The sequence below is a fragment of the Diabrotica undecimpunctata genome, chromosome 6, assembly GCF_040954645.1.
Source record: "Diabrotica undecimpunctata isolate CICGRU chromosome 6, icDiaUnde3, whole genome shotgun sequence".
NCBI classification, from domain to species: Eukaryota; Metazoa; Arthropoda; class Insecta; order Coleoptera; family Chrysomelidae; genus Diabrotica; species Diabrotica undecimpunctata.
The window spans coordinates 16,981,242-17,052,882 of record NC_092808.1 but is presented as its reverse complement, the minus strand read 5'-3'; the positions used below and the strand labels follow the sequence as shown (position 1 = coordinate 17,052,882).

Below are 71,641 nucleotides of genomic sequence, written 5' to 3'. Positions count from 1 at the left end.
ACTTACTATGTCCTATCCATTTACAAACTCTAGAAGTTGAAGATACCTACTATAAAAGTTACAATTGTTAATGGGCGACAATTTGTAGCAGAAATAAATTATTACAAATAAAAAAATATCTTTTTAAGTTAAACTAATCATAGAGGTTAACCTTTTTTTAAAAACAAAACAAAATCTCAAATATGATTTGATATTTACCAAATGTCATAAATAGCTAACTGTCATATGTCAATACTAAATCTCAAAACGGAGAGCAATTAAAATGACAGCTAAGCCACACCCTAAGATCTACAATTTTAAATATTACAATTTCTTAAATTGTTATGAAAGCAATTATTATTAAAAAAATGTCTATTTTTACTTTAAAAGTTCAGAGAAAAAAGTTGCCTGAGTTTCACTAACTGTTACTTCTACTTTAAATTTCTGAGGTTGGGAATTGGAATTAAACTCTTTGTCACACGAACAAAAAACTGCATCTCACACTGCGAATTATATTCTTAAACGGCTTCTTAGGACACAAAAATTTGAGGTTGAAGTTGGCACTGGACACAAACTTTAGACTCGGCTTCTTAAAAAAACTGGAACCATGTGGGTATTTTTAAAAGTTGTTGTAAATGCCGTTTTACAAATATCTCAGATGAGAGACAACATAAAACAATACAGTGATTACTCTTATCAGAACTGACACATTACTTTGAGTATAAATCACTTTTTTTTAACAAATTTGCCGGTTTTTCCGACTAAACTAAACACGTCTGCTTTCAATGGCCAAAGATTAAAACCTGACTTAAACTGTAACTATACATTGCACTTAACACTGCTACACATGTTCCATGAAAAGGAACAAAAAAACATAAAACATTTCAAATTTGACGTAAAATTTGGACCAACACTAAAGCCAATGCCCCCGACAATGGCTCCAGCGAGAGTGATGTAATTATCTTTAAAATTCATTCGCCCGACTTGGTATAAACAAAACACTTAAACGGGAACGGGAACGCAAAATATCCTAAAGCGGCTCTCGATCAAAGAATATCAAGGAAATACCCATCTGTGATATATAAACAAACTTTAAAATGGTTTATTATCGATCGCGGCGGCGCAAAAAGGAATGAAATATTTTTTCGGTGTTTTAACTTGTACGATAAGGAAATAGAAATACACTGAAATTATTCTTCGGTGTTTTAACATATACGAGGGGATTTCAATATATACCAAAGAATTTAAAAATGCTACACTGTAATTGTAAGGTAAGATCAATGACATATATTATATATTATGTCATTGCGTAATATAAAGATACACTTACAATAAAAATAAAATGACATTTAACAAACGTCAACGCATTACCAAAATAAAATAAAATTAAAACTAAATAAGATTAAATAAAATTATACAAAATTAAATAAAGTCAATCTATTATCTATCTTTCATCTCCATTATCCGTAGTATTCTTACCCACCCCCAATAACGCTCTCGAGAATGAGCAACGATGCCTTCGTAATGTTCCTGTGTACGAGCCTGATCTTCATCTCTTGGGCCACCTTGAGCTGTTTATCGTTATAAATTGATTTTGTTATAGTTTCGAGTAGACATTTGTTAACAGTAATTTGTATAATGTCATATAAAAAAGTTCCGATCTCGTTTAAACTCATTTTGATGTGAAAACACACACTTTACTGTAAAAATAAAATGGATTAATTTGATATAATTATATTGTTGTTGAAGGAATGTGTTTATGACGTTTTAATAGAGTGTTATATACACGAAAGGAATTGTGCAAACATAAAATAATTTTACCAAAAGACAAGTCAAATGTCAAGCCAAAAAATATCTTTAAAAAAACATTTTTTCTATGTTCTATGTTCAATAATCTATAGCCATCGAGTTAGAAACTCGATGTCTATGGCATACCTTTTGCCATATCATTACCAATATAGTAATAAAATATTTCATACGTTATAGAACACATGAAGTCAGTTTAAAATGATAAAAAAAGTCTTTGACCGCGATAATTTCAAACAGGCAACAACAAAATAATTTGACGGCTTTACTGATTTATTGTCAATAACACGATTAGAAAAACGTGTTAGTCAACAACACGTCTGATAATTGATAATCAATTGATAAGTGTTGTGACAACACAAGAAACGGAAGGATTAAACCTTTGTCGGATTTGACATAAGCATATACAAGCAATGTTAAATGAGATAAGAACTTATACACTTATCACGTTTATCAGTATAGTAGTAAAGTATTAGATAAATATAACGATCAAATATTGAATTGTTTACCGGTTCAATTCTTACGCGGTTAAAGACTTTGATAACAATCAAAATAGGTTAAACCTTCTTAGTATTCTTTGTTTATAAAACCAGAGATACACACACATATGAGATTTATTTGTTTTAAAATGACTTTTAAAAAAGTGATATTTAAAAAGTTTGTAGTTCAAGCAAATTTGAAAACCTTAAGGTAAAGGTATAGGTACGAATTTCAAAAGTCTCTTTTGTAATCAAAGAGGAACTAGAAATTATGCGAGGTGTCAAACAAGTGTGCATTTTATTAAGGACCCAACAGATTATTCTTGAAAGTGTGTCCGTTTGTTTGTCCATGTATCTGTCGGTACGGTAACTCTCGAAGAAAAAGCTCTGGTCTGGAAACTAGTTATATAAGTTCCTCTTGGTTCAAGATAGAACTCTATGGAATTTGGGTACAATGGATAAAACGTTATAACAGGAACAAATCAAATAAATATGAAACTTTTAAGATATGGAGGTCTCTCTCTACGCTTAAGAATCATAGATCTAATAAATCAATGTCAGTTAGATATCAAAATACCTTAAACGTAGCAAACGGCACAAGTTATATCACAATTTAAAAAGGCAAACGTAACAATGTCAAAACTATAGATTACCAGTCTATTATATATCAATAATGATTGATGTGGAGTTCTGCTTCTTCTCCAAACTTCTATAGTTGTTGATTATAATGTCGATTAATCAATCTTTGTCGAAGCAAGGTATAGTTCGATACTGAAGAAATTTTAGACTACGATTTAAGATTTTATTTTGTTTTAGAACTGTAGATGATTTTAAAAACACTCTTTTTGGCGAGGCGAGGGGAAATTTTACCAATGCCTTCGAGTCGACGACGAGAATGAAAATATTAAGTATGACGATGACGAAGAAGAAGACGAAGAAGAAAATAACAGAACAAATGGATGAGAAATAGTGATACAGAACAAGAAATTTCGGATACGGAAGATGTTGAATTGATGGTTTCTCCTGGGCCTTTTTTTCTTGGTAAAGACACAAATACTAAATGAATGAAATATATTCCTCCAAGAAATGTTAGAACACGTTCTTCTTCTTCTTCAGTGCCTTATCCGGTCCGGATGTTGGCGATCATCAAGGCTATCATGGTTTTGTTGACTGCTCTGCGAAACAGCTCCGCTGAGGTCATCCCAAACCATTGTCGGAGATTTTTCAACCACGAGATACGACGGCGTCCCGGTCCTCTTCTGCCAAATACTTTACCCTGCATAACAAGTTGAAGAATTCGATATTTTTCTTCATTCCGCATCACGTGGCCGAGGTACTCAAGCTTACGTTGTTTAATTAAATTAAGCACTTCTTTTTCTTTTGTCATGCGCTGTAGGACCTCAACGTTGGTGACATGGTCCACATAAGATATTTTTAGTATCCTTCTATATATCCACATCTCGAAGGCTTCGATTCGTTTTTCAGTGGCTTGCGTCAGTGTCCAGGCTTCAACTCCATATAGTAACACTGGAAGAACGTAGCACCTCACTATCCGCATCTTGGTTCCCAAACTGAGATCACTGCAGCACAGCAAGGATCTCAACTTAATAAAAGTAGACCGTGCCATTTCAATTCTGGATCTAATCTCTTGAGCGTAGTCCCATTGTACGTTGAGGGTAGTTCCAAGGTAAGTGAATCTGTCGACTCTCTGGATCTCTTCGCTACCTGCCATTAGTGCCCCGGGATCTAAATTTGTACGGCTGACAACCATGAATTTAGTTTTCTTAATATTAAGGTTCAGTCCGTATGTTACGCTCACAGTTCGCACTCGGTCTAGTAAGGCCTGCAGATCGTTTAGTCTGGTTGCTAGTAACACAGTGTCATCGGCGTAGCGGATATTATTGATGTATTCACCGTTCACTCGGATTCCCATGTCTAGGTTTGTGAGGGCTTCATTAAAAATCTCCTCAGAGTATATATTGAAAAGAGTCGGCGATAGCACACATCCTTGCCTTACTCCTCGCATGATCTTCACTTGGTCGGTCAGCTGGTCTTCGACCTTGACTTGAGCACGCTGGTTCCAGTATAAATTCATGATGATCCGAATGTCCTTCTCATCCAATCCTACTCTTTGTAGTGCGGTGACCATCTTCTGGTGCTGACAACGGTCAAATGCCTTGGCGTAGTCAATAAAACAAATATAGACATCACAACTGACATCGCGGCATCTCTGAAGTAGGACTTAAATATACATTTGCCAGGTGCTAAAGAAGTTACCAAGAATTTATAAGGTGAACTAGATATTTGAAAATATTTTAAACGATACCATGATACCATTATTGTTGAATGTACAAACAAACATATTAGAGACTCCCAAGAAAAGTATAATCGAGAGAGAAACGCAAAGAAAACAGATGCTTTAAAAATTCATGCTTTTATTGGTTTACTCTATTTAGCAGGTGTTTTGAAAAGTGGCAGGTTAGCACAGACGAACTTTGGAATAAAGACGGTAGAGAAATTGAGATGTTTCGACTAACAATGTCCAGGTACCGATTTAAATTTTTAATACAACACCTAAGGTATGATGATGTAGATTCACGTGAGGAAAGAAAACTATTAGATAAATTTTGTCCCATATGAGAGATTTTTGAAATGTTTCCTTTTAATTGTAAAAACGGTTATACGCCGTTTGAATACATCACAATAGATGAAAAATTGGAGGTATTTAGAGGTCCATGCAGTTTTAATTAGTATATACCTAATAAACCAAATAAATATGGATTAAAAATTTTTGCTCTAGCAGATTCCAAGACCTTTTATACCTGTAACTTGGAGCCATATTTGGGGCAACAACCACCAGGTCCTTTTGTTGTAAGTAATTCTCCATCGGAAGTGGTAAAGAGATTATGTGAGCCTCTAAGAGGAACAAAACGGAACATTACTGCGGACAATTGGACAATCCAAACCTTGCTTCGTGATTACAAACTTACATTTCTAGGAACGTGTCGCAATATGCATTTTTCTGCAAATTATTGCTGTTTTTTTTTTCGTATTTCGTTGATTAAAGTTATGTACTTTTGGTGACTCTTTATTATTATATATAGGATATTTCGTTGATTAAAGTTGTGTATTTTTTGTGTACTATTTATTATTTATTCATTAATTAAAGATGAATATTGGTGACGAATTATTTGTCGCACATAATAAAAAAACACTGAAATGTTAACATTATACCAATTTAGATTAAATAATGTTTAATGGTTTTTAGTGGTATTAATAAAAATTAAGTCCCATTAATTTTTTTATTTCGAGCTCTCGCAATTCACATAATTTCAGAGTTCAAATGCAAAATTTTACCAGAAAATACCATTTTTATAATAAATTTAGTTTTTCATTCTCTTTTCAAATGCAGAATCCATTTTTAAAAAATCTAATATACAGGGTGTTGTTATTGGGTAGGAATATTGGATTTCTTATAGTTATAAATAAATTAATCGATTGGACACCTTAAAGTATATTCGCGTGTCAAATATAAAGAAAATATACAGTGCGGTTAAAAAGTTGTGAATTAAATAAGAAGTTGGCAAAATAGATAAAACACCCAGTATCTTTGTTATTCATGAAGTAAGACCCATTACGTATGGAGTTTTTGAGATTGCCTAAGTGTCGCCTTTTTATAGTTAACGTATGTTACTTTTTCAACGAAACACCCTGTATAAGTTCCTAATTCCATAGACTCCGAAATACCGTACGTCGACATCCAAAAAAAGACTAGCAGTATACGGAAAAATAATGGCACGTACGAAGCAAACAGCCCGAAAATTTACTGATGGTAAAGTACTACATAAACAAAGTTTGATTGGCAACAAAAACTGCTCATAAGAATACACATGCTACTGGAGGAGTTACAAAAACCTCATCGATACAGGCTAGGTATCGTAGTCTTTCGTGAAATCAGACGTTATCAGAAGAGTACCGAGTTAATTATCAAAAACTACCACTCTACAAGGAACTTTTCTCATTTTATTAAACATTGCTCTAGTTTGTTCAATGTTTATTGTTAATTCTTCTGTAGATTAGTTATTTTCATCAAAAACCATACCAAGATACCTGGAAGAGTAATGTTTGTGTAGGCTCTGCAATTAGTATAGTATCATTGGCATATCTAATGTTAATGGTGGGAATGGCGTTATATTATTCTGGTCATTATTTCTTCTTCATTTTTAAATTATTTGTTCAGAATATAGGTGAAACCGTAATGGATACAATAATTACAGGATCGTAGTTCGTTCCTGTATCTCGTTTATTTTTGAAATAAAAGCACATACTACATTTTCTTTGTGTTCATTTTTTTTTTTGGTTAAAACTTATTGTAAATGTAAAGCGTAATATTCTTCATCATCATCATTTGGCTCTACAACTCTATGTGAGTCTTGGCCGCGTTTACTATTCCCCTCCATTGTTGTCGGTCTTGAGCAGCTATTTCCCATTGCTGTATTCCCATTTTGCGTAGATCACTGGCTAAAAGCGTAATATTGCAGGCACACAATTGAAAGACTGAAGTACACAAGTTTCTTGACTTAAGTCTTACTTTCACCGTCTCTGTCGATATCACAATCCTTACTCCTCCTACCTTGAAGAGTTTCATTTTTTTTTATGTTACAAGCAAGACGCATGTAAAAAGATACATGAGACTACAGTGCATGGATTTAATCCTTAAAAAATCAATGTCCTGTTAGCATTTTAATGCCAAGAAAATGAAAACATAATTAGATATTAACTTTTATATTCAATATTTTCATAAATAATTGACCAAATTTATTATTGTTTTACTAATTATTAAATGGTTTAATGTCTTATTAATTCTGCGATCTATTAAAAGTAACGAAGTCAATAAGACATACAAAACACTAAACCCTTTGCTGAATTTGTGGTGCCGCCCATGGTAATAGATAGTTTACAAATCGACCTCTTCATTTCTGCAATATAAGCATGCGCTTTTGAAGATTCGCTATTTGATTGTACTTTGAACTCTGCTGCAGGAAAACGTGTTCAGCTCTAGTGAATTACAGTTGATCAGTTCAATACTTGCTGATAATCTTGACTTTTTTGGATGTAAAACATCTGAGTTACTGCGATAAACTAAAAAAATCGACACTTTTTTAAATTCCGGTGTTTGTGTAAGTTTTTTTGTAATTTAAGTAATTAATCTTGACATTTGCTTAATAAATTAATTATTTATGATTACAATGGAAACTGAAAACACATTTATTCGAGAACTAGATTTAGATTTACAGAAAGAAACGGTTTTAAAACTTCATCAAAAAATAGAAGGCGACGTTAGTTGTGTTGTATGGGATGCAGCCATAATCCTGGCAAAATATCTGGAAAAATTATATCAAAGCAACCATGACTTTTTTAAAAAGTTGAAAATTATTGAATTGGGCGCAGGGGTTGGTTGTGTAGGCCTTACAGCTGCTTGTTTAGGGTAGGTAAACTTTATTTTCCTAAACATATGTTCTAACCTTAAAAATCTTGTTGAGATTTTTGGAGAAGTCTGGACTCAGTCCGCAAACTGAGTTTTTTGTAACACCTATCGAAGTATGGGAATAAAACTTAACTAAAATAGTCAATTAACATCAAATTTCATGAATTGCTTAGTGTTTTATCATTATTGTAGACAAAAATATGTAAGCAGATATCTTCTAGAGGCACCGTAACTTTGACCGACTTACCAGAGGCCGTACCGCTCTTAAAATTAAATGTGGAGACAAATAAATCATGTTGGGAACAAGTTCATGGTTATGCAGATGTATCTACCTTGGTTTGGGGAGAAGAGGTTGAATTAAAATGGTTTCCAGATCTCATTTTATTGGCTGATTGTATTTATTACAAAGAGGTAAGTTTTTATGAGCTGTAAAGACAATTATTAACATCAGCTATTTCTCCATGTAGACTCTAAATAATTGCATTTCTCTTGTTTTTAATTATTAACAAACAAATCCTGTACAATTTTTTATATCAAATCCATCAGAATATTTTTCCAAGTATATCATATCAGCAACTCATTGTATTAAATTAATAATTCTTGTTTCTACATTGAGCATGTTCTAATCATACTTTCTATGCCATTTCATATTTCTAATTTTAATACCTTTTACAGATAATATCTATGATATATTTTAATCAAAGTTAAATTTTCACTGAGTATCTGGAGGATTTTTTGGATTATTATGTCAGTTTCAACACTGAATGTAGAAGATTCTTTCACAGTGTCAGAGGAAATTATAATTAAATTATATATTAAATAAAAAAATATTTTTTACCTATTATGAATGATAAAACCAAGACAGGAATATTAATACCAATGCAAAAAAGCATAGGACTGTGTTGGTCCCCAAACTCTAATTAGTAATTAGATGAAGATCATAAAAACACAAGAGGGAGAATCAAAAGGAATTGATCAAAAAGGTAATGTAAAACGTTTATGCAAGATGTTACATACCAAAATAGAGAATTGGCAAATATACGAACAGGGCAAATAAAACTGGAAAAGTATGACATAGGTATAGGCCAACAAGGACCATTGAATAATGTCAACTTTTAAGTTCCTGAAAAGTATAATTTTTTATTTTCTTCTCTACTGTTATTAATCTGTAATTTTTTTTATGCAATTATGCCATGTTTTTATAATAAAACAGATTTTTAAATATTAAATATTTATTGTTTCAGTCTGTACATCCATTATTCAAAACTTTAAAAGAACTTGTGGGGTCACATACAGAAATTTTGCTGTGCCAAGAAATTAGAGATACAGAGAAGCAAAGAGAATGTTGGGATCTTTTTATTGAAACTGCCAATGAAGCATTTAGTATCCATATCATTCCAATTGAAGAACAACATTCAGAATTTTCCTGTCCAGATATAGTTATTTTAAAATTAAAAAAGCTGTAAATTTTATCAATTTATATATTTTGATACATATTTTACATCCATAATTTAAAAAAAAAACAGAATAAAATCATATCTAATATTTTGTTTTTGTAGTTTAATTTTCCATTTTAACTTACCCAAGTAATTAGTTACAAGATGGAAAAAACAGTAGAGAAAAGAATTTCAACAGACTATGTTAAATTCCAAAAATTTGAAATTTTATAAGTCGTTATTTGTCTTTCCAATTCTTAAAAATTTTTATTGGTTTCAAGATATTTAAAAATTTATTCTATTAATTTTTTCCCTTGCTTATTACTAGAGATAGTGCAAGCACTCCTGACCACGGCGCAGTAGACGAAATTTGGTTTAGTCCCCACTTCCATGCGAAACACATTGTACTATGCACTGTATAATTCCACTTACAATAGAAACTTTCTGCCTTTACGTGAATTTGACTCCGCCTTCGCGCAGCTCCATGGTCAGGAGTGTTTGATTTACCTCTACTATACTGGTAATTGTCCATAAATTGGTATTTTTTCACTAATGAAAAAATTAGTAGCATGAGCCATCAGTCTTTTTCATAAATGAAAAACCTTAAGGAATTGTTTTTTTTTTCAATCTGGGGTCATGATGATTAACCCTTTCGGTGGGGGTATATTTCACAATGTCATATACATGATACAAAAAAATGTACATTGGCCCCAAATTTAATAGATACTACGAATATTTTGACTGTCTGGTTTCCGCAGATATATGGCGGGTTTCATGTGTATAAGCTATAACTAAATAAACATGTATAGATCAACTGGAAACATAATATGAGGCTTCAGCTATGTCGTTGATTGTAGGTTTGTTGATTGCACTTGACACACAAACACCTACACCCTGCTCAGTAGACGTACCACCAGATTTATGTGCCACAAGTGGTTTACCATATAGTTACGATTTGTGCTGCGAGTAATGAGCTTCACAATCCTGTGGTGACACCATCATACCCATAGGATACAAGAAATATGGGGAAAAGTGTGCCATGATTTAGTCCCATTAGAGAAACAAGGCTAAATCACCCTTTATGTTAGACCCCATCGCACAAACTACAGACACAATTCCTTCACATCTAGAACACCAAGGTTTGCTAATCAATATTCCTAAAGATTGGATTGTTATAGTATTCCAAAAGAATTTAAAGCTCAGCTTAAGAACTACATGTGTGATTGCTTGATGTTCTTGTGTTTTGTACATTCTTTGTTAATGTTTATTATTTACTGTTCCTACTTTTATTTTTTGTATGATTAAAATTTTTAAATTTAATTTAAGTAGGTTACGTTAAGAATCTACTGTAATTTATGTGTAATGTTGTATTTTAATTGGGCGATCGACCATTGATAAATAAATAAATGATCTGTTTAAGTATGTTCTTTAAATGATTATTATTATTTAATATCAGTTGCATCAACTACTAAAGGTTATTAGCGATATGTTACATTGAGGTACAATACTTAATTAATTTATGATAGATGAAAAAGATGAGTTTCTATAAGGAAATTGACAATATTATTCAATAGTTTTCGTCAAATAATGCTTTTGGATCATTGGAAAGATTGTTGTTTAATTTTTCTTGAATATATTTTGTACAGTTTAACAGGTGTTTTACATTTAGAGTTATCTTACAACTACCACATACCAGTTAATTCTTTCCATCAAACAAAAATGTATGCATTATATGTCTATGACCTAAATGTAATCGATCAATTCTAACCAGGTTGGCCCTGCTTGTGTTTTGTTTCCTCCACGTTTTTATAGACGGTTTAATTTCGATCGGGAGTTATTCCATTCACTTTGCCACTTACACTGGATTTTGAATTTAATCAGTTTTAATATCAATAGCAACCACTTCACTCCCTATTGTTGAATTTTCGTTGTTAGCTGCATCTCTATTACAGGAATCTGCTTCTTCATTTCCTCCAAAAAACCTACATGCGATGGGACCCAAAGTATTACGATATCAGTGTTTTATTCGTGTAAAATATCTAATTCAGTTTTCACAAGGGAACCTATTGGATGTTTTGAATACAGCTGTTGTATTGTCAGAATGGAGTTTATAATCGTTTTTAAAAATGTAAATTTCTTGTAAGCATATAATGTCTGGATGGTTGAACGAATTAAAACAAAATTATAGTAAAAACAAAAAATATATTACAACATTTGGGTATAAATTGTTCATTAATGTCATGTTAAGTACTTAATTAAGATATGTTAATGGTAAATAATAAAATGCGTTAACAAAATACGCCATATTTATTTTAAATAAACGGTGACGTCACAGCTGTAAAATAGGTTATTTAAGGTGTTACTTGCAGAACAATGTATGAAACAAAAAAAAACATTTTAAAATCGGCATTATACTTTGATAAAAAAAAAATAGAATTAATTTTGAAGAAAATAGGCATGGGAGTAGGGATTTTTTGGAAAGAGTATGGATATTTTAGACAATTTGGAATGTCCGGTTTTTTGCATTGTTATGCCACTTTAAAAGGTAGAAAATACCACATCTAATGCATATTCGACGCATAAAAGCATCAGAGATCATTCGAATTTTCTTTTATGTGTTTTTTTTTGTGAAGATCAGATTAATTATTCTGTTTGTGACAAAGCGAATATGTGGAAGGAATTTGACAGATGCGAGGGAGTAGGAACCGAGTTCAAAGCACGTTGATATGTAGGAGGATTTAAATCTTCATCGGTAATCTTTTGGATAGCTGACTTGGAGCAACTGTTCGAAATACGGTATCTTTGAAGATGAGACAGTTTATCGTTGAGGTTGTCTAAATCAAATATATTAAAATTTGGAAATTATCAAGCAATGTACGTCACTGCATATTTAAAAAAATAAGGTATATATTGATCAGATAGGAACACACTAGCTGTATTTTTTAAAGATATATAATTGTCATCTTTCCCGAAGATCTGACCTGTAAAATATCAGATATGTTAATTTCCCGATGTAACTAATGTCTGAATTGACATAACAATGTAACTTTTTTTAATAAATAAATTATGAATTAAAAAATATGAGGATAGCGTATTTCACAATCTTTAAATTTTTGACGATTCAAAGAACCTATATTTTCTTTATTCTATTCAATTCAGAAAGCAATAATTTTTATGCGCTCCCGGTATAACTTATTACTTATTCCGTCTTAAAAGTATGTTTGGTCATTAACATTGTGTTGATTGTCGATCATTGAGAGATGACACAAGAGTCTTAGAGAACCTCTTTTTGCTGTGGCGTAAATCACATCAGTTCACACGTTATGCTTCCCGAAAATGTTCGCCAGGTAAGCGTAATAATTTTTCTATAAGTTATGCTTTACAGATTTTAGTGTAAATAGACTATTAAAAACTTCTCTCATTTTTTTACAGAATTAAAAAATAGTAATCTTTTTTTTTTGCAAATATTAGACTATTCTGTTCGTTTCAGTGCTATTAATCTTCGAATTTTATTTTTTGTAAATGATGAAAAGTTTGCTGGTGTGAGCACATAGTGTTGAATGTTAAGGAAATAAGGTAACAAACATCAGTTTGCCTACCAGACTGGCAAATCCACTATAAATGCTCTGAATTCGCTAGTCGAAAGAATTGAAAAGACAATAGTGGCAAAAGAAATAGCTCTTTGCGCTTTCATTGACATAGAGGGAGCATTCGATAATACCTCTTTTGAATCCATAAAAAGAGCACTAGTAAAGAGGAGCATTGAAGTCTCACTAATACAATGGATTCAGTCAATGCTAAAAACGAGAATCATCACTGCTAGTATTGGAGGAGAATCTGTGACTGTGACAGCGGTAAAGGGGTGTATCAAGGGGGAGTATTATCGCCTCTGCTGTGGTCTTTGGTTGTGGATGACCTTCTCACTAAGTTGCATGATTCTGGTTTTATAACCCAAGGTTACGCAGATGACCTAGTTGTTACAATTAGAGGCAAAGCATGACCAGACTATATCTAGTCTCATGCAAACTGCTCTTAACGAAATTAAAAGTTGGTGCTCGAAAGAGGGCTTAAATGTCAACCCCAGTAAAACGACTTTGATACCTTTCACAAGGAGACGTAAATACAATTTACAGGCTCCAACTTTGAATGGGATCACATTAGACTATTCCAAGGAAGTAAAATATCTGGGGGTAACCCTAGATCAAAAACTCACCTGGAATAGTCATATTGAAAAAATTTTATCCAGAGCTTTGGTGGCAAGTTGGACCTGCCGCAAGACGTTTGGAAAAACTTGGGGCCTACAACCGAAAATGACTCTCTGGTCATATAAAACAATAATTAGGCCCATGGTCACTTACGCATCATTCGTATGGTGGCCAAAAACACAACAAACAACAGCTAACGCCAAGCTTGTCTGGGAATCACAGGGACAATGTCAACATGTCCCACTGCAGCTCTAGAGGCGATGCTGAACCTTCCTCCCTTGCAGTTCTGCATAAGGAGGGAGGCAGTAACTACCGCCTTAAAACTGCGACAGACACAAATAATGAAACCTGGAGATCTAGTTGGCCACCTGAAAATCTTAGAAGAAATTCCATTGGATTCTAAGGACATGCCGACAGATGCTATGCCAGTCAAATTCGACTTTGAAACACCCTTTGAAGTGGTCATAAAAAACCACCAAATGGGTGAAGAAATTGAACCAAAAGTGGAAGAAGGTTCACTCGTATGGTATACGGATGGATCTAAGATAGATGAAAGGGCAGGAGTGTGAGTTACTGGGCCCAATTTCAGGCTATCTAAATCTCTTGGAAACGCCCCAACTATCTTCCAGGCAGAAATACATGCGATAGACATAAGTGCCCAAGAATGTCTCAACCGAGACACCCGTAGGGCAAAAGTCCTTATTTTATCAGACAGCCAAGCCGCCTTAAAGGCTCTAAAGTCATTTACATGAGTCGAAGTTGGTTTGGGACTGTAAACAATCTCTCAAGAAGCTGGCGGAACGCAACAATGTAACTGTGATGTGGGTGCCAGGTCACAAGGGAATTGCAGGAAATGAGGAAGCTGACAGCCTCGCAAAAGAAGGAGCTAATACCCCATTCCAGGGTCCGGAACCCTTCTGTTGACTATCGAAAAGCCACATCAGAGAGGAACTCCGTACCTGGGAACTCAATCAACTAAGATCATATTGGTCTAACACACCAGGACAAAGGCAAGCAAAAAGGCTCATAAAAGTGTCGCCTACTGCAACAAGCCGCCTTCTCGAAATGAGTAAAAAAGATATCAAAATGGTTACTGGCCTTCTCACTGGTCACTGCCCTCTGAGATATCATCTCAAGAAGATGGGCAAATCAGATAGTGAGAACTGTCGTTTCTGTCACAATGAAAAAGAAACGGCAGAACATATACTATGCAACTGCGTAGCACTGTTCTGTAAAAGACTAAAATTCCTAGGAGAGGTCAGTCTGGCGTGCTCTGACATAGGAAACAAGTCACCTAGGAAGCTAATCAACTTCATCAGAAGTATTGGCATTCTAGAGTTTAACTAGATTAAGGTATGCACAAAAGATCTCTATAGGTCGAAGTGCGATGAGGCCGCATGACCTTAACGACCTCACATAATCTAATCTAATCTAGGGAAATAAGTCTTCTACTTACAAACCGTTATGGGTTTTATTAAAGTTGGAAGAAGAGAATGGACCCATTCTCTAAATTTTAATCCCTTTAATAAAACCTATATCGAATTGTGAGTAGAAGACTTATTTCCCTAACATTTATTTTTTGTCTCTTTTGGAATGAAAATAAGCCCTTATTCCTAGTTTTTGTTCCTTCTGGCGGACTAGAAAAGATGTACGGATGACTTAATGGATATGTAAGGACGACTATACAGAGCTAAGGCAGACTTATGAATTTCTCCGAGTCTGAGCAACGCAACCTTGTTCACTTTGTGTACCTCAAACACTGTTCATCGTTTGCTGTGGTACAAATTATCCGTTTTAATATATTTAATTATTCTAATAAAACCAACCTTACTCATTTTTTACTTATAAACATTGTTCACAGATCTAGATCATAGAACTAGCTGTGAACAGTATTGACGGCTCAATGAAGTGAGATATTTCACCTATTCCGGACAAAATCTTTTAAAGAACCCTCTGGTGTGTACCTATCTTAAGTGAATTAAAAATGCTTTTGTTGGAATGTGGAACTTTGCAAATAGGTTACTGTTAAAACGAAACAAAGTTAATAATCTTAGCCTAATATGAAAATAGTAAATACTATGAAATGAGTACAGGTATTTATCAATTTTGCGAAAAGTGCTTAATGAATGAACATATCCTCGATATGTCAATGGTAACTATACTCGAAATTCAACAGGATTGTCAATTATTCATTTTATAAGTCTTGAACACTTGGTGGGGAGCGACTAAATAGTAATTTATTTATCACATCTAACAGCTCTTGTAGATAAGGTAGACTTGCCGTGTTCCGAAATTTACTATTTACTTCGGCGTGTAGGTTAAGTATCGAGGGTTAAGTTAAGGTTATTGTATCAGCACAGTGATCTTTTCCGAAATTATTAAAATAGTTATGGCAACTGTGCAACCTCGAATGTAAACAAACAATGAATCGGACTTTTCATGAGGGCACGTGTCGAAGGCAAAAGCAGTACATCCGTTAATAAAAAAGACAAAAGGTGGTTGTAATATGTGAGAAAAAAACAAATGGTTAGTCGGTATATGAGGCATTACGTAGAAGAAATCCGGATATATTAATAAATTATGTGACAGCATTTTATGAAGATTTTACGAAAATATAATAACTTTCTTTTCCCGCTCCCCATCCCGACTCCCGACATTTTCAGGTGTCAGAGTGTGATTCCGGTTCGTCATTTATTTACTTTTGTCATTCTCTTCTATTCTTTGCTAATTCCCTTATCTCCTCTACTGTTTTTTCCTCTTTCCCTTCCATATTCTTATATTTGGTCCAGCAAGTTCTTTCTTGGTCTACCTCTTCGTCTTTTAGTTGACTTTTATTTCCATTATTGTCGTTACAAGTCGAGTTTGATCCATTCTTACCATGTGACCGAACCAATTAATTTGTCTCTTTTTGATTTTTGCTAATATTGATTATTAACCAATGCTATTTCTTATTTCCTCACTTCTCACTTTGTCCTATTTAACTTGCTGCTATTTTCCTAATATGGTTTATTTCTATTGCATTTATCTTCGCTTCCTGTTTCTTGTTTAGTATCCAGTTTCCACTAGCTTGTGTTATAATTAGTATTGTTATAGTATTGTGAATTTTTTGTTTTACTTCCACTTCAACTTCTTTATGTCCTAGTATTTCTATGTTTGCTATTTCGACATCCATTTTTCCATCATTTGTAAACACTGTACCAAAGTATTCGAATACCTTTTATAAATCCTTTCCCTTTCACTTAATTTTGTTTATGCCTTGGGCACTTATTTTTTCTCGTTAACTATTAGTTTTTTTTCTGTATTAGTTTCCACTTTTTACCTTTTCTACGTCCTGCGTTCATATGTTAATCAATTTTTGTATGCTTGCTCTTTACTATTTTGTTCACTATAGTTCATTATAATTATGAATAAGAGTGGACTCAGGCTATCTCACTATTTTATACATTTCGTCATCTAAAATTCCACATCTAACTAATCACACTCCATTTAATGTATCAGTTTCAGGGTTTTATTAGTCAACAAATGTTTTCAAACTTACTCATTTTAATCATATTTCAAATAGTCAGTTGCTCTTAGAATCTATTGACACTTCTGGCTCATAATAGATACATTCTAGTTCAGCCAACCTATTTCATAGCCCCGATCAACCTCACTTTTTTAACCATTTGTAAATTACTTCGAACGGTGAAATTCTACATGATAAAAACTCAGTTCTTAATAGATGGGCACCATATTTCAGCGAACAACAAGAGAAGAAGTGTCAAATGTCATGCGAAAACTCGAAGACAATAAAGCCAGGAATTGATGAAATCTGTTCGGTAATGTATAAAAAAGGTGGTGATCAACTTTTTGCGACAATCCGTAAACTAATAGGCAGAATAAATTGGAACCAGAATTGGAGTGGCTAAAGGGAATAATATGTCCATTGCATAAAAAGGGTAATCAACTGGAGTGTAAGAACTATAGAGGCATTACTCTGTGACCATCTGCGTATAACATCTTCGGCAATGTATTGTTTGAAAGACTTAAACATTCTACAAAGGATATTGTTGGTCAAAATAAATGCGGATTTACAGATTCTAGAAAAGTCACTAGAATATAACATAGATACACACCATCTCTTCATCGACTTCAAAGCAGCCTATGACATTGTGAAAAGAACTGCATTATATAATGCAATGGTAGTCTTTGGGATCCCACCTAAGTTAGTTAAGTTGACCCAACTAACAATGCATGCGTAAGCTTATGCGTTAAAATTGAAGGAGAAAACTCTACGTTCTTTGACATTAATAATGGTCTAACCTCCTGGGGCCTAGTGTCATATATTTATAACATAAAAATCAAACTTTTCTAGTGACGCCATTTCACGTAATTTATTATAAACTTAGCAACTGATACCAAAGAAAACTACTTTACTTTCTTAGAGTTGGGACCTGTATAATGTAACTGTTAAATATGTGAAGTTATAACACTATATAACAAATGAAGCATGAAAGATGGCCTACCGTCCTCGTTCACGACGTAAGTAATCATAAAATATTAATGTCATCATATACTTTTTGTACATCTTTTTATATTTATTGTATATCTAGATGATCAGTTTTTGCTATTCGATCTTTATTTTGTAAATTCATGAGGACATATTTTGATTGTGGCACGTAATAGTTTTATGTAATATAGGTATTACATAGGGACTCAACCCCCTTTAGCTTATGTCATATAGGTATTACATAGGGTCTTAATGTATACTGACAATGTTGTATGACTTTCGACAATGTAACAAATGTTTCATTTGTTGCAGCACTAACTCAACAAGAACTTGAACAGCTTCTTTACGAATCGGATTTAAACCTTTCCGATGATGAAGAAGATGCCTTAGTTGTGTCGCCAAAATCAGATAATGACGATTCTGACTACATAAATTCTTCAGACAACTCGGACACCTCAGAAGAAACCTCAGAGGCTCCATCTGAGTCAGTATTATCACTCTCATCGTCACTAACACAAAAAACACGTACGTTTCGTAGATCTATCATAGCAGGTTGTAGTCGTGGTGCCAGAACAAGAGTAAGACGTAGTGGAGGTCGCCGTAATTGTACTCCAGTACCATTACCAGTTGTAACTGATGCATGGACCGGTAATTTCACTCCCCTAGAAAGACCCCTTTACCAGCCAAGGTATAAAGATATGGATTGTCAGTTATGGACTCCCGAAGATTTTTTTAAGCAATATATTGATGACCGCATATTGGAAACCATGACTGTAGCAACAAATAGAACATATGTAGAAAGAAAAGGAACAGAGCTGAAGTTGACAAGTAAAGAGTTAAAAACATTTATTGGCATCCTATTTGTTATGAGTGCTATAGAGCTCCCGACGATTAGAATGTATTGGTCGAGAAAGTATGGTGTTTCAATCGTCAAAAATGCTATGACGCGAACCCGATTTTTTACAATCAGAACATCTCTAAAGGTTGTTTATGATGATGAAATCAATGATCAACAAAGAATAAACAAAATTTGGACAGTCTTACCTCTGTTTAACAGTATATTAAATGGTTGTCATGCTCAAATAAGATCTGATAATATAAGTATAGATGAAATGATAATATCTTTCACCGGTCATTGCGGAATTCGTCAATACTGCCCAGGAAAACCAAACCCTGTTGGTATTAAGGTTTTTGTACTTGCCAATCCCAATGGGTTAGTATGCGATATGATAATATATCAGGGTGATTCAACATTCCCAGAGCTTACAGCACAGAAATATGGCTTGGGTGAATCAGCAATTCTGAGTTTGTGTGAAAGTCTTGTTCCTGGTCATCACCTTTACTTTGATCGTTATTTTACGACAATAAAACTTGCTGATATATTACTAGAAAGATGTTTCCACGCAACAGGCACGATTGTAAATAGGAGAGTCCCTCGGAATTGTATCTTTTCACCAGAAAATCAGTTCACGAAAAATCCAAGAGACACTTCAGAAACGAAGGTTCGAGGTGATGGAAGTATTGCCATAACTCGCTGGTTAGACAACACACCTGTTACGATTGTGTCTACATACCATGCTGCTAACAACCCAGATCAATGCAGTAGATGGTCAAAACGTAAAAAGGAATACGAAATGGTTAATAGACCTGACGTGATCAAAAACTATAACCGGTTCACAACTTTGAACTATATCAGTTATACACTGATCCAGATATTGTGAAATTTGTTAAAGTGCAGGGACTTAGATGGTCTGGATACATAGCTAGGATATCAGATCACGAATACACGAAAAGGTCAAAATTTTCAAAACCAGAGGGCACAAGAAGTAGAGGACGACCACGAAGGAGATGGATTGATGATGTGGAAGAAGACCTACAGATTCTAAGGGTCAGAAGATGGAGGGAAGTTGCCATGAATCGACAGGAGTGGCGACTTCTTTGTGAGCAAGCCAAGATCCACAGCAGATTGTCGAGCCTCATATGATGATGAAATTACTTCGATCCTATCTTTACTGGATAAGAGACAAATTCAGTACTGCCTGTTCCCTATGTGACATACAGAAACAATTGTAAAGGCTGTAATTCATGTACAATTTTTTTACCATTTGATAGGTGGATGTAATTGCTAGTACTGTATCTTGGTAGTTGTATCTTCCCTAAGTAACCCCACATTTCGAAATTAAATAGTCTAAAGCAGAGTTTCCCAAACTTATCTAAACCGCGACCCCTTTTGCTTTTTGCTAAATTTGTTCGCGACCCCCCAATTTCCCCCCACTCATTTATTCAATATTATTTGACAGAAATAGCGTGCCTAATTTACAATTATCTGATGGTTTCTCAAATTTAATTTTACTTTACTGTTTAAGTTTAAATCAAAAACAATTATTTTATTTTAATACAATTATTTTAATGATTGCGATCTGTCCCACTAGTAATTAGTAGTAGGTACTTCTGCCAGAATAGCATTTACAATAAAAATAAATAATAATAATACAATGTTTTGGCTTTATATAAGCGGCGATGCGCAACGAAACCTCAGTTCGAATCCAAACAGCCTATGGTGGCGAACGCGGTGTTGAGTAATGAGTAAATATTTTACGACTTACGTATTCCCGTTTACGTATTTACGTCTACGATAAATTATAAATTATGGATAAGTTTTTAAAAAGAAGTGCAGAACCATCTACGTCTGAAAATGGCAATAGCAGCAATAAAAAGAAAAACAGATTCTACATTGATGAATATCTTAAATATGGTTTTACCGTTATTTCCAATAAACCACAATGTGTTATTTGTGGACAAGTCTTGTCAAAAGAAAGCATGAAGCCATCAAAGTTACTTCGACATTTAAATAGCAAACATCCAGATAAAAAAGACAAGCCAGTAGAATTCTTTGAAAGAAAGCTGAACGTCCTTCACAAACAGCAAGACAGTTTTCCCTTGGCAACCAATACTAATGAAAAAGCATTATTAGCAAGTTATAAAGTTGCTTATCGTGTTGCCAAAACTAGTAATCCGCACACAATTGCTGAAAATCTGATTTTTCCAGCAGCTGTTGAAATGGTACATATAATGTGTGGGGAAAGACAGGCTGCAAAATAAAATACAATACCTCTGTCAAATAATACTATCCAAAGAAGAATTAGTGATATGGCAGAAGATATTCAAGCGCAAGTTCAAGTTGTGGAAAATCTTAATAAATGCACGTACTTCTCTCTTCAAATGGACGAATCCACAGATATATCTAACTGTGCCCAATTCATTACGTTTGTAAGATATGATACAAATAATGGCATTCAAGAAGATATTTTATTTTGTTCCCCATTGGAGACCAATACCACTGGAAAATGTTTAATCGACACTTTTGTGAAACGTACAAGTAAATATGATATTAACTGGGGTAAATGTATTGATATATGCACAGATGGCGCTAAACATTGACATTGTTTTTTATAACGAGAAGCTCTTGCGTCCAAAGCTTTACCTCCTGAAATGGACTGTGTTATGAAAACCATCATTAAAGTTGTAAATTCCATTAAAGGAAAAGCTTTGCAGACCCGTATTTTTAGGAAAATTTGCGAAGACATGGGTGCTTTTTTTGAAAATCTTCTCTATCACACCTAAGTAAGGTGGCTTTCAAGGGGCAACGTCTTAAAACGAGTATTTCACAGCAGAGCTTTTAATGTATTTGAAAGATGAGACGTCCCCATATGAAAATCAATTTTCCGATCCTATTTGGCTTCTGAAACTAGGTTTCCTTGCTGATATTTTCAAGCAATTAAATATTTTGAACAGTAATTTACAAGGTCGCGACATTAATATAATTACAGCCACATATAAAATTAAGGCGTTTCTAAGAAAAATCGATTATGGTCGACCTCACTTGGCAAAAAACAACTCGATTCATTCCAGTGCCTTCAGGAAATTATGGAAAATGTATCCAATTACAGTGCTACAAATTTTGAACAAGTTTTTGCTAACATGCATATTACTTTGCTCAATTTAAAACAAGAGCTCTGTGATTATTTCCCCGAGGAAATTCAAATCAGTTACGACAGTTGCAGATGGATACTAAATCCGTTTTTAGCCGATTCCTTTCAGCATGTTGAAATACCAATAAACATGAAAGAAAAACTTATTGAAATATCAAGTGACGGAATGTTGAAGCTCCAATTTTTTTCTCAGAACTCGGACCAATTTTGGACCGAAAAGATGCAGGAATACCCCCAGTTGGCGAGTGAAGCTGTAAAATGTTTGGTTCCATTTGTAACATCATATTTGTGTGAGTTAAGTTTCTCGACTGCCATTAAAACAAGAGTTAGAAATCGTCTCGTACTTGAAAATGATATAATTGTGTGTGTCTCAAATACACAGCCTAGATTTGAAAGATTAGTTTTACAGAAACATGCGCATAGCTCTCTTTTTTTCGTTTTACTCTTTTATTTTTACGGACTTTAATATTTAGTTTTATATTTCGTCTGATAATTAATTGTTAATTTCTATTTACGGCGTTGTTAAAATAAAAATACATGACCTAACAAAGTGGTGCTTTTGTCTTATTTTGGAAATGTTCGGCAACCCCCCTAGTACCTCATGGCGACCCCCCAGGGGGTCGCGACCCCCCACTTTGGGAAACACTGGTCTAAAGTAACTAAAGAAACATTATATAATTTTTGTCACAGATGAGTTCCAAAAAGTCTTCCCGTAAATAAAAAAAATTACAGGCCACCATTGAACTACACTTAGCTCTCGTCGCAGACCCTTCCCCAATTAATGCTTTTGAATGGATAACCTGAGAATCCTATTGAATTTCGAGTTTAAATTAAACACTTTTTGCAGCACTATTACTAAATTATTAAAAAAAAAACAATAACGTTTTACGTCCATAAAAGAAAGTAACATTTTTATCTAAATCGGCAGTTGACTAGAGTGCGTTAATTACTTAAGTATAAAGTAGAGCATTGATAACATCAATAATATATTTTTACACGATGACTGACATACTATTACGCACATATCTCTGTATAGTCCAGACGGCATCTGTTTTGAGTTGAAGCATAGTTTGGATGTGAAGCATCATAAAAAGGAATCATAAAAAATGGCAAAAATCGCGCCACGTTTATTTGCGGCAAAATACAAAAACTGCATACGAGAGCTGAACTTTTGACCTATAAAACACATCTTGATTTTTGTCGATAGATCACTTAAATCAAAAGATATTGAATTTTTACCATCGAGTTGATACAAACATTGATTTCGCGCGCGTAACTATATATATACAAGGATTTCCACAGTTTTCACTGTATTCCTTCACTCAACCGTTTTCTCCAATTTTTCCTGTTTAGCCAGTCCCCTTCCTGTAGGTTTCTTCTACTCATTGCTTCGTCCACTTCATCTCTGAAAGATCTTCGGGGTCTGCCTCTCTTTCTCCTTCCTATCGGGCTCCACTCTGTTATTCTATTTATCCACCGATTTTGGTCTGCTCTTCTGACATGTCCGTACCAGGTTAACCTCTTCTGTTCGATGTAGTCTATTATGTCGGAGTTCATTCCCATTCTCCTCTTAATCTCCATGTTATTTATTCTATCTCTTCTTGTTACTCTGCAGCTTCTCCTTAGGAATTCCATCTCTGTTGCTCTTATTTTGTTTTTGGTTTCCTTATTTATTGTCCAATTTTCACACCCATAAGTGAGGATACTTCTTATCATGGTATTATATATTTTTTTCTTTGTTTTCATGCTGATGTTCTTATCCCATAGTACCGGGTTCAATTTTCGTATGCAGTCTCTTGTTTGTCCTAGTCTATTTTTTATATCTTCCTCCGTTGTTCCTTTGTTTGATATTATGAAACCTAAATACTTATACTTGTCTGTTCCTTTGATTTGTTTACCTTCGTCTATTTCCAGCTGTTTTATTTCTGTATTCTCCGTTGTTAGGTATTCAGTTTTCTTTAGGTTTATTTCCATCCCATTCTTTGTATATTCCTGCTCCAGTTTTCTCATCATAAAACTGAGGTCATCCTCGTCTTGTGCGATCACTATTTGGTCGTCGGCAAAACTTAGCGTATATAGATATTCGTTCCTTACTGATATACCCATTCCTTCGCACTTTCTTTTTCATGGCTTCAGGGTTTTTTCCAGGAATATTTTTAACAGGGTGGGGGATGTGGAGCAACCCTGTAGTAGTCCCTTTGTCGTCTTAAATGGACTGCATATTCTATTGCCCGTTTTGATAGCTACTTCGTTATTCTTTTAGAGTGCTTTTACCGCGTTTATTAATCTTCGTGGAACTTCGATGTCTTCCATTGCTTCCCATATCTTGGTTCTAGGTATTGAGTCATATGCCTTCTTAAGATCAACAAAAGCCAGATGGACGGATCTATTTTTGGTCATTCTTTTTTCTATTAGTTGTTCGACCGTGTAAATGTGATCTAAGCATGCTTTCCCCGGTGTGAAACCTGCCTGGTCTTCTCCGATTTTATCTTGTATATATATTTCTAATTTTTCCTTTATGGTCTTTCCATACAGTCTGATATGCAAAATCGACGGTCGCTTCAAGCGTTGTTTCTAAGAAAACGGCTCATTCTACACAAAAAATGCTTAAAAAAATTTTTGTTTAAAATTATCTCAGGTACATTTTTTATTTGAAACAGTTTTTTACGGTGTACAGATTCTTGGTAAATCGATTTTTTTTTTGCGTTTTTACCCCCCTTCGAGGGCGGTTTTAGGGGGAAGCCCGAGGGTAAAAGTGGTAAACTTTTTTGCATCTTTTTGGGGTCCCAAAATTAATATTCTCTGCAAAATTCAACTTGTTCGTTTGATTTTTAGGTGTCAACTCTCTGACGACTGGACTAAACCTCCAACCCACGTGTTTCTTTTAACTTTATAATTCCTTACATATGCAATTAGTATCTATAATATAACAACTAATTTATTTTAATATTAATTATATTCATTTTATCCTCGTCAATTTTCTATTTTCTATTTAATGTAATTATTTTCAACCTTCATATGGCAAGGAAATAATTCAAAGCCTCTGCAGCCAATAACTAAAGTTTTATCATTTTAATTTTTTTTGCATGTTTTTCTTATTCCCCCTTGTTGGGTGGAGCACTAAAGTCTTGTGGTGCACCACACATGCGATAACGACTGCAGCTGCATAGCAGATTTGCAGAACTTAATAGCTGCTTAGGACCACAACGGGCTCGATCCCGGTATCTCCACCAACTTGAAAGCTACTCATGTTGGGAAGCCAACATCAGAAGCCATCAGCAAGTTATACTGTGAAGCCATAACTATAGTTTTTTTAATCTTTCTGTGAAGCCATTCTATAAAATTTCAATTTTATATTTTTTTTATGTAGAATAAATATGATTAGTTAATATCTTAGTTTATTTGTCCTAGCCAAACTCATTTTTAGATTTACTGCTAAGATAAGATTCTCACACATGAGAGATTGAGGAGGCCCAACAAATTGTTCCCAAAGAAAGTTGTGAGTTTTATTGTTCTACAATTGACTCAAAATTTTGGGAGGTAGATATATTGTTACAACTTTAAGCGTCCAAAATCGCGTGCGCCTAAAAATTTCAATTATCTCCGCTTCTATTCGACCAATTTTGATGTTTTTTAAATCGAGGTTTTATGTCTTTTATGTTAATTAAATTGTTTATAACCCTAAAATTTAAACATTTTTCACCTTGTTTCGAAACTTTTCTCGTATATATTACTGCACTAAACTATCAAGACCTCTTGGAAGGTTATTTCTAGAGAATACTAAGTTTCAAAAGATAAATACAAGACAAGTGTTTTATCAATACAAGTTAAGGAAGTGGAGCAACAAAAACACTCGTTAGAGAGATCAGGAGTCACATGGACTATGCATGGCAAAGCATACCGGGACTCAGGATAATTTAAGAAATTTATCATTCTCCAGGATATCAACTTAATATTAAAGTTTAGCAGAAGTAATCCAAAATGAATGTACGTGTATGTAGGCTCAATAAATTTTGTGAGGTAATACTGCTCTGTCCTCTTTGGAATATTGATCATCGTTTGGCATGAAACAAATGAAGAAAGAGGACAACAGAACGATACACTCTAGATCAGAAAACCAAAAAGTCTAGTCATGGCATAAAATACATCATTCAACAGTCTGAAACATAAAATCATTGAAATTTCTATCGAGTTTTGAACAGTAAATAAATTTTTCTGTAATAAATAAAATTTCCTAGACCAGCAACCTTATTCGGACACCATCGATCGATTGGTCTGTATTTGCTGAACGTTTCTAGATCTAGGCATATTCAAACGTATCACTTTCTTTGTACCGTCGGAGCTATGTACGAGATTCCTGTCGTGCCTCCATTCCCACCTGTTCAACTCTTCCCTTCGACGTTTCCTGTCGAAGTAACTGATGACGCAACTAGCAGGAATCCACAACAACGCAGTTACTAGTACGACTGTGCCGACAATATTGTCCCTTAAAAATAATAGGACTTTGTTGATGTTGATATCTTCTATGATGTCCCAGAAACGCTCGACTACGTCTTGAACTGTCTTTTCGCAGTGACCCTAAAAGAAAAATGGGTCAATAAAAAATTATCAATAATAATTAACTTAATATGCTAATAGAAAAAATGGTGGCAGTGGAATAAGACAGACATAGCAGTCGGATATATGATCGACTGTGGCATATTTAACAAATTTCTTCTACTTTACGCTGATTACACAATAAACAATCAGAATGCCAACTCTGCTTGAAAAAATTAGTACGCGTACGCGATTCTGTCTTAGCTTGTCACAAATTTCTCAATTCGAGTCTATGTTTGAAAGACGGCATCTGAGAGTAGACATTCTGATTGTTATTTATTCTGTTGCCGCGTAGTTGCCCTTTTTTATTGCAAATCCAGGTATTGGTTATCAAGTTATTTCTAGGCTTCATTTTAATAATTATATTTAACATGAATATTAAAAAATATATGTGTGGATACTCCACAAAATATAGTGAAACCAAGGGCTGACACAAAAGAAAATACAATAATTATCGAAGAGAACAGAAATTAAAACGTTGTAAATAAAATCCGAATTACAAGCTTTTTGCTTATAATTTAGGATTTTTAGTAAAAATATTTATTTTACAAATTTTTTTCTTATCTAACTTATTTTAATAAACTATTATATCTGTTGGTGAAATAAATTCTCAGCACGATATACTTTAACACGTTTCGTGAGACACTATGTGTCCTATGTTTGACCTTAAGTTCCAACACATGTACATTGTTAAAAAACAAAAGGTTGGTTATAAAATGTGCGACAGAAAGGATGGCTTCTTACATTAAACATGGCTCAATTGGGTCGGAAATAAAAAGGCTAGGAATTAATTTAAAAGATAAACGAGAAAACCTGAAGAAAAAAAGAAGTAATCCAATAAAAAGCACACTGAACTACAAATTTATCTCCAGCATCTTGTCATTTATGTGCTAGGGACAGATCGTCGGCGGCCATACAACCAAACCACAGAATAATAAACAATCAGAATGCCCACTCTGCTTGAAAAAATAACTACGCGCATCTCGTTCGCGCAGACGGAATCAGCCATGTTTGAAACGGAACCAGTGCTGTTCAGTGACATTTCATCTGGTGTGCATAGAAAAATTAACCCGGTTTAATTTATTTACGGCAACTATAGACATAATATGCCTATTTTATTCATACTTTTAGTTGAAGAATAGATTCAATTATTTCAAATTTACTAAATTATTAATCTCTAAAAAATTAAATTACAGTTCTGTCGTAGCTTGTCACAAATTTCTCAATTCGAGTCTATGTTTCAAAGGCGGCATCTGAGAGTGGGCATTCTGGTTGTTATTTATTCTGTGACCAAACCCAGTCGAGACCCAAGAAATTAAGTCGTTTTTTAGTGAAATCGATCAGATGGAGGTGACTGAAAACTGACAGTGACAGTGAAAGTTTGATTTTGATTGACCAATTTACTTTTGGTGTTAACACTCTATAGTGCAAATTTTATTTTTAAAGTTTATATTAATTGTATGCCATTTAAATTGTTTTAGATAACAAGTTTTATATAAAGAAATGGCTACTAAAAAAGATATTGACAAGGCAAAGGCAAAAAAGACCCAGGCCACTGAGTCTATTAAAAGAATTACAAGGTTTGTTTTAGCACATCTTGATGTTGATATTTCAGAAATTAAAATTAGTCAATTGCAAACTAGAAAAGAATTAATAATAGAAAATTTTAACAAAGTTAAAGACCTCCATTGCAATATTGTATGTTTTGACAAAGAATATGATGATTCCCCTGGAATATATTGAGGAAGAGTATTTTAACCCTCCATTCCACGGGTGACTTTCTTGTGACACAAATACACGGGTGGGGTCTATCAGGACTAAATTTAAAACAATATTCTCATTATTAAAAAAAAATCTTTTTTTCAATATTTTTAAGGAAACTTACTGATGTAACGTTGTACTACCTAAATGTACATATAATATGTCTATCAATACATATTTTTATAGTTTACTGTGAAATAACTAACACCATTATTTTTTTACAAGAGTTTATTAAAAAAATCATGAACGGCAAAATAAAAAAGAAAAATATAAAAGAAGACAATATTATTATTCTATATACTTACAGTGATACAAGTAAAAAGGATACATCCAAAATTAAAATTAGAAACAGAAAATAGAGGGGGTTAAATTATGTAAATTTTCTTTCTACATGATCAGCACAAAATGCTTTTATATGTTCCATACATAACCAGTTTTTGTACAATTGGCAGAAATACCTAGTTTTTCTTTTTATATAATACTTATACATCCCTGTTTTCGTGGGGCTGGGTCATCCCTCGTCATTTGCTCAATTTCAGAAAATTGTGCAGCAAGTAACTGTGATGTTCTCTATATACGCATATTTAGGGCTGGTATTTTCATATTTTTCTGGACTAACGCAATTCCTAAAGACTTCCTAAAGAAACAATCGACGAGAAAACCGAAATTCTGCATTCCTATTATTGGATCTCAGTATATAATAAATGCATTTATAGCTGCAATATTAACCAAGCCATAGTACAAAACAAGAAACGCCCACCCACGGGTGGGGTCTGTCAGGATACTTTTGCAGGTAGCGATTGAAGGGATTCATACAATTTCACCAAATTATGCTAAAATGTACTATTCAGTGCTATTAAAAGGTACACCAAGTCTAGGAAAAAAATACAAAAAAAAATTAAAAAAATTAAACAATTTCATTTATAGTTGTACTGATAGACCAAACCCGTGGGAAGGAGGGTTAATACATTAAATAAAATTAACAACCAACTTTCAAAACCAGAAACAGTAGTACAGAGTGTAAGTAATCCCCAAAATGTTGTACATAATTCCTTTTCAGCTTCAAAAATTCCACCAATTGACATTCCTACATTTGATGGCAAAATTTTAACAGGTTCTAGACCTTTTATAGATTTATTTGTAGCTGTTTTTGATATAAATAAGTCATTTCAAAATGTTCAAAAACTTTTTCATTTAAAGAATCATTTGAAAGAGGAGGCAAGAAGCCTAATTAATGATCTACCTCTGACAAACGACTCTTATGATGATGCATTGAAAATTTTAGATAACCATTATAACAATGAAACAATATTAATAAATTGTCACATTTATTCACTACTTGACATTCTCTCCTTTCAAAAAGGAACTTCTACTGCCTTACGTGAATTCATTAGTAAAGTGAGATAGCAGTTAGGTGCACTAAACAATTTAAAACAACCTGTAGAAAGTTGAGATATGATCCTTATATGGATTTTATCCAAAAAACTAGATCAACGTACTAACAGATCATTTCAAATTGATGGGGACAACTTAAAATTCCCAAACTTAAAAGATTTCTTATGTTACCTTGAAAATAGGGACACAGCCTTAGAAACTGTAACTGTTCAAGATCAAAAAGATGGCACTACCAAAGAAAGGTATCAAAAAACTCACTTGGTTACAAGTAAATTCAAATTAGAAGCCAGGTGTAGCTTTTGTTCATCTTCTGGTCATAAAATTTATAATTGTTCCAATTTCAAATCTGTTTTAGTAAAGGAAAGAGTGTCTTTTATAGACAGGCAAAAGGCTTGTAGAATTTTTTTGAATAATCATCCTGGTAGATGTAAAATGAGTTTCAGGTGTTGTCAATTTGTCAAAAGGAACATAATTCTCTGCTGCATTTGGACAGACATTCTCCATCAGATAGTGCTGTACAGGGTAGCAGTAGTAACACAGAGGATAAGGTGATTACATTTGTTGGTTCAATAAATGAATAAACTGATAATGTTCTGTTGCCAACAGTAAAAGTAAAAGAAAAAAGACAGTTAAGATTTGATTTCACGTATAGTGCATCTGTTTATCCGCTTATACGTATTTCGCCCTAAAAGGGCTCTTCAGAACGACTATTCACACTCGCTCTGAACGTGAAAATAAATCTCTTCTGTCTCAGGAAGCAACTCTAACATGGCTTCGTATGGACGCAAATAGCGACATCTGATATTAAAATCCGTAAACTAATTTGGTTTCGAAAATTAGTTTACAGATTTTAGTAAAAATAAAAATTAAAACAAAAAGGGGTGATTATGTCACTGCCAGATGCCTCCTGGATACAGGATCTCAAATGTCGTTAGTAACAAGTAGATTGGTAAGTGAATTAAACTTACACATTTAATAATTTCAATAAAATCCTTTTTGGCTAAGCGGTAGGATATACACAAACAATCTCTACAGTCTACCATACAATCTGAAGACTAATCCGCCACATTAAGAGAAACAGAAGCTCTATAAGGCATACATCAGAACTCTAGGCAGACACACTATTAAGTTTAACAGAAGAAATTATAAACAGTTCAAAGTAGTGATTACACTATCACATATGAAGATAATCAATAAGTCAAAAACCACATAATAAGGAGGAAGCTAGAGAAAATCCTAATGAGGGACATGGCTAGAATATCTGCGCAGTTTTTCCACCAACAAATGAAAAAATCTGTACAAACTAACAGTAGAGAATATTTCGATTTTGCCACTTTATCAAGAGCTCCGCATTAACTAACCATTTCATAAATAACTATAATGAAAGGACTCACCCCTAAATGTATCCTCGAGAATAACTATATCGAGAAAAAAAGGAGGATGCAACGACAAAAAAGGAAGGAAATCAGAATATTTCTCTTTGTAAATAAGCGGAATAGAAGAAAGATGAAATTTAAGAGGTGAAATATTGTTATCGTCTGTAGATATCGAATTCAAAATTCTAATAAATGTTTAATCTTATTCGAAACATCTTTCTTGAAGTTGTTTCGTTGAGTGTCTTCCTTACAATAGGTACCACCTTCTTCTTCTTGTACATGTTGCAGTTTATTTTAATTAAAACCAAAAAAACAGAAAAAAGAGATATTACCACGAGAAAATTTTTGATGTCTGAAACAGGAAAACCATTAAAAATTTATAGAATTGTACAGGAAAGGGTGTCAAATCTCAAAGGAATATAATATTTGTGATATGTAGGAAAAGTAACGCGATATCGAAAAAATACTAAATAGAACTATGACAGAAAATGAAGAACGACGAAGATCACAAAATAATTTACTAATATCCACAGAATCTGACCTACAACTACTAAAAGTCAATAACTCGAAGAGAAAAAAGCAAAAATGAGACAAAATAGTAAACGTTAGAGCAGCGCCTGGTTATTTAGTACCGGCATTTGTATATAAAATACTCGGAAGAGTATTGTAAGGTAAGGGAAACAAATCCTAAGTTATTTTAATTCTTAATAAACTTTTTAGATTTATAGATTTAGATAATTATTTACTTGGGTTTCGAATTGAAAATAGGTCAATGCCGAAGTGTGATATTGATAAATAATTATTAAGCAAAAAAGCGAGAATGTTCTGTCGTATTATTATTGTAATCGGGCCTTGGAGGCCGCGTATTTAAAAGCGTTCTATTCTCAATCGACAGAGTACATTCTGCTGACTGCTGACTTAAAGTTTGTAATAAAGTGAAAAGTAGGAAGCAACGCCATAGGATCTTAATTTTAGATTCTCTAACAGCGCCAAATGTAATGAATCCAATTCATATACTCACATTATTGCAGAATCCTTGAATGCATGGAGTTCCATCGGCCAAAATATCAGCTGAATCAACTGGAGAACACGTCTCATTAATGCTTGATCGGCAACATCTCTTACACGCGTTTTCAACTGTAAAAGATTAGTATATTTTTAATATATATATATATATATATATATATATATATATATATATATATATATATATATATATATATATATATATATATATATATATATATATCATATTTGATTGAAGTACTTACTGACATCACACATGCAGCTCTGCATGCCCTGAGTTTCGCAGAAGGGTATGCATTTACCATTTCTACATTTACCCCTCTCTTGACAATCTGTTCCGTCTGCCATGGGCGGGCTTTTGGGACATTCCGCTTGTTGTCCGGTGCATCTCGACTCCTGTTCACACGTAGCGTACTGCGCATCTCTGCATTTGACGCCGTTGCGCATGAATTGGCAATTCTGACAGCATGGTGAATTTTTATCGCTGAAAAATACAAAAAAAGAAAATAACGTAAGTATATGGAAATACAAAAGTAGATACGGGACTATAATAATAAATTTAAGTCCTGCAACTTTTCCATAACGACAATTCAGTTGTAAGTTTACTCGATAAGTACCAAAACAAACAGCTCAAAAATATTACTAAAGATTCTAAAATGATAAATATTTATACACACGGGCAAATGAAAAAAAAAACAGTTAAATTTAATAAAATGAAAGAAATATCTCTTATTTTCTGATTGTAGATCATAACTGCCATGTCGAAGTCAACATATAGCTAAACATAACAAGTTGTCACTTTTAAAACTTTTCTATTATGTAAAATTTTTCGGTAAACGTTTAAGTTTGTAAAACAATATTTTGATTTATCTAGTTGTAGAATCTGTAAAATCTAGAACATTTAAACGCTTTCGAAATCATTCATCATCATCATCATTGGTGCTACAGCCCTATAAAAGAGCCTCGACCTTCCCAAGTCTATTATGCCAGTCAGTTCTATCCATTTCCAACTGTTGCCAGTTTGATGCACCTATTTGTCTACCATCCTCATCTACACCATCCTTCCATCTGAGTTTTGGCCTACCCCTACTTCTTCTTCCCACAGGTTGCAACATAAGGATTCTTCTAGGAGGGTTGTTCTGCTGTGATCTTGCCAGATGTCCTGCCCATCTTAGTCTTCCTATTTTTATAAGAGATACTACGTCTTTACCACCAAATATATGTTTATATCTGTGATATATCTCGTAGTTGTACCTCCTTCTCCAAACACCATTTTCACAGATGCCACCGAATATTCTTCTCAGGATCCTTCGTTCAAATATAAACAGCAGATTTTCATCTGCCTTGGAAATGGTCCATGTCTCCGACCCATATGTCAACACTGGTTGTATAAGGGTTTTGTATGTGGTTATTTTTGTTTTTTGGCTTAAGTTTCTGCTTCTCATATGTCTACTCAGTCCAAAATAGCATTTGTTTGCTAGGATTATTCTTCGCTTGATTTCTTCCGTCATGGCGTTCTCCTTGGTGATCAGGGAGCCTAAGTATGTGAATCTGTCCACCACTTCAAAGGTAGAATTATCAACCGTGAATTGGTGGCCGATGTTTCTGGCTCTATTGTTGGGTGTTGATGCCATTATCTTAGTTTTATCTTCATTTACTTGCAGGCCCATATTTTTGAGGCGTTTGACAAGGTGGTATACATTTGTTTTAGCTTGCGTGTTGTGCGGGCAACTAGGTCGACATCATCTGCATCATCTTTCGAAATCATTAGCAGATTTAAATTAACAAGTAATTACTGTTGGTCTTCATCACCGCTCATGACCACAGGAAATATTGACATATGCCAACCAAAAGAATATATTATTTGTAAAGTAATATTAAGAGAAAGGCCGGCTAAAGATCAGAGTATTTAGGAACGGATTATCGTTTTGTAGGTTTTAGATAATCTATACAAATTATCCATATTGTTACGTAAAAATATGAGTCATATTTAAAAACTTGTAGTTTTTCCTAAAAAGTAGGAACTTGTGTACCTGTGACATCCATAATCCGTCAGGCGACAACATCTGATAATTCCAACGACAAATTCGACCAAATGGTTGCAGTTGCAGGACAGTCTCTGAATCAGATTGAGAAAAGGAAATTAAGGGAATTTCTTCGGCAGTATCGTGATCTTTTCGTACCGAAAGGAGGAAAGACGGGAAGAACTACCGTTGTTAAGCATAAAATTGATACTGGTAATGCTAAGCCAATTCGTCAAACAGCTCGACGATTACCGCAGGCGAAAAGAGAGGAAGCTGAAACGATTGTTCAGGAAATGAAGAAAGACGTGGTGATAGAACCTTATACGAGCCCATGGGTCTCTCCGGTGGTCCTGGTTAAGAAGAAGGACGGAACGACGAGGTTCTGTGTGGATTACCGTTTGCTGAACAACGTTACCAAGAAAGATAGTTATCCTCTGCCTCGGATCGATGACACATTGAACACATTGGCTGGAAGTAAATTATTTTCTACTTTGGATTTGAAGTCTGGATACTGGCAGGTAGAAATGGACCCAGTAGATAAAGAAAAGACAGCCTTCACCACAGGATCTGGATTGTGGCAATTCAACGTTATGCCATTTGGACTCTGTAATGCTCCTGCGACATTTGAGAGGCTTATGGAAAATGTGTTGAGAGGGTTATCTTGGAAAACATGCCTGGTTTATTTAGATGACATAATCGTCTTGGGGGAGACATTCGAAGATCATTTGAGGAATTTAGAAAACGTTTTGTGGACTATGTACTTACTACCGAAGGTTTATTAAGAAGTTTGCAGATATCGCTAAGCCATTAACGCGACTTACGGAGGAAACAAGAGATTACCGCTGGGATATAGACTGCCAAAATGCCTTTGAAACGTTGAAAAAGCATTTAATAACAGCACCAATTTTAGGGTATCCACTGCCAGAAGGAGAGTTCATCTTAGATACGGATGCAAGTAATGTGGGAATTGGAGGAGTGCTGTCTCAGATTCAAGGAGGACAGGAACGAGTCCTCGGATATTTTAGTAAAGTTCTTTCAAAACCTGAGCGGAATTATTGCGTCACGAGAAGAGAACTTCTGGCAGTAGTGAAATCAGTAGAGCACTTCTATCAATACCTCTATGGAAGGAAGTTTTTAATCCGAACCGACCATGCCGCCCTTAAGTGGTTGATGCAGTTTAAGAATCCAGAGGGTCAGATAGCCAGGTGGATCGAACGACTTCAAGAATACGATTTCAAGATTGAGCACCGGGCCGGAGTTAGCCACAGAAACGCTGATTCTCTTTCCAGAAGGCCATGCCCAGCAGAGTGTTCCCACGACGATGTACATGAGTTGGTCCGTTCCCACCTTCAGATCGCTAGCGACCGAATGAAGAAACGGTACGATACACAAGCCGAAAAGGGTTACTTTAAGAAGAACGACAAACTCTGGCTGTATAATCCCAAGAAGCGAAAAGGTTGTTCTCCCAAATTGCAGCAGTTTTGGGAAGGCCCATACTTAATTATGGAGAAGATCAACGATGTCATCTACCGAATAAGCAAGATTCCGAGGGGAAAGCCGATGATAGTACACCATAACCGGCTGGCGTCTTTCGATGGTGACCACGACGTAGATGAAGAAGTGGAAGTAAACCAAGTCCAAGACGTGTCTGACCTCACGTTTGAGGAATTCATGGGTACCTATGGAGGTACCGGTAAAGCAAGACATGGTGTTACCACTGAAGAAAAGCAAGATCTACTCGCGCTCCCCGATGACTACTCGCTGGCCCTTACCATCCCGGCCAGTATCAAAGACGCACCAGGGTTGGCATCCGTCTTTCGAAGGAAGTTTGGTCGAGTTGCAGAACTTCAATGCCAGGTGCCAGCTCCCGGTAAAACCTTGAAACTCCAAGATGCATCACGTTACCTTTTCTACCTGGTAACAAAAGACACTGCCCGTGACCAACCTACCTACCGAGATGTATGGGCAGCCTTACTTCAATTGAGAGAGCACGTACTAGAGTCCGACGTGCAAAAGTTAGCCATGCCAAAGTTGGAGTGCCGCCAATTAGATTGGAGGGTTATCCGAAATATGGTGGAGGAGATCTTTAAAGACACCGAAGTCCAGGTGTTAGTCTGTTGCAATTCGCATAGTTACTGGTGCGGAGAGAAAACCGTCCCTTGTCATTTTTATACAACTGGAAGTTGTAAAAGAGGGTCCAGTTGCCGATACCAGCATACCGTTCCAGTTCTAGTCCCGAGGTTCCAGGAGGAACCATCTTTTGAGAGGGGGGCAATGTTACGTAAAAATATGAGTCATATTTAAAAACCTGTAAACATGTTTTTTATTCACTAATATGTTGTAGATTGTACGAGTTAATTCTACCAGGTGGCAGAAATTTTACCTGAAAGAAAACCGGTCAGACGATGACCCAGATTTACCTTCTAGTATAAATCAGAGGGATTCTCCTGAATTCTAGGCCAGTTGTGTTTTCATATATAATAATGGATTTTTCATTGAAGGGATCAGTTGATGTTGAAGACGCGCTCGCGATTTTAATTGTTACGTTCAGATATATAAATTATTGTAAGATAAATTAATATAAATAAAGAAAATAAATTAAATTCGTAAGTGTTATAAATATTGAACCTTTAGTAAATTAAGATAAGAACAAGACATTATAAATTAAATAATTCACAACAAAATATAAATAATTATAAATAAATAAAAGACTTTACAATATTTTACAGATATATAAGTAGATACATAAATGAAATAATATCAGTCGAATGAATATTAAAATATTATCTAAAAGATAAAACATTGATTACCTGCACATAGCCTTTGATCTTAGTTTACAATCTTTATCACAGCACGCGTCATTGTCTTCGGTTCCTAATAGACCGGCATCGCATTCTTCATCCCCTTCAACTCTTAGATTACCACAGAAACTTTCTTCCGGTTCTGAGAAGCACTTGCCAGACTTAGCCTGCAGAACTTTTCTGATAGATCTTAAACTACATGGTGAAAATTTCTAAAATAAAATCACCAATTAGAAACAATATAATGAGACGCAATAATTCTCAAACATAATGTGACTAATAATCTCCAAGAGTGTATTGAATCTGCTCTGAAAGGGCAGTACTAGCATAACTACAAAAATACATTCTACAACAGAACAGACATAAGGGACTCCTATGTTCAATGGATATATGTGGAAATGCAGGCTGAAAAAAACAAACTTATCTATTTCGATCTTATACTTACTTTATTATTTACATCGTATCCGCTAACACTATAGGTATACATTAGATAAGAGCCCCCTTGACTAGCACTCGGAGAACATTCTGGAATATCGGGGTCGTGTTCTGATCCCCAGTTATGTCCAAATTCGTGGGCAGTTACCAAATCTGCTTCTCTAGTAATAACTCTTTGTCCGTAGTGATTTCTACTGGAGCTAAGACCAGAGTTTAAGTACAAAGTATAGCCATTTTTAAAGTACTCTAAAAATGGTAGGGATATATTATTATCAATACTAGTTTTAAGACTAAATAAGCACATATAATTTAACTAAAGAACACAATGAAGAGTTAGGTGAATGCGCTAAAAAGTAAGTGCAAATTACAATATTAAACCAATGCAAGCTTGTGTACGGCGTGTCATATCTACTGTATATAAATTAACTTTGATCTGATCTCCTTTTTATGTAATGGTACCATAATACCGCTATTCCACTCTGCTGGTAACTGCTTATTCAATCATATTTTTGTTATCAGTTCATCATCATCATCAGTGGCGTTACAGCTCTTTATGAGCCAAAGCCTTCTTCAAAGCAATCCTCCATTCGCCCCTGTCTCTGGCAACTCTTCTCCATGCTCTAATTCCGATAGACTTCAAATCATTTTCTAGGTTGTCTTGGTACCTAAGTCTCGGTCTTCCTCTTCTTCGTTGTCCGATCGGCCCTCTTCGGTCAAAATCTTTTCTGACTATGGCATCTTCCTCTCGTCAGATTACATGACCTATCCATCTGAGGCGTGCTACCTTAATGAATTTTACAACGTCAGGTTCTCCAAATCTTCTATACAACTCAAAATTGTAACGCCTGTGTCACAAACCTTGTTCTTTTATGCCTCCATATATTCGTCTTAGTATTTTTCGCTCAAAACGTTTGAGCAATTCTTGGTCATTCTGTGTTAGTGTCCAAGTTTCTGAACCATATGTTAGCACTGGTCTTATTAGTGTTTTGTATACAGTCAGTTTAATTTTTCTAGGCATTTTTGAGGCCATCTGTCTTCTTAAGCCATAGTAACACTTATTGGCGAGCACTATTCTTCTTTTGATTTCTTCACTGACGTTGTTATCTTTGGTTAGCAGCGACCCTAAGTATATAAAGGTGTCAACACCTTCCAGTTCTAGGTCATCAATTATTATTCGTGTAGGTATCGGGTTGCTTGACCTAGTGCAACACATTATCAGTTATCAGTTCATGTATTGTTTTTAGTAATAAAGTTTCCTTCAGTAGTTCCGATGCTATTTGACCCGATCTGTTCTAATCTCGGCTATTGTTCGTCGAGTCTTTTCTCTGTTGTCTGCTTCGTCTAATGGTATATAAGACTTCATTAGATACATCGTTGATCTCGATTTGAATTATTTTCTGCCTTTGTTCAGTTTCTGGTAAACTTTCTTGTCTCTGTTGGCTTACTAGTTCTTGAAGTTTTTGTTGATATTACAATTCTATATTTTATATTTTTATGTGCTAAGTGTTGGCACCACCTGACAGTGACACTAGTGTCAACGTCAACAAGTGGAACCTAGAGACATTGTAATCAGGAATTTGTGTTAAAATAAAAACGTTTATATTTGTCATATCGATTAGTATTCCATCTATAAGCAGACTTTTTCCATCACGCATCCCTAAAGGTTATGGACCCAGATTTGTGGAAATTTAAGAAGCTTACATAATGATAATCAGAAAACAAAAGTGTTTTCGGAAAACGTGGTTCGGAACTCAACGACAAAAATGGAGGAAACAAATGTTGTAAACATCAAACCCTTTGATGGAAGGGTTTCATCAATCTATCAAAACTCTGATCTTGGTTTTCAACGCATCCCTAAACTTTTTGAATATCTTTATGTTCAAAGAATGTTTTCGTGATTTCCAATTTGTATTCGGTAGCGAAGAATTTCAATTCGTGTCCGTCGTAATTTATGAGCTGCTCTCCGTTTATTTCCACTACTCGCAGAAAAGGCATATTTCTAATTCTAGCATTTAAGTAACCTCCTATCTCTTTCTCTACTGCCTTCCCTCCTTATGGAGTATTGAACGCTCTTTTCGCGTTTCTTAGCCAAAAGTGAAAGATGGCTGATGGCTGAAAGAGGATGCGCTGGATCAGCGCATCCTCTTCTGTTTTATTCCTTCGAAATTTCCTCTACAAGTCTTTTCCATTCCTCCCTATGTCTCGCTCTCTGTTTGACCTTTCTCCATCTCAGGGTAATTCTTTCATAATCTCTTGTTAGTTCTTCTCCAGATATTATCTGGTTTTCCTCTTCTTCTTCCGTCTGGTTGGTATTGGAGTACCTGCATGATTATATTATTTTGGTTTTTCTTTAGTGTTTTGTAGTGTAGCATTTTAGGTATTTTCTTTATCTCTTTGTAGTTTTGGCATGATATTTTCAGTTAAGAGTTGGGATTTTTTTGTTAATTATGTAAATAAATCTATTCCAGGATATAACTTTGCGGATGGAATACCGCTTTGAAAACATTTCCAGATCATTAGGTAATCCATTTGATACCGCCTTCTATTTAATACGACACAGATTAAAAGCATGCATATTGATTTAAAGCAAAACAGCTACACAATAGCACCTATAAATACCTGGGGTGCAAATACCACCCACGGAATTGCGTCTAGGCGACCCAACGTAAGCCAGCCCCAAAATACCACCTTCAAATTTGAGGTCCGTAAAAAGGTGAGCCAAGCAGAAATCTTTGTGTGTATACTCCCTGCTAAATACCTAATCACCAAGTAATAATTATTTGGGTATGTTAGAAAACAACAATATTAATAATTACTGAAATATAAGTAGGTATTGATAGAAGGAACAATAAACAAGATTCTTCGCAGATCATCAATGGAAATGTCATCGTACAATAGTGATATATTTATATCAATAGTGATATATTATAGTGATATAAATATTGACAAATTTGGCAACGCTGCACTTTCTAGTTTCTAAAACGGAAGATGAAGATTGCTTATGCCTTATGCCGGCATACACAGAGTGATTTATTACGGATGTCCAATCTCTGAGTTATATAGTGTTTATGTTCAAATATGGATTTTAATTTTCTCAACAATTTTGTACGTTTTCACAATTTCTATTTAAAAATTGACAATTTTACGTTTTTTGGCATGAGGACTGCTAATTTTAGACTCTAATTTAGCATTGATAATAGAGGGCGCTAATTGCATTTGGTTGTGTTTAGTAAATTAAAGCAATTTTGTTTTTCTTGTAAAAATAGTTACTCGTGTTTGATTCATGTAGTTTAATCGGTTTTCTAGTTATTTGCTTCAAAAAAGTCAAATGAATTTTAATTTTACAATAAACAATTTTATTTTCTAAAGTCAGAAGCTCTATCATCCATATTTATGTAAAAAAATTAACACCAACTTTTTATAACAAATTAAAAAAACAACGCAAAAACGTTCCCATATCAGTTGGCACAGCATTAGATTGATAAGAAAATTAAATTTTAGAGAACAAAAATAAAAGCGCAACGTAGATTTTAGAAGTTTTATTGCATCGAACCACATTTTTGTATTTCCTAATTATAGAAAAAATTTTATAACGTAATGAAAACTATTGATTAATTAATTAATTGATAATAATAAATAAAAAAAAACGCATACAATACGTAATACTAAAAAAAATGTGAAAGTTTACCACGGAGTTACATCAACTTTATTTTTAATGACATCCACAATTCTTAGAGGCATAGTTTTTACCAAGTTCTGACAAAATTCTAATGTAAACGAATCCCATATTTCTTGCCATTTTCCTTCAATTCGTTGACGGACCTGGCAGGATGTTTTCTCAAAGCTTTTTTCATTTCGCGCCACAAAGTCTCTATCAGGGACAAGTCGGAACTGTTGGAAACCCATTCCAGAAGTGGTATGCCATGGTCTTCAATCCATTTTAAACTCTTTTTTGAGGTATAACAACCTGCGCCGTCCTGTTGGAAGACAAAATCTTCCACTGATGTTAAACGATGTTCCATAATTGGTAGAAGAGATTCTTCTAAAATATTCAAATATTTGTCCGTGTTTACAATCCCATCGATAAAATGTAACTTTCCCGCACCTTTAGACCACATGCTGCTAGAGATCAGATGATGACAGATGCAGGAAATTTGACTTTTCTCTTCAAACAGTCGGGATGGAAAGCTTCATTTTTCCTGCGAATGACGCTGACCGCCTAGGTGTTTCTTCAAGTGCTGGAACAAATGGTAGTCGCTGGGCGCCAGATCAGGGCTGTATGGAGGATGATCTAGAGTTTCCCATTTAAATGATTTGATGAGATCTTTGGTCTGATTAGCCACATGTGGACGGGCATTGCCATGCAGCAATACCCTTACTCAACTTGCCACGTCTTTTGTTCTGGATTGCACGACGCAGATTTTTCAATGTCTCACAATAAGACGCTGCATTGATTGTCTCATTAAGAGGCAGAAACTCCACTAGCAATACTCCTTTTCTGTCCCAAAAAACTGTGCACATGATTTTCCGGGCAGAAATTGTTTGCTTAAACTTCACTCTTTTGGGTGATGATGAATTTCGCCGTTCCATGGATTGTTGTTTCGATTCTGGTGTGACGTAGGCCACCCACGTTTCGTCATCAGTAACAATTTGGTCTAAAAAATCTTCACCTTCACTGTGGTACCGCTCAAGGAAAGTCAATGCACTGCCTAAACGTTGGGTTTTGGGCAAATCCGTCAACATTTTTGGAACCCAACGTGAACACAATTTCCGGTAATTCAAGTTCTCGGTAACAATGCGATACAAAACATTACGAGAATACTGAGGAAAGCAGTCGGACAATGATGAAATTGTAAAGCGTCTGTTTTCTCTCACCTTTTCGTCCACTTTCTGCACCAAATTTTCATTAACGACCGAAGGACGCCCACTACGTTCTTCATCATGCACATTTGTGCGACCATCTTTAAATGCTCTCACCCATTTCCTTACCATTCCATCACTCATGTTTTGTTCGTAAACTTCAACGATCTCACGATGAATATCGATCGGTTTTACGCCTTTAGCACTAAGAAATCGTATAACAGCCCGTACTTCACAATCAGCGTGACTCACGATTGTTGGAGGCATCTTAAACACTGGAGTAAACAAGTATACAATGAAGAATCAGACTGTAATGGCGTCAGTGCGTAGACAAGAGATGTAGGTAACCAGCGCTCATGCGCGCAACGCCGACCGTAGCGCTGCGGCGGCGGAATCGCAAAACGCTACTTACTTAAAAAACATGCCTCGTATATATATATATATATATATATATATATATATATAAGTAAAAATGATCTATACATAATTACATAATACACCTATAGATGCGTTAGGCATCGTAGCATGATACCAGAACAGATCTATAGGCTTCGGCAGCCAAAGTGTTAATATATCTTTGCAAAACCGGATCATAAAATATATTGAAGTAAATGGTGGATATTTTGAACATTTTCTTTGAAGTTCCTTGTTTTTTACTGTATATACTTTGATTTGTTATTGTTACATATTTAGAGAATAAAATGTTTTATCGTAAAATTAAAATTCATTGGATGTTTTAGAAGCAAATAACTCAAAATCCGATTGAATTACATGAATCAAACAACAGTAACTATTTTTGTAGAATTTAGGGCTTTTTCATATTTTTGTTATTATTTTATCTATAGTTCACAGGGGCGGCCCGTCGGGGTAGGTAAGGTAGGCGCCGCCTAACCTCTTCAAATGTACAATAATAAATTATTTATTATTATAAATTACTTATTTCAAAATTGTAATTTATAAATTTTGACATAATACTTATTATTTAATTAGTAGTAAAGGGGTGCTTCAAAATTTCGCCTTAAAAGAGAATGAAACGTTTTTAATTAATTAGTACACCTATTCAGTATCAATACCTACTTTAATATTGCAGTAAACAATAATGATGCAGTTATAATGTGATTTTTATGATTAAAACATTGTTTAAGTACAAAACACACACTTAAATTGAAAAATTAATCCCGCCACCAGAGAGAGAGAGAGAGAGAGAGAGGCAAAAGAAATACATTAAAAATAAATTCAAAGCACCAACACAGATAAATTATTGGTGTCTTCTATATCGATATTATATATATATATATATATATATATATATATATATATATATATATATATATATATATATATGTATATACAACACAGTTTATTAGGGTTGCAGCCAGAAAATTGACCGGGATGTTAATGAAACACTCTTATGACTTTTTGTCTAGCTTTCGGAATGGTTTTATTCCTTTTTCAAGACACTGTAATAAGAAAAAGTGTAAATATTTATAAAATATCACAAATCTTCAGTGCAACTTACTAGTCGTTGAGATTATTTATAAAAGCATAGACACTCAACATTAATAACATACACATAAAATATAAAATAGTGGACAAAATACATTTTAAAATTCTTTAAAATTTAGGTAAAAATAGTAAAAATTTTGTTGTCATCTTTTACTGGTGTGTTTTAACTCTGGCACATAGAGAACAAAAAGAAAAAATCCTATGATTAAAAAGTAATTAGGTGTACTTAATATCATATTTCTTTTTAAGAAATACTAGAGGCCCATTTTAGGTGATTTTAATTTTTAAACCTGTGTGTTAATGGTATGCAACATGTTATGCATATAACTGTAATTTGTGTAGGTACGGGTGCAGGTAGATATTAATTTTATTTTGGATGTTTTTCCAGTAAGTAACAATAAATGTTGCTCAGTTTATCTATGTCTGACTTTTTATTGATGCAAGATGTACTCGATTTTATGGAACACATTTCCAAGAAAACACGTTTTGAATGGTTCTTTTCCTTTGCCAAAATACAGGAATCCTCGAAATTAAATTCATGTTTCAATGTTAATGCATGTTCTCTCAATGCACATGCATTTATTTTTTTGGTTTTTATATTGCTACGATGTGAGATCACCCTACTGTGAAAATTACGAGATGATTCTCCTATATATATTTTGTTACAATTATTACACGGTATAGAATAAACAACATAATATATATATATATATATATATATATATATATATATATATATATATATATATATATATATATATATATATATATATATATATATATAGGAGAATCATCTCGTAATTTTCACAGTAGGGTGATCTCACATCGTAGCGATATAAAAACCAAAAAAATAAATGCATGTGCATTGACAGAACATGCATTAACATTGAAACATGAATTTAATTTCGAGGATTCCTGTATTTTGGCAAAGGAAAAGAACCATTCAAAACGTGTTTTCTTGGAAATGTGTTCCATAAAATCGAGTACATCTTGCATCAATAAAAAGTCAGACATAGATAAACTGAGCAACATTTATTGTTACTTACTGGAAAAACATCCAAAATAAAATTAATATCTACCTGCACCCGTACCTACACAAATTACAGTTATATGCATATCATGTTGCATACCATTAAGACAGGTTTAAAAATTAAAATCACCTAAAATGGGCCTCTAGTATTTCTTAAAAAGAAATATGATATTAAGTACACCTAATTACTTTTTAATTATAGGATTTTTTCTTTTTGTTCTCTATGTGCCAGAGTTAAAACACACCAGTAAAAGATGACAACAAAATTTTTACTATTTTTACCTAAATTTTAAAGAATTTTAAAATGTATTTTGTCCACTATTTTATATTTTATGTGTATGTTATTAATGTTGAGTGTCTATGCTTTTATAAATAATCTCAACGACTAGTAAGTTGCACTGAAGATTTGTGATATTTTATAAATATTTACACTTTTTCTTATTACAGTGTCTTGAAAAAGGAATAAAACCATTCCGAAAGCTAGACAAAAAGTCATAAGAGTGTTTCATTAACATCCCGGCCAATTTTCTGACTGCAACCCTAATAAACTGTGTTGTTTGTTTATATTGACAGTCACTAATATCCAGTAATTCTTATATATATATATATATATATATATATATATATATATATATATATATATATATATATATATACTGAGGAAAATTGGGAAAACTACTACTGGAAAAAGGACTACCTCCAGAGAGCCGCCAATATTTCATCGCAAGTGACACAGAACAGCAACAACAACAGAGTCAAATGAAGAGCTAAGATCGATTTGCTAATAAAGGATGAGTCATAAACAGTACGCCATATTGTAATTGTACTTAACAGCAATGGGTCTAAGATCGCCAGTTTTCGCGCTATATAATATTAACTTTGTAAGAATAAAACATATTTCTATTCATAAATCAGCAACATATGTTTTCCAATTCTCAGCATATTTTAATTTTACAAAATTAACACTCTTTAGACAATTCTTTATGACTCATCCTGTATATTGATTTATATTAACAAAATAAAACTATTAACATTGCGAATCTATCTGTATTGGTCTTTTGCATTTAAAAATTATAAAAAATAATAATAAAATAAAATAATAATAATAACCCTTGCTACAAATGCCTCCTCTGGTATTCAATCTAGAAGATGCAATATACGCCAAGCCAAGGACAACAGAATTTCTAGTTTTAAATGTTTGGTGCGTGAATAAATGTGCTAAACAATATCCCGCATTGTCTTTATTTCTAGAAAAGGCCTATGGGAAAATAAATTAAAAACAAATATTAATATATAAGCCAAACAATGTTAATATGTGTAAATAAAATATAAAGAATTAAAGTAATTTTATAATGAACTTAGGTTAGTTTTAATATTGAGTAACCAAAACATATAGCAGATAAAAAACGATAGGTTTTAATTGGCAATTAAATTTGTCTTCGAATCTAAAACTAATGCTTTATTATTTTTATTATTTTTAAGAATACCTTGGATACCGGACAGAAACAAACAGAGACAAACTCAGCAGCGAAAACAGACAATTATTATAGGATGTTGGAATGCACAGAGTATGAAGAATAAATGGCAAGAAACTCTCATGGAACTAAAACAATGGAGAATGGACATGGCGCTACTTACTGAAATAAAGAAAAAGGGTCAAATAAATGAAATAATAGGGAAGAATATTCTCATCACTACAACGGACTAAATAAAGACCAACTAGCAAAAAGGAACTGTCTGTAGCAATAAGAAAAAAATATAATAAATATATCAAGGATCGGGTTAGCCATAAATGAAAGAATAATCAGTGTGGACATAAAAATAAAAGAAAGATATGTAGTCATAATAGGAGTATATGCCCCCACTGATGATAGTAAAGGAGAAGAAAAAGATAAGTTTGAAGAAATTCTACAAGGTATGCTAGAAAATGTAAACAGTCTAAAAGAAAATATATTAATGAGACCTTAATACAAGATCTGAAAGAAAAGGTAGCAACAAAATAAAGGCCCATATGAAGAAAATGTCTTGAATGAGAATTAAACAAAACTGATGAACCTATGTGACCAGTATCATTAAGAATATGCAATGGTTTCTTTAGACATAAAGGGGTACATAAATATACATATAAAAAACCAATTCTCAACCAAAAATCAGTAATAGACTATGTAATTGTTAGTCAAAATGATACTCTACAGATAAACTAAACGAGTTGATCTTTTGTCTTTATAAATTGAGACTAGCATCAAAAACGAAGATATACAAGGAATACCAAATGAAGAACAATATAAAAACATAAAAATCCAAATACATCTAGCAGCAGAAGAAGCAATTGGAAGGTAAAATGACCAGGATAAATTATAAAAACATTGTTGGTGGACAGCAAAGATAAAAACCAAATAAAAAAAAAAGAAAAAATCTTACCAAAAGTAGATGACCATAGAAATTCAAGAAGAGAGCAGACAATACAGAAGGCAAACCATGAAATAAAAAAAGATGGAAATAAAGAGCAAAAAAATGTAAATATAAGATAGCTTCATAAGAAGATCGAAAGCAAGGGAGACATGGGTAAAATATTACTCAGAGTTACTAAAAAGAAAGATTTAGTATTTTTTAAATTTAAATCTTTAAAATCAAAAAGATATCCCAAAAGAATAATTTTGACTTTTAGTCAAAGAACTGAAAATATTTTAATTGTTAATAAAAATTGTTAAAATTACTCGTCTATGTATTTACCTCTAGCAAATTTCTGACATCCCATTTGTCTCTAAACATATTATAGTGGGCTTCACCAGATTTTATTCGAGTTGGATCACTGTGAACAACAATTTTCTTAATTACAAATCCCATACCTTTGAAACCATCTACTTCTTGCCGATCTTGCCAGCTTGTGTCATTATATATTTTGTGAACACGATCAATTAGACTAATCTGAAAAATAAAAAGTAGATTCAAACACATAGAAACAAAAAGATTGCAAAATAGTCGAAGGTATTTTTAAATTTTTTGAAAATTAACTCACTAAATAATTTATCGTAGTTTTAGTATTACTCCCACCCATTTCTTGGAAAAATCTGTAATCAGCAACAAGTAGCAGCGGACATCGAGTCTTGGTTGGAGTGTACTCATATTGGTCGATCTGTCTCTTTTCCCTTACATGCTCCTCAATCTCTTCATCTACAATATCTTCGTCACTCTCTAGTTCAGCACCTTCTTTAACATAATCACAAACCTTGTGTCTCGTTTGGTGTTCAGGAGATTCTTGGGAATCCCAACTAAATTTAACATCAGATTGTTTATAAACAATCATTGTACGATTATTAAAATTAGGTAAATGTCTCCAAGACGGTTCTATGTGAAACGTCTCATCTGGTAGATGTATGCTGCCAGTTAACATACCATCGTCCATGTGCATACTAACATGTGAATCTGTTTCTCCAAACATTCTTCCATGGTAGAAATCATCACGATCTACAAATAAAAACATATTTCCAAATAAGTAATAATAAAGATAAAATGTTTATATTACTTACTTATATGAACACTTGTTTCCTTGCCATCGCCATCTACAGCGTATGCTTTAAAATTGGAATGCAAAATGTCTCGTTTCGGTGAAAGAATCAACCGAAAATCTCTACCATGAGTTCGTAAGTTAACCTCCTTTATATGATTGTATGGGTGAGTACTTTCCTTGACACCCCTCTTGACCAGTTTATGGGTTAGTTGATCAGATTGGATAGTCTCATAATATTTTATATTTTTTTGTAAAGTGCCTAAAAAATATAAAGAATAAAAAATATAATAATGTTCAAATATAAATTACAATTATGTATAAAATTGCCAACAGATTCAGATAACAATAAATTTCACTGCCAGTAAGAATTACTGCTAGCTTACTCCAGTCAAAGACATATCACATTAAACATATAAAATTAGAAATTGTTATATCAGTTATAATACATTAAAATACTTCAAAAACTAACCTGTAGCATAATGTATAAGTACTAAGGATAAATTAGAAATGAGAAAGTACCAACACCCAAATTCCATATTTTAAAGTTTAAGTTTTATCTATTCATACTTTTAGGAAACATCAATGTTTATTTATAAATGCATGTAGTGATAATATTTTAGTTTTCATCACAGATCATGTTTTCATCAATCAGCTGATTCTTCTCTTTATATCCATGATATATCAGTATCAGAATCAGATTAGTTGTTATTAGTATCATGTGTCATCCAGAGCTCGAGTACATAGCCCCCTAGTAAGATAAGTCCCATAGAAAGCTTTGGAAGAGAGTTTCTAGTGCCAAGTGCGGACGGGCCAAAACTAATTTTATTTGGCGGCAAATTTAAAACTAAGGTTCTGAATTTTAGGGCAAATTTAAAAAATATCCTCTGAATTTTAGGCAGCAAAAATAATGCTTTTAATGGAAAATAGTCATTAATTAAATTAAATTAAATCAAAACTTATTCTATTCAAAAAAATATATTCTCTCTGTCCAAAAATATAGTAGGTGTAGTAGGTGTATAGGTGTAGGTGGTAGAAGCATATTATATTACATCGTTGGGGTAGAAGTAGACACTTTTTGTCTTGCTTTAACAATGAGTGTCTACACTTCTATTCATCATCTGTTTGTTTTCGATTATTCTACACGTATACTTGTATTGGTATTGTTTTTTATTAATTCTTCTTAGGCTAAAATATTAGTAAGACAACACAACAAAGGTATAAACTTTTCTCGCTATCTTAGATCTATATCTATGGCTATGTTTGGTGCTTCAGGTTAGAAAGAAAGCTAATCTTTTATTGCCTGTGCTCTGAACTGCCATGTCTTGGGGATGCTTTAGACATGAAAATATCTGACTTAATGATTTTTTTTTCTGTGCTACACCCTGTTCACCGATGCTGTTCACATTATTCGAGTCTAATAATTAGTGTAGTGAGAATTGAGTCAATCCAGTTCACTCCTCATTTGGTTCATGCATGGCTGTCTTTGTTTTAACATTACGGGGGCTATGCAGGGCTATGGTTAATAGCATCTACTCTATTGCAGTCTGATAAGTTGAATAAGTAAATTCAGTTCAGTGCTCTACTCACTCATATCGTCTTTATACATAAACCCAAAATATTCCTGACATTCAAAAGCGGTACAATCGGTAACAGTCGACATTGTCGACACAACATAGCTCTCTTTCCTTGTCTAAGCACTTACCATTAAAAGTTTTTTAAAAATTAAATATAAGTAATAAAATTTGTCAAAGAAAGCTTATATTAAAGCAAAGCAAGTTATAATTTCTACGTTTGAAAATTACTGCTTGTACCTAACCAGTTTAACCAGCTTATGTAATGGAATAGGTTTAGACTTAAAACAAAGTTAATATAAGTAAATAAGTATGAAATCTATCAATATTTTCGTTTTTACAACTTTTTAACTTACAACTTTTTTGGTTGATGATGTCATGAGATGTATGAAAAAATGCCTAAAATATTTGTATCCTTTGTTCGCATCTTAATCCTATGAAATTAAATAGAGATAGGCATATGCCTTATTAGATGTTAGATGTCATGTTAGATGTCATATTTAAAATTCTGAAGCTTTTCATTTTCCCTAATTCGATCGAATTTCTTCGATTTTCCATCCTGTTCTTACACATGCTATGTTTGACAGTATGGTGTTTATTCGTGCAAAATGTGCTAAATCGTAGTTGTTGGTGGAGATAAAGCGTTGTTCTTGTTGATTGTTGTGAATCTTATTAGATGAACAAAAGTAATGTAAAAACAAAATATCCCGCAAATTAAAAACTATAGTTTCAATATAACTTAATTGCAATTGTGTTTCAATTAAATACAGTATACATCATTTAAAAAAATGACTAGTGAGCTAAACTCGTATTTTCTCTTTAAAACACGATTAAAAAGGTCAAAATTTATATAAAAGTATTAGATGGCGTATTTGAGACTAATAGTGAGTGAAAATTATGTGTTTAGTAGGTAATGAGCTCAAAAAATAAGTGAATACTGCACCTAACCTCACCTATAATGATTTGGTTTCTATTTCAAAAACAACGTATTAGGTTATACGTTTTATTAGTCAGGACTTTTAATTTGCTTTTCTAATAAACTTATTTCAAAGGTTTTCTTGTTTATTTCAGATATATATTTAATATGAACAATTTTTACTCCGGTTAATTACTTTCCGAATTAAAAACCGTTACGTCCTTAGTTTTGTACAAAACAATGTGTAAGGCTAGTTTTTCAGTGATACCGCTTAAAAATGATGATGATTACAATGAACAATTCTAAAAACATCAGTAATTTTAAATTTCGTCGCAATTTTGATGTAATTTGCCAAGCATAAACAATGGTCAAAACATAAGACGAGTTAGTTCGAAAATGTCCGAAGATTTTCATGATGAAAATAATAGCTCAAAATTGTCGAATTGTGCTAATCCCTTTGAAAATTCAAATGAAATAAATACCGCAGAAAACAGCGATTATAGTGACGAAGAAGAAATTAATGTCATCGAAAATGTGTTTACTAATCATTTGCAAAACGGGAATACAAGTGAAGAATTAAACAGTAGTGCGTCATTCAACTGTAACTGTCAAACATCTGCCAAAAGTGAGGTTAAGTTATTTTCTAACTGGCTAAGGCTCACTTCTAATCTTTTACTAACTGAGTGTGATCGTAGTCTCGAACAAGAAAGGGAAATATCTCTTTTACGAAAGGAAAATGAAATGGTAAGTCTTACACTAGATAGCTTTTAAAAACTGCTCGGCGTTTAGTCTGCGAGTAAAAAGTAAGAGTTGAGGTATTAATTTAACTATTCTGCATTTTTCCCTGTACAACCGTCGTTGGTCGTTCGTTTTGTTACTATTTTTTTACTATAATCCCTGACACTTTCACAATACGTTTTTTATCCTGATATTTTCCTAATTTTAATTATGTTATGCTGTTATTACGTTACCTTGTTTGTTTACAAATTCGGCTACTTCATCTTTGATTTCAATCAATTTTTTGTTAAAAGTTAATTGACTATAATCCATCATTTACATGTTTTAGCTTAAGGAAAAAATAAGTCGTTTGGAGAAGGTTATTCCTCTACAAATTAATGAAAAACAAAACACAGAAGACATTATTTTTAAACCAACCACAGAAGACATTAATTACGAGGTTATTTTAGAAGATATGACCCAAGGCCCTTTGAAAGAAGAAATACAAGAGGAAGTTCAAGTTGTAGTTCAACAAAATTCTCCAAATGATCATAGTTACACTGAAATAAGTGATTATAAGACTGAAAACGGTCTCAGTTTACTTACTTGTGAATCTCAAATACCTACTGTGACATTAAGTGATGTGAAAGATGAAGAAAATAGTGTACATAGTGAAACTGAACTAAACAGTGAAGAACTTTTAATAGAAAATATAGACGATAGTTGGAAACACGAAAGTGACTTTAATTTAGGTGAAAATATAGAAGTGTCTGGTTATCATTTCTCTGTAAACAATATTAGTGAGTTTGATCCCATGAAAAATTTAAAAATGAGTATCAGAAGGAAAAGAGTTACTAGTAACTCTTCTGGTTTATCACATAATGAATCACTCAATTTGGAGGAAAAAAGGACATACAAAAGGAGATATAAAAAGAAAAAAAGGCGTAAGTAACATTGTTTTTAAGTTTTCCCGCTTTTATTATTTGTACCTACTTTCTTCGAGGCTAGATGGCGCAGCTGTCAGAGTTTTTGATCGCCATTTTTTATCCACTATTTATATTTAAACACTGGTAATGAGTTCTTTTATTTATTATGGTTTTAATTATTCAATATTATATCAAATTTTACATATTATATAATTATATATTAATAAATATAATATATAATTAATATATTATAATAATACATATTATTAATATAATAATACATATTAAATGAAAAACCAACAATTACCATATATTTATGCTGGGTTGTATTGGTTGGTGCCCCTGCTGAGTAAAATATTTGGATTGGATTTTTTTGCACAATATTTAAATCATCCACTCATAGATCTTTCCACTGAAATTCATGGAAACATTTTTTTACCTGAAACAGACTTTTTGTAATTTTTTTAGATCATTCTGAACAGAAAATATTCCTGTCAACTTTTCTCTTAAATCAATTTATCAAGTTTTAAGCGATATTATGTCCAAAAAATCAGTATGATGGCCAGTTAAGTCTCAAAGAATGGCAATTTTCAATATTTCATGCATGCCTATGATCATTGTGTACAGCAATAGATGTATCTTTCTTCATACAGCCTTTTTTCAGTATCCAATTTCTTTCCAAGATTTTTACTAGATAGCTACAAATAAATTATATATCTTCATTATTTCTCACAGAAAATCAACACACTGCATTATCCAAATATATTCAAATATTCAGAAACTACATTTACAGATATTTAATTGGTTGACATTGATAATTATGTCAGCCACTAACCAATCAAAGTGTGCAAATATTCGAATTAGAATTGTCCTTACATGAGCAAACAATATTTTAATGCTCAACAGACGCGTAATGTCAAAGTCTTCCATGAAGTCGTCCAGAACAAGATAACCTGGAAAAATTTATTTGTAATTATATCTGTTTTTTAAACAATTGAAATATTTTGCATAAAGTGCAGTAAATTTGTATTAAAAATTAGGTTTATATTACAAATTAAAAAAAAATATTTGTTCATTTTTAAGGGGTCACCAAAGATACAAATGCTTTAACATCCCTAGAACCTTATGTTACTCAATCACATGAAGTAAATTTAGGAATACCTATGATAGAAGTTGATGTTACAGAGTGTACTGAAGCTGCGTTAGAGGTAAGGATATTAATAAGTTATATTAAGTATATTAATAAAATATAAGACACGAGCCTTAACTAAACAAACTACACAATGTTAATGTGCCATTTTATTGAAATTTAATAATTTAAACTCGATAAAATGAGACAAACAATCTATTTTTATTTATTTTATTTATCTATGATGTACCTATGATTTGAACTATGTTTTAAGGTACCTCGGTGGCGGCATAAACTTTATGCAAGTTGTTATACAATGGAAGGCACAGAAAATCTAGATGACGAAGTCTTTAATAAAAGACATATGAGGTTAGAAAATGATGAAAGGAGGCGAAAACGGTTTGTAATTATATTTATTATTATCAAAACAATTTCATCTTCATTCATATTGATTAAAATTTGTTCAGATTCATTTAAATCATTTTAAGTTACTTCAATTTCGTCAAAAATCAATAAAATACTTATCAAATTCATTCAATTTCTTGAACTTTAAATTTTAGATGGGATGTTCAGAGAATCCGAGAGCAGAGGGTTATAGAGAAGTTAAAACAGAGACAAGAGCGAGCCGGTTTGGCGTCCAAAGAAGAAGACAACGAACTGGTTACGTCGTTATGGCCAAAATTAGAAGATATCAAATTCTTGGAAGTCAGTGAAGAGTTACCAGTAGCTGCCTTTGGGCATCCCATAACAAAATTTGATCCGTGGTAAGTGTTTGCAACTTATATAAACCTTTTAGAAAATGAAGTCAAAGCTTCATTAGGTTTGTTCAAACACCCAACTTTTGTATTGCCCAAAAATTGTCATGAAACTGCTTTTACTGTGTCTTTGTTGTGCCATAATCAACCTATTGTTCGATTCTGAAAGATCCATGTTTCATCAATAAAAACAAACTTCTACAAAGATGCTTCCTTCTCTTCAATATAATTTCTTAAAAAGTTGTCTTTACTGCTATATTAGGAAATTCCATAAGTCCATATGCCTTGGTCAATTTTTTTCCCATCTAAAACACAATTCCTTGAATAATGTCCATAATGATGTAATGTAACCATTGAACATTTGCTTCTCAACCAAATTGTCTCTTAATAATTTTAAAGTTCTCTACAAAGTTCTCTAAAATGTCTACAAAGAAAACACTATAATTAATAAGCATTTCTTAAGAGCAATAATTCTGTAATTTGTGAAAGTTCTTACTTGTTTTGTAAATGTCTTATTAATATTCACATTCAATACTTCTGTATTAATTTTCAAACACAGTACACAGCAATAACCAATTTATTAAAACTATACAGGGTGCAGCAGATAAACGGCCAATTAGAAATATCTCTAGAACTAAACGTAATTGAATCATGAAAATTGGAATGATGGAATTTTGAAGAATGACCTATTTAATGACAATATTTTTATCTATTTGCTTCGTCTGGTTATACCGGAAATTGCTTATAACCTCGTTTTTTTAATGTGACACCCTGTATATTTTTTAATTTTAGAAATATTCACGTTATTTTGAACATTTTTTGTCAATACTTCCCTATACCTATTGTGTACCATTTTTGAGTTATAATGGTTTTTATATGAAAATAAAACTTTTCTACCATGAATATAAAGTTCAGTATCCTCTAATGTAATTTGAATAAAAGTTTAAATTCCCTATGAACTTATTAATCAGATACAGCATTATCATTTACAGTGTAAATTTGCCTTTTTTATTATACAGGGTGCTGTCAAAATTGCATAAAACCGGAATCCTAATTTTTTGCCTAATTTGTTTTTTTCAAATGGTACACCCTGTATGTTCACTATCGATCTGTATTAATTATCCCTATACCTATCTCTTGCAGTTTACAAATAAATTAACTTTATACATTTTTGTCACAAAAAAATGTTCATTGACTATGTTGTGTTAATTTACAACTTTCATATTATAAGTTAAACATTGAACAATTAAAAAGATGCTATCAAAGAAAATAGCACTAACTTATTAATGTAATAAATGTTCAAAATGTTACCCATCAACATCCAATCATTTATAAACTCTTTTAATAAGATTTTCATTAGTAGCGCTTGATATTGATTCTTTATCTATTTCTTTAAGAACTTAAAGGACTTTATTTATTATAGCTTTCTAATTAGTGACAGGTTCAGAGAACACCTTATTTTTAACATATCTCCAAGTATGGAGACCAGAGAAACAGATCTTTATTAGCTATCCATCTATCGCTAAATATTTTATCAAGCAATTTGCTGACTTCTCGAATATTGTGAGCCGGTGCTCCATCTTGTTAAAACCAAGCCTCGTTAGCCTTATTATCATGTAAAGCGTGCAGTGATGGTACAATTAGTCTCTCTAGAAGTGACTGTTGTGGCAGTTAAACATACCATTTTTTGTAAACTTCGATTCATCACACCAAATAATTTTTTTTGTAAAATCTTGATCTTGGCATTTCATTAAAACCCATTCACAAAATTCTATTCGTCTTACATAATCTCCAGGATGTAAATATTGTGCTCTTGTGTATGAATAAAGAGTACAATGAATTTTAAAATTCTGTGAATTGTTTGAGTCAAATGTTGATGTCAGCATTTCACATGGAATGATTCCTGTGGAATAGATTGTGTTCAGTAGTAGGACTAAAAGATCTATGTTTTTTTCATTGACCAGTTTTAGCAATTCACTTGGTATTTCATCTGGACCAGCAGCTTTATTTTTCATGGACTTTACTGCATGCATAACCTCTGACTTTGTTATTTCTGGTCCCTCGTCTTTACTCTGATTATCTTCATATTATGTATTTTCCTGTCTCTGGTCATGAAATAATTCCTCTATATATTCTTTCCATCTTCTTATTTTTGTTCTGTCTCCACTAAAATGTTTCCTTGTTTGTCCATTAGTATGCTTGAGGTTTTTTGTTTTGCTACCCCAGCTAATTCTTTAACTTTCTTATGGAGATTGAAGTTATCTATGTCTTCTATTTGTTGGCATTTTCTAGCGTAATAAGTCTCTTTAGCTTTTCTTATTTTCCTTCTTATTTGATTATGCAGATGTTGATACTGAGTTATGTTGATATTCTTTTGCCTTCTTCTGTCCTCCATCATTTCCAAGATTTCTTCTGTCATCATCTGGTTGTTGTGAGTTCTCTGCGACTTGGTTCGATAATTGCATTTTTAAAGAATTGCCACTGTTGTTCTTGTTGTGGTGTTGTAGTCGAAAAACTTATTTTTTAAATACAATTTTAGCATTTAGAGTCTCCCGCATTCTTTACATACTAAAACTGTTGTATTATCTGTAAAACCATTTATTTTTCTTTTCAGCGAATTTCATGTACCTTGGATGGACAATCCATCGATCCTGAGCAAAAAGTCACATTCTCGAAAATCAAAACTAAAGAGGCGATGTACTAAAAGATGAAATTTGGCTTAAGCTAAATAAAATGGTACCTGGATGACGGCATAAAACCCTGAAGAAGACAAAGAAACTTTTTGTAAAAATTGTAAATAGCAGACAAAACCATTTCCGTTCTTTGTTGTGTAAGTTTTAAAGAAATATTTAGATAAATGTGGACTAGCCAGAGCAAACTGTCGTTTGTTAAGCTTCCATTATTTTTGTGATTTTAGACTTATGTATGAAATATGTGCTGATTTTAATGAGTTGAAGAAGTTATAGTTCAAAAGTGTATTCGTAAAAAATAAAACTTGGATTTGTAATCAGTTTTTTGTATTAATCCAATAAGTGAAAATTAAATTAGGACAATTTTAAGTTTATTTTTATTTTCAAACTAAAGACTGAAGTATTCATATATATACTGTAGTGATATAAGACGATATATTTCCTTTTGCAATTTTCGTAGTTTTGTAGTAGTTATAAGCAGACAACAGTAAAAAAATATTTTTTTGTTTTCGATATACTCAGTTGTCCGTTCATTGCATCATCAAATTTATATCTTATCCTCACAGACCTTCTATTAACTCTAGTTAATCACTAACCGTCCGTCAACAACTGGCCGACTGATATCAACACGCCAATACAACACTGTTAATGTAATTTTTTTTGGGTATTTGACTAATTCCCTAATTTAAGTAATAAATTGGTCATATACTCCAGTCGTCAGAGACGAAAATGCCACTGAACCTCTAAAAATCATACGAACAAGCTGAATTTTGGCGAAAATATTAATTTTGGGATCCCAAAAAAGATCCAAGAAAGTTTACCAGTTTTACCCCCGGGCTTCTCCCTAACCCCCTCCCCCCCGCAGAAATGTAGCTGAGATAATTTTAAACAATAATGTTTATAAGCATTTTTTACGTAGAATAAACCGTTCTCTTAGAGACAACGCTTGAAGTGACCGTCGATTTTGCATGTCAGTTACGCTCGAGAAATCAATGTTCAGTAGTAATATCCCTAGGACATTGATAACAGATGAGATAATTTCATGACAATCGAAAGCTCGTTCCCTTGTTTCCCTTGAAAGTAACGAGCTTGAGAAATTTGTCATGAAATTATGAGGCATTCATCAATGTCCGAGGGATATTCGGCGGATAATTTTTCGAAAAAAAAATCATAACTCAACATAACGAAACATTTATTTATTAAAAGTACAGTTAGTGAAAGTACAATTATTAAAATTTAATTTAACATTAGATTCGTTGCTGTTCTCTACTATAGAAGATCTATTACCACGCATAATATTTATAATCTTGTTGTGGTGTTCTTGATCGAGATTCAAGTATGGTTTTATAGAATTCTGATTGCCATGACCAGTAATTTTTAGCAATTGTTGTTCTTCTACACCACTTTTTGCTAATTCGCTAACAGCAGTTGATCTATTCGAGTGATTTGTTATCTTTTTCTCCTTTACATTCAAGCCAATTGCTTCAGCAGAAGATTTAGTCCATCCATTCATTGTATTTCTTCCAACAGGTACATTATCGTACCATTTGTCAGTTTCATTTTTCCAGTGTCGATTTGGTTTTAAGAACAGTCGTGGTGAGGTAATATTGTCGCCTCGTTTTGATATCAGTTTATGAAAAAGACGTACAGGGCATCTTTGTCTCTCACTATTGATAACCAACCATTTACTAGTTGCACAGCTTTTAGAACCACCTTGGCACGTTTTACTGAATACCGGATTGTATTCAATGCGATTTGTTGGAGTGTTATCGTTATTTTTCTCGATTTGAAAAAAATCCACCAGACAAGCAACTGCCTCTCCTCCTCGCCACGCTAATTCTACAGCAGCAATATGGTAAAATTTACGCATAAGACCTTCAGGGGTATCTTCATCCCAAAGCAATATTATTTTGTTAATTTCAGACCAATTTAACGAAACTGAACTGGCCTTACGTTTACATGGATCTGCTTGTAGTTTCTTCCTGATTGCATTGCGGGCATCTCGGGCTGGTTTAAACACTATATTGTTAAACGGGTCAATCATAATATTATAGTCATTATAGTGCTTTTCTTGCAATAGTTTGCACGAAACGTTCCACATTGTCTTCACCGTTGCCTCTTTGAATTCGTCCCCGTTTTTCTTTCTCATATTGACGGCCCAATCTTTTAGTATCAACGCCAATTCTTCTAATTTTCTATGTTCATTCAACTCATATTCTCGTCCGCAGCAAAATTCCATGAATATTCCCCAAATATATTTGTGACTGTAGGTTGTATTTCTGGGAATTTTTTCTTTGATTAGCGCATTTATACTTTGAACATTCTCATTGCCGAAACGTAACATTTTGAAATTTATTTGGATGAAGTTGTCAAACTCGATCGTGTTGTCATAGGGATTGAAAATTGCACTGAATGCAATTATCAGTCTAATGTTGACATGATTGGGTGAAATTGTTCCACATGACATAAAATGACGAAATTTGAATGGTTGTTAGAACAGTCGAAAAATTATCAATAAAATTTGTATCAGCTCAACGGTAAAAATTCGATATCTTTTGATATAGGTCACCTATCGACAAAAATCATGATGCGTTTTAAAGGTAAAGAGTTCAGCTTTCATATGCAGTTGTTGTATTTTGCCGAAAAGAAACTCAGATTTTATACAGGTGTTAAATAAATAAATGTGGCTCGATTTTTGACATTTTTTAAGATTCTCACGAGATCAATACAATCTATCCCTTTCATTGACTGGTTACTATGAAGTTTCGATTACTACTGCTTAACCTTTAAAACCTACAGTAAGAAATTTTAGTTTCAAGTTTTGGCAACAAATGTGATTCATTTGAAATATGCTTAAAAAACGCTGGATTTAAACTTTCACACAACAAACGATCTAATACATTTAAACATTTTTTTTTCAATTACCCTAGTATGTTTTTCAACAGAACATAACTTCTGCAATAAACTATACCCAAAACCTCCATTACTACTTCCGGTTTCGAGAAAACTAGGAAAAAGAAAATTACTGGGAAAGTTTTAGGATCCTTAACTTCGAAAAGGTTAATATTGACACCTCTTATATAATACGGCTCCTAGTAAAGAAATCTATGATTAACATCTTAGATAAAATTAAGTTCTGATATTATTCATCATTGGAGTCGTTGTATGGTAAGTTTGCATTATATATCAGCCGATACGTTGGCTGTATATTTTCAGTCATTTTTCTATAGTTTTCTGTCGATGATTTTCACTGATGTATTACTTAACCTGGCTTGAAATTGAGTTGTATTTTTGGGTTAGTGAATAGTCTACAACAGCTGAATACGAGGTCCTAACCTTTCTAATGTAGATTGTAGATTTCAAAAGGACCCTTTAGCATTATAGACATTTCTGCGATATAATGCCCTTTGAAATACCTTTTGTGGATACAGTATAGGTAAAAAATATGGCCTCAAAATCAACATTTTGAAAACGAAATATATGGTCATTAGCAGAAACCCTCCAGAAAACCCGATAATATGCATACGTGACGATCGCATAAAACGCGTGAAAACTTTTAAATACCTTGGCACCACAATCAATGACCAATCGGATCCACAACAAGAGATAAAAACCCGAATACAAATGGCAAGACAAGCTTTTGTGAAATTAAGACCGCTCCTATGTAATCAAAACCTAAATTTCGAAATACGCTACAGAATGGTCAAGTGCTACACATGGTCCATCTTGCTTTATGGCATGGAAACGTGGACTTTGAAAAAAACATCTATCAACAAACTTGAAGCATTTGAAATGTGGTCATTGAGAAGAATGATGCGCATACCTTGGGTGGATAGAGTTCGAAACGATGACGTCCTTAAGAGAGCCGGCGTGGAAAGAGAACTCTTTGAATTAATTAAAAAACGCAAGATTGGTTACCTTGGGCACATATTGAGAGGAGCAAAATATGAAATACCACAGTTAATCATACAAGGGAATATCGAAGGTAGGAGAGGAGCCGGCCGCAAACAATTATCCTGGTTAAGGAATATTAAAGAATGGACAGGAATACACAATACAGGCGAGCTGTGTCACGCCGCCAAAAACAGAATTCTAGTAATGAGATAGTCGCCTACGCACTTTGGTGTATGGTATGTTAAGAAGAAGAAGAAGGATACAGTATTATATCTTTTTTTACAGCTTGTGAATAGGCTTTTTTGCTTCTTTTTTCAGTAGTTCCTTCATCTTCGCAAATAAAACTTGTAAAAGTTTTTTTACATTTAAATTAAGTTTGATAGTTTTAGACGCCTGGAACTGCGTTGTTTCGCTTCCTTGTTTATACCTGGTTTTCTTTATCCCACGAGAAGCTAGGGAGTAATTTACCACTAACGTCATAGTACTCTAACATAGGGATTAAACAACCACTTACACTCACATTGTAGCTTAAAGGTTGTTCCAAGCATTTGGTTTACGCTGTTCCATCTCTGGCTTGTCGGGGATTTTTCTGTAGTTTCCATCTACTTAGCTCTCCACTTAAGTCAAGTTCCCACTTCTGTCACTTTCTCGCCAGCGACTTATGGATATACCAGGCAGATTTAACTGAATCACATGCTAATAATGTGTGCATTCTAAAACATCTTTTAAAAAATGCATCTACACTACTGTATAATTTTTTTGAAATATGTTTCCCTTTCTCTTATTTATCGATGTTACATTTTGGAAAGTTGGGCTGAAAGTTCCTTTGTCTTTTAGAATGTCATTACCTGTCAAATGACGTATATGTTTCAAGATAGATTTTAGTGTTGTTTGTAGTGAATTGGATCTTAGATTTTTGTAGAAATATCCGAAGAAGGTTGTTTACAATTAAGAGTTGAATATGTTTCAGTTGAAAAAGTTGTGTGAAATTCGGGAAAACTTTTTGAATGAAAAATTGACGTCACGTCAGTTTATCCTGAATACTTCGGAGAGTATATCTATGACAAAAATGGATAAAAGTAAAATTGTTCGCAATGAAATTTACTATCAAACGTTGTTTGTGAAATTGAAAAAAAAAAAACAAGGCGTAGAAATGAGAATTCACGAAAAGTTGTAAAATAACGTTTTGAAGATTTGCTTATAGGAATAAAAAAACTCTTTAAAATTTTTGATGATTTGGTCTACAAAAATTTAAATCTTTCTCCAAGACAACGCTGTAAGAAAAATGCGATACCTTCTTTCTGTTTTTGCATAATAATTACAGAATTTAACTCTGGAATATACGGAAATTTTCAAAACTGCCGCTCGGAAATCTTGTATTATATAAATTAACGATTTTTTACGTATAGAAGTATAAAAAAGCTTACAAAATCACGTTGAAAATTAAAATCGGTTTATTTGATGAACAACCCGAGGAATTTTTAGGGGCTATAAAAGTAATTTTTTATTTACTCAAAGGGTACTCCCCGTTAAGATAGGCAAAGTGCCCTCACTCCCAGAATTCAATCTTTTACGTTCTATGTGATAAAAAAAGGAGTCAGCGGAATTTTATCACGCCTCATTTTTTCAGATTTTTTCGTAAGGTGCGTCATCTCCAAAAACGGGAAATCAGATATAGTTTTTGATCAAATAAACAAAATAAAAAAAAAATAGACTTGCAGCCACTTCGAAAAAAATTATACGCTTTATTCGAAGAAAAAAAATAATGCATTTTTCCGCTTAGGGATAAATGCAAGGAAAATAATGGAGATATTGAGGATTGAAAGTTGACAAGTAGTCGATTTTTTCCTCTAAAATGTTCCCTGAAATTTTTAACTCTTTCAGCTGTTGAATATATAAATTCCAATTATAAACAAAATTGCATAGAGATTTTTACACAAAAAATATAAGTTGCAAGGTATTACCTACTATTACCGTCTAGAAGTTTAAAAAAATATTTTCTTTTACATTTGTAGATTTTCTGTAGATCTTGTAGATCCTTTAACCTTCAAAAATAACTCTCTAAAATATATTATAAATTCGAAGCCAATTCCGAGGTATAACGCATTTACCGTAGCGCGCTCTCGGCTCGGTAGCTTTCTCCAAAATACCGGATATACTTTTACATCTTGTATTATTAACTTTCTCATAGATTCTCAATTCTACAGGGTGTTTCAAAAAAAGGTAACTCCGTCTCTAGGGTAGGTAAAAAACTGAAAAATAATTGGGGTTTGCTTAGTAAACATTTTTTGTAACGCCATCCGTTTTCAAGATACAGGGCGTTGAAGAAAAAACAATTTTACGCATTTTTTACGATTTTGCCGAAACTACTGGCAACATTGTAATGAAATTTTATACGAATATGTTTTGGAAGCTGATATATCCCATGAATTTGTTTTTATATCTGATTCTCATAGAGGGCGCTAGTTACACGGATCGTACTAAGTATTAGTCAATATAACTTTTTTAAAAGTATAATTATTAATCAAAATTTCAAGTAAACTTAAACATCATTCAATTTTACACGAAAAAGGTACTCTTGGTAAAACTCGATACTGTGTACCGTTTTAGGAATATTTTGATTTGAAAATTATGAAGTAATAATTGATGCTGGTATAAAATAGTTAGTAATTAAACATATATACAAATAAAACTTTTCTGCATAACGTGTCACAGCTGCACTAGAACATCCTAAACATTCGCCTAAGGTTAATAACATGCCAGTGTATTCAACATTTGAGTACATTTTGATTTGATTTTACAAATAACAAGGTTTCAAAACTCTAATTATTGTTGATTTATCGTCATAACAATCAATAAATATCCGATTTCCATGGCACACTCGGAGAAAATAGAGGTATACCTATTAGAACTTTATCATTACTACCAGCATCAATTATTACTTCATAATTTTCAAATCAAAATATTCCGAAAACGGTACACAGTATCGAGTTTTACCAAGAGTACCTTTTTCGTGTAAAATTGAATGATGTTTAAGTTTACTTGAAATTTTGATTAATAATTATACTCTTAAAAAAGTTATATTGACTAATACTTAGTACGATCCGTGTAACTAGCGCCCTCTATGAGAATCAGATATAAAAACAAATTCATGGGATGTGTCAGCTTCCAAAATATATTCGTATAAAATTTCATTACAATGTTGCCAGTAGTTTCGGCAAAATCGTAAAAAAATGCGTAAAATTTTTTTTTCTTCAACGCCCTGTATCTTGAAAACGGATGGCGTTACAAAAATTTTTTACTAAGCAAACCCCAATTATTTTTCAGTTTTTTACCTACCCTAGAGACGGCGTTACCTTTTTTTGAAACACCCTGTATTTCTATAGAATCGATTTTTAAAGAAATATTTACAAAAAACTTTAAACGCGTTGTTCTGAAAACGTACATTTGATACATTTTGTTTGTTTTGGTTTTCTCTATAGTAGTTTGCCACAATTTTGTTTTTTTTTTAATTTTCGGTTTTTCTGGTAAACTATCACGTAAGGGCACTTCTTTTGTAAAACTCTTTTCGAATTTTATATTTCAAATTTGCCATTCCAGAGATTAACTATCCACCATGGAGCAGTAATTTCTGGATGAAAAATTTTTTCCGCCATCTTTAAAATACAATGGTGGAACAATGCAAAACAATTTTTTGTAATCTTCAAAAGTTTTATAATAGTATATTAAAAATTAAAAAATTAATTAGCGTATATAATAAATAAAATACAAGAAAAAATTGTTAAACATGTGTCATCTTTTAGCATTCTAGGCAGTAATAGTACCTTAAGCTTTTTTGTAGATCCCGGCTGTAAATATAAAAATTATTTAAAACTCTCAATGATTGTTACTTCGGTTTGTTGAGTTACAAATCGAAACTTAATAAAATTTGTTTACCATTTCCTATAATTCATTCCAATAATAGGAAAGGATAGGATTTTAGGATTGTGTTGCAAAGAAAATTCATCATCATCAGCTGTTTTGAGTCCACTGCTGGACATAGGCCTCCCGTAAATAATTCCAATGCATTATATCTTCAGCACCCTGAATGCGCTTGATGTCATCTGACCACCTTGTTGGAGGACGTCCTCGATTACGATAAGCATCGTGTCTAGGTCTCCATTCCAGAAATTTCTTCGTCCACCTTCCATCTTTTAATCTGGCAACATGCCCCGCCCAGTTCCATTTCAATGTTGTAATCCTTTGAACTGCGGCAGTAACACCAGTTTTTCACCAATTATTGTATTTGATACTCTGTCTCTGAGGTATATATTCAGCATTGACCTTTCCATCGCTCTCTGTGGCAGTCGTATTTTTTTATTAAAGAAAATTAAATATCTTCAATTAATAGACTGGTGAACTAAATTTATTTATATTATTTGATCATTTGACTAAACATGGATCTTAATTCTTTATCCACTTAGAATCATCCATTGTTTTTTTACATGCCCTGTTAGAAATGCAATATAGAGCAAAATTATATATAGAAGTCAGTCTTATTTTCCTAATATATAATAGTCCTACGAATTAATCAGTATTATTATAATAAGTTGTTAATATTAATTTAGTTATTTAGACTAATCTTGTGATTTCCACCCAGTTAAAGAATAAACGGAGCGACCGAATAGTTAAGTAACCGAAAATTAGCACTAATTTATACATAAGAATAAAAGATTCGATTTTAAAATTTTTTTTGTAACTATATATTTCTACATCTCCATCTAACGTCGATGTAAATATTTTTTACGAATTGCCATTAAAATTGTACATAAAATAAACGATGTTTGTGATCAAAGGTAGTACTAGAGTGTGTAATAGTAATATTAGGAAAAAACGTACGATCTTTGATATTTTTTTTTATTTATTTTCCTAACACAGTCTACTTTTTGGCTAATGGATAAAGTCCAGTCAAAAACGCTGAAGGAAAAACTATAGCCTACTTCTTGCTCAATACGCTTATTCAACTTTTTTATTCTGTTTAAAGGTAATTTGCTTGAGCTTCTTAAAATAATGTGAACTTTGGTAACCGAAAATACTTACAAATGACTAAATCTGGTGGTTGGTATCAAAATTGGTGTAATTTTGTCTTTGTAACAGTCATCTTACGAGCAGGGGAGTTACCTTGATGGAAGAACATTTTTGAAGAAAAGTAATCAATAAATGTGAATAATACACATTTTGCATTTTGGGTGACAAAACACAACCCTGTCATACTCCACGTTTGATGGGTAGTTTTTCAGTACAACTATCTCCAATTTGGATACAGGCTATTTGATTATATTATAAGTATTTTAGCAGTCTTATATGGTAGTGGTCTAGTCCTGCTCCCCGCAGGCAATTGAAAAGTGTATCATGTTTTACTCGGTCGAATGCCTTTTCGAAGTCGATGAAATAGACATAAACGTTTTTCGGAACTCTCAGCTTTTTTGTAAGAGAACGTGCGTACAAAATAATGCCTCCCTAGTTCCTAGATCATTTCTAAATCCCAACTGCTTATTACCCATTCTACTTCCGCACAAAAAAAATACTCGGTTTTGTATAATTCATAAAAGTATCTTAAGTGTATGGCTCATCAAACTGATTAGTCTAAAATGGACACACTTGTTGCTGCAGTAAATAGGATGTAAATTTTTTTGCGACAATAATAAGACTACTCTCAATACTTTCATAAAAATTTTGAATGTGTGACTCATTAAACTAATCGTTGTCCAGTCACTACATTCTTTAGCGTTACTTTTTTGGGGATAGTAACAAATATTGATTCTAGCCAGTTGTCTGATAATTCGCCACTGTTGTATATATTGCTAAATTTCTATTGTCAAAGAAGGAGGTTATAATCGCAATACTCTCATTATCCAATAGTTGTAATCTCGTCGGCCTTACAATCTAACAACGCTTAAAAAAATTGTATCAGACATTATTTGTAGCAAATTAAATGGTTTACAACTTTATTTCTATTACTTTTAATCTTAAAATGCCTACATATCCTATGCTATTATTAATTTATTATCGACCCATTCCTCCACCACAAAACTTACCCCACCTCTTGCGCTTGCGTCACACGAGAAACCACCTATGGACAGAGCACCGTACCATAATTATTCCAAGATAAATTTCTTGGTAATGAAAAGAACAAAACTAACTTGATAGACCTTCTCAAAACTACTCCATCAAAAGTGGGTTTTAGTGTCGATCAGGCTGAATCTGATGCAGATTCAGCCTGATCATCCGTTCTGAGCTTACTGCATCCCAAGCCTATGATTCTGTCATTCTGTGACTGACATAGCAGAGGACAATGACATCCTTGTCTTGCTCACGGCATTAGAAAGGAAGCAGTCCAATGTTGTGTGTCCAAAGTATCCAATTTTTTTAAACCTTCAAAAATATGTAAGTCGCATCAATTATACTGTCCATCAAGTTTTATATATGGCTACGTCATTGTAGAAAATTTGCTGTCTCTTCATGATCGGCAAACTCAAACTAAATTCATCAAAATTTCACAGAAACATCCTGAGTTAGCTAGCGGAACAGCATTATTTCTCAGTGAGAAAGCCGAGCCACAGAATAATAAACAATCAGAATGCCCATTCTGCTTGAAAAAATAAGTACGCGCAGACGGAATCAGCCATGTTTTAAACGGAACCAGTGCTGTTCAGTGACATTTTATCTGGTGTGCATAGAAAAATGAGCCCGGTTTAATTTATTTACGGCAACTATAGACATAATATGCACTATTTTATTCATACTTTTAGTTGAAGAATAGATTAAATTATTTCAAATGTACTAAATTATTAATCCCTAAAAATTTAAATTACAGTTCTGTCGTAGCTTGTCACAAATTTCTCAATTCGAGTCTATGTTTCCGACAAACTGCAAAGGCGGCATCTGAGAGTGGGCATTCTGATTGTTATTTATTCTGTGGCCGAGTCATTTTTGCTCACTGTTGTTTTTAAATATATAATTATGGTCAATATTATCTAGGCTGGAAATTGTTAGTGAATTAGGCCAGTAGCGCACCTAGAATTTGCCTCTGGGGGGGGGGGTTTTGGTTGGCCACCAAAATTTTTTTATGATGTTACCTCCATTTTGAGTCCTTAAAATGTGTAAGTAACAGTGTCAGAATAGGGTCCTGGGGGGAAGGGGTTTAACCCCCAAAACCCCCCCTCGGTGCGCCACTGAATTAGGCATAATGGAGCTTAAAAACGCGCCTCCAGACTCTACCTCATAGATGGTCGGGAAAAAAGTCGATAATAAACTAATAATGCCATAGGAATGTTAACAAAATAATATATTATATGAATAAAAATATATATACATAATAAAAAACTAAGGCTAATGGTTCGTTTTTATCGTATTATGAGTATTCAAGGACCCGGTCAACTTTGGCTGTAAAACCAAGAGAAATTAATGAAATTAAACACATTACTATTGAAAATTAATCGTTGAAAACTCTCTATAATATTGCTCTGATGTCTTTATTGATGAAATGACCAGAAAAAAAGTTTGTCCAAAAGGTTCAAAAAGAAAATTTGTTCAAAAATGTTTAGTTATTTTTGTTAATAACTTTTTTATTTTCCATTTTACGATAGAAAATACTAGAAATAAAGTTATAGAAAATTTAATTTGCTACAAATAATGTTTTATAAAATTTTCAGAGTAGCTAATTTACGAGATACAGCGCGAAAACCCTTTGTCTCCCTTTTTCCAAGATGGCGGTTGGGGAACAAGGGTGGCGATCCCACAAACTTGAAGTTAAGCTTATACTAACTACATCCACACATCAATAAAACAAAATTGGGTCCTCTCAAAAATGTAATCTTAATGGAACTTGTTATTTTTATCCTCTAGTATTTTCTGTCTACTTAATGACTGTGAATTTTATTATTTCTCAAATACATACGTAATCTGTTTTTTCGATGTTTACTTCTAGACTACAATTTTTATATTCCACTAAATCCTGTATGTATTATATATCTTTGGGAGTTCCAATTAGACGATTAAGAGAAACTTGATATAATAATTAATATCTGAAAATGTTGGATGCGTGGTTTTTGGATATGTCTAATTAATTTAAAATATTTAGAGCCTACTACCACTTCCAGTTATACCGAAAGTTTATTCAAAACTTCCTTATTTTAAATATAATGCCCTGTATATTACACATTTTGATAGAAGAGCTGTTGAGAATTTCTGCTCTTACTCTATTTCTGGAATCGAACAGATGAAGCTTCAGCACTTTGTCGATAAAATAATATTTAATATACAAGATGAGTCAAAACACAAAACTTAAAAATTTCACATTTATCTTTAATTGGTCACCCTATGTGTTATGACGTCATTAGAAAGAATTTAAACTCTTCTTTAAGTTTCAATAACTACTTAATTAAATATTTGTGTTATAATTTTTATTACTATTGTATATCGTGCCATGAAAATGTTAGTTGACAGTTTTCAGATCGCGTAAATTATACAGATGAAAACGTTTTTTATTTTTTGAATGAAAATTATAATACAAATATTTAATATACAGGGTGATTCATTAAAAACGTCCAAATGCTGAGTTATAGATTCTAGAACTCAAAACATGATAATTCTGACCAATGTAGAGTGCTCAATTTAATTAAGAGATTTTTAAGTACTTGTTTTGAATCACCTTGTATATTATTATTTTATCCACTAAATGTTACATCAAAATAGACGACACTAAAAAATATTTACCAAACAAAATGTTTGCAATTTTATTATTTATAAGGATACAGGGGGTCAAATCGCACACTGTTAAAAATTGACCATATTTCATGAAACACTCGGTGTATAACCTTATATTGAAAAAATCTCAAGAGCTGTTCTATTTAAAGTGTCAAGTTCCTTTAAAGCGTCTAATTGAAACTTCCAAAGAATCATCCTGTATAATATATGACACATTAAGTGTTACAATAATTTGGTCGAGTACAAATGACAGTATATATAATGTTATCTATACCGATTTGGAAAAGAGATGCCAAAACATTGGTATACTTGGTGCAGAGATATAGCAATATTTAAGCATGGGATACACCTATCATACAGCTTTCCAATTCTACTCCGATCATACATAGTTCGTCGGCTGGTACCTTTCTGTACACATGAAAGAATGGATAGTTAAAAACTATTCTCTTATCTAAATTTTTCCTCTGGATATGAATATATAGTCCCCCATATCATTTTACATAAGATAGAATTTACGTATGTATTTACTTTTCCATGTATATAGAAAGGTACCCAGCCGCCAAACTATGTATCATTGAAAAGCTGTATAATACGTGTGCTCCATGCTTTAGGCGTTTCTTTATCTGGGTATAAAATATGAAATATAATATCAAAATAGGCTCATACAATCAAAATAACCACCAATCGTTGCTCACAAACGTCTGGCAGACAAATTGTACATAATTTACATACATTGTAAGCGATTAGATGTTCCTCTGCCTTAGACAACGTTTTGATTGAATCTGTACGATGGAGATGTTGATTTACTGTTTCTTTCTCATGACAAGTTGTATAGTATTTATTTAGTATTAAGTAATGAATAAATATTTTTTTAGAATAGAATTCCTAGACAAAAATTCTTAGGTACTACTACTGATCTTTTTCATTTTTTACAGTGTCTCACAAATATTGTTTATACTATTATTTTGTTAATTGTACGCGGTATCCGCCAAAATAAATAATCGAAATATACAGTGTTGAGGATTTCCTTAAATTTTGTATATGTACAGTGTGTTCCAACGAAAATTTGAGCCCTACGGAATCTCAGAAACCAAGAGTTAGTTCAAAATTTCAAAAAACACGTCAATTTGTATTGGTAGGGGGACGAATTTTATTGCAGAATTCATGCCCTTAAATGTAACCCTCTATTGCCCCGCATCATCTCCCGTTTTTTTAACCCTTTGAGACCCGACTTTTTTATTTAAAAAAAAAATCTTATGTGTTTTTATATTTCAAGTCTTCAATTAGTAAGATAAAATGAAAAAAACTTGTGTACGCTTTAAAAAAAAAATTTTTATTGTACATATGTATGTACATATTGTCTTAAATATAAACTCAACACTAAAAATATATTTACTACAAAGTAATTATTATTACGTATTTATTGTTCATGAAAAGCTGCAAAACAGTTTCTAGCCTTAATTAAACACAGATGTATTTTACATTTTGTACAGAACACATGACTACGTCCATTACAATCTGTGTTTTTACACCTAGTAGCCTCCTTCTTAGAATCAAACTCCGGTGTGTGACCAAAATTGTCCGTTTGTATTTCCAAAAATGGTCTCGTCTCTCCTCGTCTTTTAAATGTTGAAATAGAAGGCTTAGGAGATGAAGATGCTGGTCTTCCTCGTTTTCTACTTACTGAATTGCCCATATTTATTAGGCTTTCGGCAACTCTGACTCTGAAGTCTAGAAATTTCATTCGATCCTTATTGGTTGTATTACATTTGTCGCAGTCCTTCCTGTATTCCAGCCAGCTGTTGGTGAGAGCGAAGTCTATCATGTGCATAATAACACGCAATGTCCACTTTCGCGATCTAATAAATATTCGATAATAATTAATCATCTGGTCCATTAGATCAACTCCGCCCATTCCATAATTATAATCTTTGACAATTTCAGGTCGGTTAACATCTACGTAACAAGAGCCTTTTTTGTCCCATCTTCTAACTATGTCTAAATTACCTGCACCAACATAATTGGAGGCTAATTTCACAGTCTTTGTATCTAACCATTTGACTAGCATCACATTTTTTTCTTTATTGACGACTTCATCTA

At 33.1% G+C, this 71,641-nt stretch overlaps 3 protein-coding genes across 4 annotated transcripts in view; 2 read left to right on the top strand and 1 right to left on the bottom strand.

Annotated features, from left to right (window-relative positions):
• The window catches only part of LOC140443208 (protein N-lysine methyltransferase METTL21D-like), a 41,086-nt gene extending 31,784 nt beyond the window's left edge, over positions 1 to 9,302 (top strand). Inside the window, exons 3-4 of the mRNA XM_072534328.1 lie at positions 7,945 to 8,163; positions 8,997 to 9,302. Coding sequence (XP_072390429.1) covers positions 7,945 to 8,163; positions 8,997 to 9,218 — 441 coding nt within the window. The 3' untranslated portion in view covers positions 9,219 to 9,302. The remainder of the gene's footprint in view (positions 1 to 7,944; positions 8,164 to 8,996) is intronic.
• A 16,806-nt stretch (positions 9,303 to 26,108) lies between these two features.
• Positions 26,109 to 48,897, bottom strand: Tace (ADAM 17-like protease Tace). 2 transcript variants are annotated; one of them, XM_072534322.1, is made up of 10 exons: positions 48,665 to 48,897; positions 48,215 to 48,454; positions 47,704 to 48,152; positions 47,418 to 47,612; positions 45,795 to 45,942; positions 37,299 to 37,534; positions 36,863 to 37,065; positions 32,274 to 32,512; positions 32,024 to 32,139; positions 26,109 to 26,452 (listed from the first exon to the last, which is right to left on the bottom strand). In XM_072534322.1, exons 1-10 carry the CDS (start codon positions 48,729 to 48,731, stop codon positions 26,123 to 26,125), a joined length of 2,223 nt encoding a protein of 740 aa, XP_072390423.1. In that variant the 5' UTR covers positions 48,732 to 48,897; the 3' UTR covers positions 26,109 to 26,122. The 2 variants fall into 2 exon arrangements, with proteins under 2 accessions (XP_072390423.1, XP_072390424.1); XM_072534323.1 differs by lacking the exon at positions 45,795 to 45,942 and adding an exon at positions 39,908 to 40,046.
• A 1,456-nt stretch (positions 48,898 to 50,353) lies between these two features.
• On the top strand, positions 50,354 to 57,216 carry msl-1 (male-specific lethal 1). Its single transcript, XM_072534320.1, has 6 exons — positions 50,354 to 51,426; positions 51,749 to 52,343; positions 53,409 to 53,533; positions 53,729 to 53,853; positions 54,015 to 54,218; positions 56,824 to 57,216. Exons 1-6 carry the CDS (start codon positions 51,079 to 51,081, stop codon positions 56,918 to 56,920), a joined length of 1,494 nt encoding a protein of 497 aa, XP_072390421.1. The 5' UTR covers positions 50,354 to 51,078; the 3' UTR covers positions 56,921 to 57,216.
• Positions 57,217 to 71,641: the final 14,425 nt, after the last annotated feature.

What these genes read in the sequence shown, in the direction of transcription:
- Tace (XM_072534322.1), bottom strand. Translation starts at nt 48,731, where the DNA reads ATGGAATTTGGGTGTTGGTACTTTCTCATTTCTAATTTATCCTTAGTA. An exon ending in AAACTACGATAAATTATTTA is followed by an intron (nt 47,613 to 47,703) that starts GTGAGTTAATTT and finishes TTTATTTTTCAG; the next exon opens with ATTAGTCTAATTGATCGTGT. An exon ending in GATACGATGTAAATAATAAA is followed by an intron (nt 37,066 to 37,298) that starts GTAAGTATAAGA and finishes ATTTTATTTTAG; the next exon opens with AAATTTTCACCATGTAGTTT.
- msl-1 (XM_072534320.1), top strand. Translation starts at nt 51,079, where the DNA reads ATGTCCGAAGATTTTCATGATGAAAATAATAGCTCAAAATTGTCGAAT. An exon ending in GATGAAAGGAGGCGAAAACG is followed by an intron (nt 53,854 to 54,014) that starts GTTTGTAATTAT and finishes TTTAAATTTTAG; the next exon opens with ATGGGATGTTCAGAGAATCC. An exon ending in ATAACAAAATTTGATCCGTG is followed by an intron (nt 54,219 to 56,823) that starts GTAAGTGTTTGC and finishes TTTTCTTTTCAG; the next exon opens with CGAATTTCATGTACCTTGGA.